At 41.7% G+C, this 69,664-nt stretch overlaps 1 protein-coding gene across 1 annotated transcript; it reads left to right on the plus strand.

Moving 5' to 3' along the window:
• Positions 1-5,642: 5,642 nt before the first annotated feature.
• On the plus strand, positions 5,643-55,778 carry LOC149288798 (piwi-like protein 4). Its single transcript, XM_089491154.1, has 20 exons — positions 5,643-5,717; positions 8,563-8,647; positions 12,407-12,532; positions 21,652-21,866; positions 22,766-22,887; positions 23,198-23,278; positions 25,905-26,102; positions 26,259-26,370; positions 27,919-28,045; positions 35,745-35,862; positions 37,563-37,674; positions 39,238-39,422; positions 42,913-42,985; positions 48,165-48,365; positions 49,055-49,158; positions 49,511-49,578; positions 51,077-51,230; positions 52,065-52,190; positions 52,867-53,014; positions 55,662-55,778. The coding sequence occupies exons 1-20, from the start codon at positions 5,643-5,645 to the stop codon at positions 55,776-55,778; spliced, it is 2,547 nt and encodes an 848-aa protein (XP_089347280.1).
• The last annotated feature ends 13,886 nt before the right edge of the window (positions 55,779-69,664 follow it).

Here is a 69,664-nt window from a genome sequence, read left to right on the forward strand (position 1 = left end):
ACTTCAAGCCGCCCCTCCACGACCGCCATCCTTAATATGGGATATGATGTCATGAGCACTCCATGACTTGAAAGCAATCTATGGAGGCTATGGTGGCTCTCTAGAAAAAATACATCACTGGCTAGTGCCCCATAATTCAGTTGCCCCAAACAGCTGCCGGAGATGTCTGATGCTAACACAAGCCCTGGACAAGGGGCAGATTGACTTTGGTCCATAAGACTGTCTCTCCTAAGCAAGAACATGTTTGAAGGTCCTCCTCATCCCATTGATATCAGTCAATATGAACACATGCCATCAGTTTGTGCCTCCAGGTTACCAGCCGTAAAGGGCCAAGGGATAAAACCAAACATATATTTTACAAATTATCAATTTTTTTTCTTAAGATTTCTGCAGTAGCTTTCAAATCACAAGAGAAGACATTTTCAGATTTAGTGGCACCTTCTAAACCAGAATGTGACTTTTCTAAGCAGTGTTTCAGTTTCAGTGTATCTGCACGTTCTTCTGAGAATTCACTAAGGTTATCACAGCAGATTGGAAATAAGAGACTCATAAAACGCGTGTGCTATGTATTTGCCTGAAAGCGCAATAATTGAGTACTTTCAGAAAGATTAAGATCTGTTTGCTATAGCGGATAGAAAATGTGTTTTTAAGCAATAATAAAAAATGAATCAATCTTTTCTCGGTATCAGCCACTACGTCTAGAGATGAAAATCCGAGTTAGACATTCTTTTTTAGATCAATATTTGAAGAATTTTAAATTTACCAAAACCTTCTGGGTTTTTTTTTTAATTATAACATTGAGAAGATTTTTTTTTCTTTCTCTCTCTCTCTCTGTCTCTCTCTCGTCAGTCTGTGATATAGCTGGATTCCGTCTCACACATCTGAGCACCCCCTTTGATCTCGAGTTTTATACCATGTCAGTATTGACTCGATTTGGCCTGAATCGGCTATTACCTCTGCATCCCGGACTCCTGGCAGTGGAGTAATTGAGTAATTTGCCCACAGGGACCTACACTGAATGGAACTCAGGAGAACCCAGCCAGGGTTCCAATGCGTACGTCCTGATAAGTAGTATATATTAAACCGATTACATTGGAGCTGAATTTAGTTCTGACCATCACTAATTGTTTAACCCCTTCTCCCTGAAGACCCTGAAGCTGACCACGTCTGGATCGTTGAGTCCTGGTGGTCCCGATATCACCAATTTCTTTCCTGAGTGGTCCACCAATAGTAACAAAAATGACAATTGAGCTGGAAGCACAAATTTTACACCATTTTATGCCATCTATATGAACCAGGGGGTTTCTGTCACAATGCGTGTAACCCTTTGTGCTTATACAAAGCATAATGTTTCTCCTAGTATCACGTTGTTTTCCTAAAGGGAAATGTAGGAGAGGTCAGCAATATTTTACTGCTAACATAAATGTTTCTTTAAGTAAACAGTTTGCGTCTGTCTGCATCTTTACTGTAGAGGGTTAATAGAGATGATATCATTGAGCTCTGCCGTTATACCCATCATGGTAGAAATGCCATGAATTTGAAGTACATTGTCCAGCATTAGCTTGTATTAGGTGCACTTAAATGTATTTAACATTGTTAATCAAAGTTTTTTTTAATGTGCCTATAAATAAGATATATTCAGCCAACACTTTCATTATTTGAAATTCGATCTCCCAGACTGGCTCCCCGTCTGTACGGCTGGTGGCGGCGGGGCCTTCTCTCCCGGATTATTATAATTATGTCAAGGTGACTAGATATCGCCGTTGTAAGGAGACAATAACCCGGTTGAGACCTCTGTCCTGGCTATTTTTGTTTTAGTTCCTGGAAGTCTCCCTTAAATTCCAATAAAGGCTAAAGGTGATTTATATGTGAAAATAGTCTTGGTTTGGGTATTTATATATTTATTTCCTTGTTTAATTATTTGTTGCATTAATGCCATGGAAGGAAATCAGGAAAGTCAATGGAACTCTAATGAAGCCAGGTTTGCTGAGAGTCTAGATCAGCGGTTCTCAGCCTGTGGGTCGCGACCCCTTTGGGGGTCCAACGACCCTTCCACAGGGGTCGCCTAAGACCATCGGAAAACACATATTTCACAATATATAATTACATAATTTTATGGTTGGGGGTCACCACAACATGAGGAACTGTATTAAAGGGTCGCGGCATTAGGAAGGGTGAGAACCACTGGTCTAGAGGGTTCCAGAGATTAAAACCACGGACTCCAGAAACCTTTTAGGTTTCCAGCTACTTTGCGGGACCCGGCCAGGACTACCCGCCGACGTCAGTGGGCATTCCCGTCGGCGTCAGTGGGCGTTCCTGCTGATGTCGTGGGACACCCTCCCATTTAAGAGGAAAATGGGCGTGTCAGTGGGCTCCCTGGTATGCTAATGACTTGCGTTGCCCCATTATGTTTCACACGCTCCTTTTATGCCCCTCAAGCAGGTTTTGCTTTTTTTGAAGGCTCTGTCACTCTGTGTTTTTGTCTATCGTGTTTGAGGTAGCGTCAATGTCAGTGTTTTTCATGTCCACCCCCACACAAGACACATGCCCCAGAATGTATATTTAAAATATTCTTTATTAACGTCAACTGTGGATAATTTTGGCCACAGTGCAGCTTTGCCTTTTGCATCGTGACAGGAATATCAATGTCGTTTTTATTGGCATATAAATGAGTAATAAATGTTTATACAACATCTGAAACGCACTTGTGACAATGCACGTGGGTGACATGTGCAAACTCGTGCGAGCTGTAAACACGTTATAACTGTAAACCAGAAACGGCAGGAAAGGCTACCTTAAGCCAACACCTTAAATTATTTGTAAACAAACACCATACTGTTTTCTAACCACTTCTTTAACTGTTCATTATGCCGAGCCGGCTGGCATAGTAGTAGATGTTGCAAACCCTGCCATGCCCACCATGCCAGCCCTTGTCACCTCCGGAATCAGCAAGGCACAAACCCAAGGAGTGTCCTGCATGTAGGCCAGGGGCCTGTGCACCACGGTTTGAAGCACACCTCTAGGTAGTCATCCCTTTGCTCCATGCCAGCCTGATAACCAACCACAATGGACAATAAAAAAGGGTAGGAGGGAGGGAAAAGTGTCCCCAACACACTTTGTAAATATGGCTCTGGGTGGGGAGTTGCAAAATGCAAGTTCTCTACCACCACCAGCAGGGGTGACTTTGGGCATCCCCACCAATGACCCAACCGACCCTGCTATCAGGGTCTTCCACCACCAAACACGGCAAATGCCGAGAAAGAAGAAAGGTGGGCCCTCGGTCATGGGGCCCTTCAGCTCCATCTTTTTACCCCGGGCCTGGCATGAGATGCAAGCTTCAGAATCATGGTTTGGATTATGACAATGCCAAGGACTCACATTTTTATGTTATTTGGGCAACTTTGTCCGTTTTTTTCCTACCTTGACTTGAAATATTTTATTGCCTTAAGAAAAAGCTAGTTATGATTTGTTGAATGCTCTTGGGATGTACTGGAGATTCACATTTCAAACATATACAATATATCTTTTGGACATTAATGTCATTCACACAGGGTGTCCACGAAGATCTGTGATCTTTTTTTCCAATATAGGTCCCCATAATTCATGGAGTCCATAATTCTCAACATTCTCAACACTTGAAATCACCACAGGGATTGACTGCAACTTGGTTGTAGTCCTGCTAGGAGAAAAGCTCCTAATACATGAGCAGCCTAATACATGGTTTGGTATCTATCACGCTCCTTTTTAAGGTCTCTCAATACTTAACTTAGTTTCTGGCGCATCCAACTCCGTATCACAGCGAAAGGTCCCATCGCTCCACATGTTTTAACAGGGACATTATAGATTTAGGGGTTGTGGCAAGGAACATGGCTTACAAAGGTTTTTTTTATTGTGATTTTCTGACATTTTGATCTGTGTATTTATACAAAAGAGATCTGGTGTTTATAAAGTCATCACTGTCATGGAGGCAACATCTCTACCTCCTAGCTGGCCTGCTGGGAATTTAAACACAGCCACTATCCGCCTGTAGGGGGAGCTCTCTGCAACTCATTGTATTGATCTCAGCAACAGGGTGAGGCCAGTGGAGAGATAGAGCTGGTGGACATCTCAGGGTCTGGCGGGCATCTCAGGAGCTGGTGAGCAGGGCTACAGGTTAAACTGATTTAAAGCCATTAATTTTTACTGTTGTATCTACAGTTTAGGAGGAAGAACCTTGTTTAATAGTATATTAAGGAATTATAACACATGGCAATGATGCTTAGACTCATTCCTTTATTCTGGAAGGCCCTGTTATGAACATGACATCACAGCCTCAAACTTATAGGAAATATCTTCTGTTCACTCAAGTCAGTCTTTACAATGTACTATATTGGGGTTTTTTTTAGGGTTTTTCAATTTAAAACATTCTAAGCATTGATATCATTGAAGTTGAAATGTGTTTTGATCTGGACTGATGAGTTATAAGAACAAATTGAGTAAGCAGCTTCAAATATATCTTGTTCCAGGTAGGAAGCCATTAAAATCACTCAGGTGATGAATTTAAGGACTGTAGGGAAAATAATTGTCTTATAGTGATCTGATGGTCAAGGTCAGCACAGGGTTAATCCCTTATATCAGATGTAAACAGATGGTATCCATACATAAGATGTCCAAACCCAAAAGTAGAACTCCTTACTTTAGTGTCCAACTCTTAATACCCCCAGCCAGATAAAGGTGTGGGTGGGGGGTGCTGGGGCAGGTACACCAGCTGTGCATTGTCATGCGGTAGCAGGAATCCCATTTATTCAGGCAAGAATGTTCCGTAGGAGAAGAAATAAATGTAACTTTGATTTATTATAGAAGTAAAATTGTCATTGCAATTTATCCTTCTAGTTAAGTACATCATGAAATGGTGGAGCTACAATCATTAAATCACCCGCTACTGCCAGAGACTTTAAAATTGTCACAGCTCGGAGGAAAGAAGGGATAGGAAACGGCTAGAAACGTACCCGCTGTAATTAAAATAAATAATAAAAAAAAAGAATATCGCAGGATTTTTGGTGTTTTTGGACCAATTATTTGAAGATAATGAATGAGGGCGTGATGCACTAATGTGAAGCTTATGTATTGAAATAACTGGATATGATTTAAAAAAGAAACACGAAAAAAACCAAAAAACTAATATTTATTAAATATAATTATACATTTATTTAAAAAATATATATTTTTAAATATTTTTATTTTTCTAGATTTACCAAAACAGGTTTTTGTCCACGTGCCTCTAAAATTAATAACTATTACTTAATTCATTCTCCTTCCACTACAAGCAGATGCTTTTTCCACCACAAAAAACAAGGTACCCACCTGGCCAGTATCTTATAGTATATATATATATATATATATCCAGTATATATATATCCAGTATCTTATAGTATATATATATATATAGCCAGGTGATATATGTTTTTCATATCAAATGTAACCTTCAATGTAAACTCTGCCAGTTAAAATAAAAACATAGCGAGCAATCAGTTGATGTTCCTCACCGTTTTGGGGGGTTAGGCTGCGGCCAAGGCCTTACATAGACCTTTTCGGTGATTTAATGACATTTTGATAGCTAAGGCTGTAGTCAAGTCATTTTATTTTTCAATGTTTTAGGAGAAATGGCTGGACGCCCCTACTCCAAAAAGCTGAAGTCAGACGATGGACACGGTTCACTCTGTGGACCTTCTGATTTGGTACGTCTGGTATGTAGAGGTGTGGAAGCCGAGGTTATTACCAAAGTGTTTCCATATTTTAATTTAAACCAGAAAAACCTTAGAAAAAAAAAGAATATATAGGGACAGGCAAAGTGCGGGTGAGCGCCATCCATATGAACAGGAAACTTTAGAGCTCAAAGCCTTTCATGGTGAACTCAGGGTGAAGGGAGTTCTGTATAATAACCCCAGGAGGGTATTAAAATATGGCCCACATCAACTCAACCCATCGCCACCTTCAATCCACCGTGTGACTCGGGATTGCTCACTTTAAAAATACTTGCAAAAAATTGTTATACGCACCTTCTAATAAGGTGTATTATTATATATATAAAATATATCTACTATATATATAATATATATATTACTATATTATATATAATATATATTATATATATATATTATATTATATATAATTATATATTATTTAGCTATATATTATAAATATATATATATACGATATATATTATTATATATATATTATTTATATACAGGTGTAATGTAAAGGTGACAAGTAAAAATACATATTTTTTTTATTTTTTATAGTTGTATTAAGGGGTTTAAGGACTTTGGGAGTTATTGATAGAAGTGATTCTGGTGTATAACAGATTTGAAGAAGCCCTGTAATATACGGTGGCGCTATATAAATCAAATGAACAGTATATATGTGTCTGAAGCCGATCTTATGTGTACAACCTGGGAGCAGCCATCTTAACTTCCTTTTATTAGGATGTGCGTGAATTATTCCTCCCCAGTAAGTTAGCTTTTGCCTAATAAGTTGGCATTTGGAGATCTATCTTATGTACGGAACACAGTCTGCACCTGGGATGAAAGAACAGCTGCTGAACATTGCATTGCCGGTGTAAAGGTATAAAATGCTTTACTTAACCCCTTCAGTACCCAAGGTTTTTTGGCCATTTTACCGTATGTGAGTTTAATTAGGATTCCCCTTTTTCTGTGTTTGATGCACCCACACAAGTTATAACAATAATTGTGAGTGCTGGTATGTAAAAAAAAACTAAAAAACTATAAAGCACATAAAAAACACTTTGTTTTTTAGAATTTTCTTAAAATTTCTTCTACGCAGTAGGGGCAGCTAATGAACAATTATAGAATTCATGTTTGGCAATATCCCCTGATCACAGATATGCCCCACATATATATTTTTATGTTCTCAAGGGCCACATCCATCCTTTACATAGTAAACTATAGGGGAGTATTTTTAATACGTGTGTCTTAAGGGGTTTAGGGTTAGTGTATGGGGGCTGGGGGGGTTATACTTTTTATTATAATTTTTTTTATTTTGCACGGTTCTCATGTATATGCCATATGGATGGAAATCCCTTTAGTAACTAAATATAGGGGACTCCGCAGAATCCCGCCATGCATTTGCAAGGGGGACACCATGGAAATTTAAAGGGACCGCGCACACACACAGCACTTTAACCTATCGGCGGGTCTGTATCGGACATTAAACTGTCGCTTTCATCATTTTAAGAATTCTATACTGTGTGGTAAACATTAGTCAGAGTAACATTGTAAAATATTTCTACCGAGATCTTCTATCGGGCTCCATCTTTCAGTTCTCTGTTTTCCGAGGCTGTCGGGGGAGAAGATACCAGCGGAGAGAATGAATCACAGATAAGAAGACAGGGAATTGAAGAACAGATATGGATAGAACGCCGTATCAATTGCAAGCAAACCTTTATTCCGGGCAACAACAAAAAAACCCATAGATAGCGTTTACAAGTCGCTCCAAGGAAGATTGCTCGCTGGTTATTTCTATACTTATTTGGAAGCTGTCTCCCCGCGCCCAATCTATATAATCTATTTTTCAGAAATATAGTTGAATAAAGTATTGCAATCATACTTGGAAACAGTTTTTCATTTCCTCAGGCAGACCCACGGTTACTTTCAGTGTTTAAATGAAACTTTAGTGAGAGGGTGGTAGATAAGTGGAACAGCCGCACAGTAGAAATACTAGGGAGAAACTTAACCACGCATGGCATAGGCATGTGGCTATCCTGAATCCCCGATCACCAATAAAGAATGTATATTAAAGTATATTAATATGCATTCTTTAAAAAGCACACTTTATAAACACTTTAATCTCTGTTAATTTATGAACGTGCAGATACACAAAAGCTGTGGCAAGATAACCTTTAGGATGTACGCTGCACAGGGGATCAGGCTGTCTGTTAAGAGCCTGGACTCGACCCTTTCATTGCAACCCCTGCTGATCATGTGTAACGGCGCTCTGTGTGAGCCCCTGTACACCAAAATAAAAGGAATGCCTGATCTCATGGTTGGGCATTCCCTTCCTGTACCTGTCGCCGCTGACACCTACCAGAATGTGACTGGAGGACAGGAGAGACCCTGCTGGGACCTCCAATTGCTCCCCCTGCTGGCTGATTGCGTGCATTGCGACCAGCAGTGCAAGACTATGGAGCCCTGCTTTTGATCGCAGTGTGATCCATATAGGAGAAATTGGACGGAAGAGAGTGAGAAAGTTTTTTTTCCTCTTCCTACAAAGTAAAAAATTGAGGGGAAAAAAGTATTTTTTTACATTTATTTTCCCCCTAAATTGGTTCATCTGGTTTTTTGCCTACTAGCACTCTTTTTTATTATTATTATTATTATTTTTTTTTTTGTGTGTGTTTGTATAGCCGTATTTTTTCTTTAATTTGTGTGGGTACAGCAAACATGGAAAAGGGTAATCTTTATGTAGGAAAAGACTCTGTCCTTGCTTCCAGTTCTGTCCTTGCCACGCTAGCAAGCGAAACGTCATTCAGCTCTCAGTAACACCTTTTTTTCAAATGTTTTTCAGAGCCCTCCTGGTGATGATTCCGTGGGCACCGCAGCCGCGCAGGGTACCAGTGGTGGCGGTGATAATGGAAAAAGCAGCTTCATTAGTAAGTATGCATTTTTTAACTATTTGGGTCCTATTCCTTGGGATGACATTATTTAAGGATTCCCTTAAATAAGCGGCGATATGCAGCTTTTTTTAGCAGGTGCCAGTTCAGAAAGTAAAGCTTGTCTCGCTGCTTTTACTGCTTGTTTAATACCCCGGCAGGCAAATCATTAACATTCACACTAGTGTCAGGGATTGAACCTTTGTTGGCCTGGTCTACTAAGCAGAGTAACAATCCACCGCAATGAAAGGCACACCTTCCAGCATGAAAGGGTCCCAAAGAGGGATTGTCACCTATAATGAAACACTCTGCATGGGATTTTGGGAAGAGGGGTTATCTGCACATGTCTGTATCATTATGTATATTATATATATATATATATATATGTATCATTATGTATATTATATATATATATATATATATATATATATATCTGTATCATGTCTGTATCATTATGTATATTATATATATATATATATGTATATCTGTATCATGTCTATCATTATGTATATTATATATATATATATGTATCATTATGTATATTATATATATATATATATATGTATATCTGTATCATGTCTATCATTATGTATATTATATATATATATCTGTATCATTATGTATCAATATGTATATTATATATATATATATATCTGTATCATGTCTGTATCATTATGTATATTATATATATATATATATATCTGTATTATTATGTATATTATATATATATATATCTGTATCATGTCTGTATCATTATATATATATACATTACATTATTATTAGTTATTAAGCGTTAATGTATTCTGCCGCCCTGCACAATTTAAAGATGAAGTGGTTAACAAATACACATTTATACTGTGAGCTTGCCATCTAGAGTTATGGGACTTTATATATTATATATATATTTATATACATGTATAGATATCATATATATAATGTTTCTACGGGATGTATTTATATATGATATATACATATATATATATATTGGGGAGGGCCCTTTTCACAGGTTAGTGAGGTTGAAAAGTTTGTCCTTCCCAGCTAATCCTCAACAGAAGTGGTAGAGGCGGATGTAGAGAGGGAATTTAAACACGCATGGGATAGGCTTATGGATCCTACATCTAAGATGAGACCGACGACTGATTAAGGTCTGAGTCTTTACATCAGGAAAAGTTCAGACTGGACGAGTAGAGCTGCTGTCGCGTTCCATGTTTTAGGTATGTTAAAAACATAAATGAGCAAACTTAGAAGTTAATTCTTTTATCTGAAGGTTTAATCACATTAAAAATATATTATAAAATTAAAAAAAATCTATTTCTGTGGCAACAGCCAATCAGAGCTTGCTTTTTTGTCACATGACTATGAAGTGTTGTGGGCAAAAAAAAAATCTGAATGAGGCAAAATTGTACGTAATGAAATAATTGTTTTTTTAATCTTGTAAATGCTGAAAATGTGTTGTAAGCGAGCAGGTGGGACAGCACCTTAAACTCAAATCGTTGCATGATGTAGAAGTGACTTGTTGCAGCACCGCGGAGCATCCTAATTACATTTATGGACTTACAGATATTTGCAAGAGCAAACTTTTGATTGCTTTGAAACTGCATGCGGTACTCGTAGATTGTATATATAAATCACGGAAAAGAAACAACTCATAGAAAGTCAGTGAATAAAAATGGAAGAGCGAAACGCGTGCGGAAAAGAAGAAAAGATCGCAGCCTGTGTTCAGAAATCTAAGAACTTTTGGTGTCTGGTCCGCTTGTCATTCTTCTCCCGTGGATGAGACAGCCGAGGAATCTCGCTGAGCCGTCCGCCTTTTAATATTTTAATATTCCAGTGCATTGCAAATGAGGTCTCAGTGACGAGACTTGTTCAAATGAACCACAGTGAGGTTTGCAGTTCAGTAGATGACCGAGACTTTGGCTTTGGAAACAGGTGGATGTTGTGTGTCTTGGTGACCATAAGTTTCATTGAACCATTTTTTTTTTAAGTATTGACCTAAAAACAACATTGTTATAAATAAATGACTGCAAAACTGAGAAGTTAGGTTTTCTTGTAAATCATTTTTTAAATAACACTTAGCAGAGTTCTGTTCTCTCATTTGTGTATGACGGTTTCCCTGCCTGTACTGAGAGGGTGGTAGATAAGTGGAAGGAACTCACAGCAGACGGGGTAAAGGCTAATATAGTGAGGGAATTAAAACTTGCCTGTGATGGGCATATGGCTATCCTGAATCTAAGACAAGACCATGTACTGATTAAAGTCTGAGTCTTTACATCAGGAAATTGATCCACTAGGGGGCGCTTGTGTGTGAGTGTGTTGTTACGGGTTGCAGCTGGGTATCCAGTGAAAAAAGAAAGGAAAGTATATACTCTTTATCCTTGAGACACCCTTTCACACTGGTTTTCACAATTTTCAGTTCCATCAGGAAAATTGGGCAGACTGGATGGGCAGAGTGGTTCCTATCTATGTTATTCTATGTTTCTATGTAAGTACATGCAAGGGAGGGCTGGCACCTTCTGGCCCAGGGGGCAGGTAAAGCCAAGGGGTTCTGGTTCACATATGAACCAGAAGACATCACACACGCTCTCACATTTGTACAAACTTACACACATATGCTAACACACATACACACTCATGCTTACACATACTCACTAACACGCATACACCCTCATGCTAACACAAACTCCCTCTTATACACACTTACACACTCATGCTAACACATACTCCCTCTTGCACTTACACATACATATTTATGATTACAAACTTACACACATATAGAGCGCTCTAACACACACATTCATGCTCACACACACACACTTATACAAACACTTATGCTCACACACAAACACTTATACACGCACATTCATGCTAACATACTCTTACACATTACACATCCATGCTCACACAAATACACACACATTCACGCTCACAAAGACACACTCACGCTCACACACAAATACTTATGCCTAAACGTTCACTCTTAACATACACACATTCATACATACATACTCCTTTCTTTACCCTCTCATTCACTAACTGAGTGATGTACTGTTTGCTTGTTATACAAGGTTGCAGAATATGATGGTGCTTTATAAATCAATAATAATATTAAACTGTTTCCTGAAACAGTAATCTATTATTGGTCACATTGTTGGTCATAAAAACTGCAATTTTGATATATGGATGTATGAGCATGGATGTGTAAATGTGTGTGTGAGAGCATGGCTGTGTATGTGTGTGTGAGCATGGGAGTGCAAATGTGTGAGCATGGGTATGTGTGTGTGAGCATGGGTGTATGTGTGTGTGATGACGCTATATAAACCAGTAGTTTGTTATTTGTCTCATATTGTTGGTCCCTATTGCTGGCACATCAGAAACCTGCGGTGTGTGTGCATTACCCAATCCAACCACTAGGGATAGTGTGGCTGGCAGTGAAGTAGTGCCATTCCGATAATAGGTGGCTCTTTTATTAGGTGCCTATTGTTGTTTATAGGAAGTTTTATATGTCTTATATTTTATTTAACACCAGTAGACTTAACCAGTCTCTAAGCAGTAAGCTATGTTTCTTGTGATTGTTCTTCAATGGGGGGATATGTTATATAAGAGTGAAAGATCAAATATCCCGAATGATATGATGAACAGTATCAGAGTAATGGAGGACAGTTTAACAGATGCTACAAAATCTTGCTGTAGAGCATAAACCTTCAATACTTTATACGATAAAACTATTTTCTCTAAGTCACCTTTGATTGTTCCTTTCAGGTACCATGTCTGCTGGAGATGGCAGATGTGTTATTGCAGAGAGAGGACGCCGGACTGCACGGAATTTACAAGATTTGGGGTTTAACACCAGACAGTCCATGTCCCACGTGAAGGATCGTAAAACAGGTACCATGCATCTGTGTGAAAGCATATCTGCGTTTGGTTAATGGTTATTAATAATACCCAATAATTAGTTTCCTGCATGAAAATTGTGTCCACGGTTTATTATTGGCTGGGGCTCAATGCAGTACTGCATGTCTTCCTGCAGCTTACTCGGACTTACTCTCTAGATGTGTAAATAATACAAAATATTTCAAAATAACACTTAAAAATGCATTTGCCCATTTCCCTGCCCCCCAGCAAGGAAAAAGGGAAAACACTGGGAAAGTTAGTGAACCCTTTGGAATTACCTGGTTTTCTGCATTAATTGTTCATAAACAGTAATCTGATCTACATCTAGATCACAGTGCACAGTAGACAAACCCTTGGATTTAATAACTGGTTGGGGTTGGCAGCAATAACCTTCCGGTAGCTGCAGATCAGATCCGCACAACGTTCGGGAGGAATTTTAGACCATTCTTCCTTACAGAACTGCTTCCGCTCAGCCTATTCCTACAATGTGTGGTGTGAACGTCTCTCTCGAGGCCTTCCACAGCATCTCTGATGGGTTAAGTTCTGGGCTCCGACTGGGCTGCTCCAAAAGGCGGGTTTTCTTTTTTTAAGCCATTCTGTAGTAGATTTACTATGATGTTTAGGGTCATTGTCCTGCTGCATCACCCAACGTCTACTGGGTTTTAGCTGGTGGACATCCATCCTGACATTATCCTGTATGATACCTCGATAGACTTGGGAATTCATTGTCCCCTTAATGATGACAAGGCAGCAAAGCAGCCCTGAATCACGAGGCTCCCTCCACTATAGGACTAACTTTTTCTTGCCACTATATATAGGGCTCCACAAACCCCAGGTGACCATGGCAACAAGAAATCTCATCCTGGTGCCCAGGGTTGTTGTACTTTGCATAATGGAGGAGGCCTCCTGTCCAATACCACCTACACCCCCCAGCATACCACACATACTGCTGACCCACGCTCCCCCCAGTGGGAACACACTGACAAAGGGGCAAATACATATATATATGCAATAAAGTGCTTCTGATGACTAGAGTGTCTTAAACTGAGTACTCCAGCCCATTCTATATCGGAATAAATAACCTCTTTGCTGGTCTGATTGATTAAAATTACGTTTAGTTTATAAGACGTTCCCTCTGCTCTTTCCCCGGTCACAGTGACACTGCTACTGGGAGAGAGAGCAAAGTGTTCGTGAATAGGGTTTTTTTACAGGGGATCCAGGAACCTGGGATAAAGGCAGTAAAATTATTCCTCTGCTGGCTTTCTATGGCAACAAAAGAAATTATCATGAAATTACCCATTTCTCATTCTGGGTTTTTTTAACATGTGTTATAATGCAGCTTTCAGTCTATTCTTTTTATTGCCTATGAAATTACTACGCCTTTTAAACCTTAATAAATTAGAGTTCAGTGTATTAATCACCGAGACAAAAAAGCAGAACCACTAATTTTCTTTGCTGAATTATAAAAAAATTATAAAAAAAAGATGATTGTTTTAAAAATGCCTGTTGTCTTCTCCAAAAGATATTGTGGATTTTATATCTCCTCTAAAAGCTTCGTTTTTTTAATGTGGAAGCCTGCAGGCTGAGAATGCGATTTATTTTTTTCAATCGCTCAATCTGTTTTCAAAAGTATGAACGAATGAGACATTTTCCTCTTCTCCTTGTGGTAGTGGAGGAGGGGGGAGAGCGGTTGGGAACACATAATTTGCAAAATGTGCATCTTTTATTTTATATACGCTTTATCAGCAAAAGTATGTTGATACATGACCATCACACCTATATGAGCGCGTTGGACATCCCATTCCAAAACCATTGGCGATTATATAGAGTTGCCCCCCTCCGCTCTTCTGGGAAGTCTTTCAACCAGTGTTTGGGGAGTTTCTCGGGGAATTATTGCCCATTGATCGAGTAGAGCATTTGTGAGGTCAGGTGTTCGATGGGGTTGAGGCCAGGGCTCCATGCAGACCACTGGAGTTCCTCCACACCAAACCGTGTTTTTATGGACTTGACTTTCTTCATAGGCCCACAGTCGGGACCCACTGTGGGTCTGGCGTTGTGAGTGTCCTGGGACAGGAACCTAGCAGGAGATGGTACCTGGTTCACACTAAAGAGAGGTCACAGTAATAGACATCCGGTGCAAAAACAAGTGTGAGCCATAAATGTAGGATCTGTGTTCTGGCCTGGTCCGATGGTACAGTTCCCGAGGCAGATCTAGAATGGCATGGCAAAACTAAGTAAAGGACAGGTATACAAAGATAAAAAAGAAACATTCTGCCGAGCTCTAGAACCCACTACCAATGCAAGCTTTTAATATCTGATATAGAATAAATCATAATAATAATTAATATATTTTTGGGTTTTTTTTATAAATGAATAATGACAAAACAATACATTTTCTATTTTAAAAAAAGGGGGGAACAATGGCCACTATTAATTGTTTTAATCATCAGTGATACGTTAGCTGGTCTATGTTGAGCCTGAGTCCAATAACACATCAACCCTGCAAGGAATTCACATCCAGAGGAATAATTTTTCTGCATTTATCCCAGGTTCCTGGATACTCTCAAGGAATTCCAATCCTGATTCTTGTGAAAGAGAGATTGGCGTCCTTTAACCCCTTGATGACAATTGCCGGTCCGGGCACGTCACAGAAATTCAAGTCGATAACGACAAATGACGTGCCAGGACCTATTTTCGCTTTCTGCACCGAAACGGCGTTGCTGTAATGCCTCGACCTCGAGGCATTCAGCAACGCCATTATCGGCACAAAGGGGCCATCTCTGGCCCCTCCCCGGGGCGTCAACATCCGCCATACTTTGTATGGCGGCGGACGCCCGTTTTAAAAGCGTTTAGGAGGCGATCAACCACTTAAATGGTGTCGCTGGAATGCCTCGATCAGGAGGCATCCAGCGACACCAAACACTTACCTGGGGATGGACTGTGACCGCTCCGGAGAGCGGTCACAGCCGCAGCTGCCGGTGATCTTCGCCATCAGCAAGATGGCGGCGGCCTGGGAAAAAAAATAATAAAGATGAAAAGGTTCGCTAGACGGTCTCCTGACCCTCTAGAGAACTCTGGCTCCACTTGCAGGTTGAATATAGGTACTGCATTCAACCATGCAAGTCAATGGAGCTCAGCTTTCTAATCACAGTGTGATTAGAAAAAATAAATTAAAAATAAAATTAATAATAATTAGAAAAAAAATAGTAAAAAACCAGTAAAATGTAAAAATAATTTCCCACTGATGTCACTATCAGGGGAACCTTCAAGTTGAAATTTTTTTTAAAAAAAATGTAAAAAAAGGCAAAAAAAAATTATATATATATAAAAAATATATTTTTGTAAGCAAGTCCTAAAATTAGCATATTAGCTTAAAACAATTCTCGCATGGAAAGAGTTAAAATACTGGCATATTAAATGCCCATGGGGTGTCTACTTTAAAAAAATGTATGATTTGATGGGGTAAAATGAATTGGCCGGGTTCAACAAGGTCCCAATTAACACGGGGGGAAGGATGGCCACACATCTAATTTCCAATTAGAAAAATGCACACGTACCAAATGTGGCCTTTTAGTTCCCCCCAAAAATGACAAACCCATGCATGTGGGGTATCACTGTACTCAGGAGATGTTGCTGAACACATATTGGGGTGTCGTGTGACAGCGGCATATACCAGGAGCTGTAAATTCATACATAAAGTAGGTGTGTGTGGGAAAAATACACACACAAAAATACTACTGCAAACTTTGAAAAAATGCTGGTGGTAAAATGTGTGCATGCAAAGAGTTAAAATACCAGCATTTAAAATACCCTGGGGTGTCTAGTTTTCAAAAATATATGGTTTTGTTGGGCACACTGAAATGGCCCGGCTCAAAGATGTACCAAATAGGGCACGGGCAGTGGATCCCCAAATGCCAAAGTTCAACATTGAAAAATGCGCATGCCCCAAATGTGGCCCTTTTGCCCCCAAACAGCCAGGCAAAATCATTCATGTGAGGTATCGCTGTACTCAGGAGATGTTGCTGAACACATATTGGGGTGTTTTGTGATAGTGACATATACGAGAACTTTTTAATTCATACCTGAAGTAAAATGTGTGTGACAAAACAAATGCAAAAAAATGACTACCACAAAGTTTGACAAAGACTGGTGGTAGATATGGTGCATGGAAAGAGTTAAAATACCAGCATTTGAAATACCCTGGGGTGTCGTGTTTTCAAAAATATATAGCTTTATTGGGCACACTGAAATGGCCCGGCTCAAAGATGTGCCAAATAGGGCATGGGCAGTGGATCCCCAAATGCCAAAGTTCAACATTGAAAAATGTGCATGCCCCAAATGTGGCCCTTTTGCCCCCAAACAGCCATGCAAAATCATTCATGTGAGGTATCGCTGTACTCAGCAGATGTTGCTAAACACATATTGGGGTGTTTTATGATAGTGACATATACCAGAACCTGTTTATTCATACCTAAAGTAAAATGTGTGTGAAAAAACAAATGCAAAAAAATTACTACCATAAAGTTTGACAAAGGCTGATGGTAGAATAAGTGCTTGGAAAGGGTTAAAATACCAGCATTTGGAATACCCTGGGCTGTCTAGTTTTCAAAAATATATGACTTGATGGGGTAAATTGCATTGGCCTGCTTCAAAGATACCCGAAATGGCACATGGGGGGAAGAATTACCAGAAAAAAGCAAAAAAACATAAAAACATTGGGTATTTCTAAACTCAGGACAAATAGTAGAATCTATTTAGCAGGTTTTTTTATTACCTTTTACAGCTAAAAGTTAGAAACAGTCATTTTTTTCTAAATTTTTCACCATATTTTATACTTTTTTTAATAGTAAATAATACGATACAATCAAAACAATGTCATCTAAAGAAAGACCTTCTTGTCCTGAAAAAAACAATATCTAATGTGTGTGGGTTCAGTAAACGGGAAAGAAGAAAATTACAGCTAAACACAAGCAGCGCAGAAATGTTAAAACGGCCATTGTCACGAAGGGTACAAAAAGTAAAATCAGCCTTTGTCACGAAGGGGTTAAAAAATGTAGAATTCCAGGATATTTATTATAAACCTAAAAGAGAGATCAACAGCCTACCGTGAAATGTACCTTTATCCATACATTGAAAATCCTGATCAATTTACAAAAGGCAATGTCTCCTGGAATATGGACGGGTTCTGATGATGTAAAATGGAATCCATCTGTAACATTTTCATAACTTACCAGCTTGGATGAGATCGGCATAAATATTCTATGGCAATTTATAAGAAGTCCAAACACTGTTTCAAAAATATACAATTTTACATTTGGAAACACATTGGGGACCACTGAATATTCATGAACTAAATCGAGGGATACGTAAATATCCTCCGAGCTGCCCCGATGGCTTTGATTAAAATGAAAGATTTGCTTTCGAGGCAAGGATATTGGTTCTCAAGGGGGACCTTGAATGCAGTAAAAAAGATGATTTTATTTAAACATCACAGGCAATCTTTCGTATAATTATATGGCGTACAATTGTATTTTCTAAAGTAGTCAATTTTTAATGTTTCTGAAGCCCACCTTCCAGTTTGCGACTGCATAGGTAAGGGAAAAGGAGCTGCCCCTTGGAATATGTTAATGAGTTGCAGTTAGTTAAAGGGACACTCCATCCATTATTTGCACTTCAATGCATACGATAGCAGTGTGGCCCCTTTAAATTTCCATGGCATCCTCCTTCCAAAGTTTGTAGGCATATAGTTAGGTGTACAATTAACAATTATGCCAAATAGGTGCTAATGATCATTTATTTAATGTGTCAATTGAAACACAATCATTAACTGAAAGAGAAGCTGTTGTGCAGGAGGAATTAAACTGGGTGCGGGACAGATAAACCCACCAACAAGGTGAGGTTGCCGAAGTTTAATGTCAAAAGTCATACACCATGGCAAGACTGAGCACAGCAACAAGCCACAAGGTGGGTATACTGCATCAGCAACGTCTCTCCCAGGCAGGAATTTCAAGGCAGACAGGGGATTCCAGATGCTCTGCCAAAGCCCTTTTGAAGAAGCTTCAATGTTGAAGACCATAGATGCAGATGTCGGCCAAGGAAACTTGCAGCAGATAAAAGACACATCATGCTTCCTTCCCTTCGCAACCGGAAGATGTCCAGCAGTGCCCTCAGCTCAGCATTGGCAGAAAACAGTGGGATCGTGGTACATCCATCTACTGTCCGGAGAAGTCTGATGCGGCCAAAAAGCCATACCTCCAACATGGAAACAAAGCCAATCGACAGTTGTCGAGTAACAATGTGAAATACTTGGCTGTAGCAGAAGGTAGATTGTTTGCCGAAGGGCTGGTACAATAATGAGTGTTTGCAGGCAACAGTAAAGCATGGTGGAGGCTCTTTGCAAGCTTGGGTTTGCTTTTCTGCAAATGGAGTTGGGGATTTGGTCAGAATGAAGGACCAAATTCCTTTAGTGTGAGAAGTGCAGGCAGATACTTATCCATCCCGCAGGACTATCAGGGAGGCATCTAATTGACCCCAAAATGTATTCTGCAACATGACAACGACCCCAAACACACAAAGTCATTAAAAACTATATTCAGCATGAAGAAGATTATGGAGTCTTGGAAATGATTGTACGGCCCCCACGGGCCCCTGATCCTAACATCATCGAGTCTGTCTGGAATTACATGAAAGAGCAGCAACTGAGGCGCCTAAATCCACAGATTTAGTGATTAGTTCTCCAACATGTTTGGACCTAGATACAGAAGGCAGAGGGCAGTCGCACCAGATTTTGGTTTAGATTGGTCTTCTCTTTGCTCACTTTGCATTTTGTTAAATAATAAAAATAAACAATTAACATGTCTGGTTTTGAAAGAGTTCGTACTTTACAACATTTTTTCACATCTGCCTAAAACCTTTGCACAGTACTATATATATATATATTTAGAAGTAACAGGTGTATTTATCGCTTTCCAGTTTACAGAATGATAAATAAGATAAAATACATGCATGGAGCCATTATGATAAGGAGCTTTATGGGTTAATAGCAGACAGACTGGGTAGACATCACGGAGTCAAAGGGCAAAGCGTCTTAACACTGACATTAATAATGAAAGTCTTCCAAGGCGCTTGTAGTTTATTATGTTTTAATGCAAGAGACAAATCACGTCTGCGTTAGAAAAGAAAAAGATTTGACCCTGCGCAAAACTTAAAGGAATGGATTTAAATGTACGGCCGCTTCCCAGTCCATTGATTTATATATATTATATATATATTTCTGGGGTACGGCCTAAGAGATAGTATACAAATGCTATACTTACTGCCACCTAGATCACTGAGAGGGGATGTTCCAGGGGCTCTCATGTGACGTTGACGAGCATGCGCAGAAAGCGCTCCCATTGATTTCAGTGTAGCCATGAAGTCAGGACTTGGTTGCCGGAGATTTCTCAGTAGGCCGCTTCCCCTGGGGCTGGTCTTGAGGCTGGCCAGTTAATTACTTTTGCCCCGGGGTGCAGGGGCAAAAGAGATCTGTGCGGGTCAATGCACAGATCTACGACTCAAACTCCCACAGTGGGTCTGCCAGTCAGTGCTGCATCAGAGATTACATCATTTCCGTCACGACACTGACATCATATCCGGCATGAGGCTGACATCATATCTGACATGACGCTGACTGGCTGACGTCCTTTTTTTTTTTTTTTGTTAATACAAAAAATATATTAAAGGGCTCAAGAAAACAATAATTATGACTCAGCTTACATTACTCAATATTTTTTGTTTAGTTATAGTGTGTAAATATTTTATGTATTTTGTTTTATGATACGGTTTATTTAAATGCATGCTGCCATGTTGGCATATCTAAGGACATTAGTTGCCCCCCTTCACCAAATGGCAGTGTGGTAATTAAATCTCACCCTGTGTCTGCGGGGGGCAGACGGTAAGCAATGAAGATGGTTTCTGACCCATTGAGCTCACTGCGGGCGGCAGCGAACTGGCTTTTGCTGGGATATAATGAGGAAGGCCTTCACCTTTTAGAAGTATTTTTCGTTTCCCCGGTAACAGCCTGTCGGTGCCCGCTTCTGTGTCACGTGACAAATATATTTTTCTGACAAAAATTATGAAAGGGGCGAAGTGTAATAGGATTTCTGGGAAGGGTTTGGGTATCCAATAATACTAGGAATAATATTTGTTATCAGGGCTTGGGATGACTAGGCCAGAGGCCGCCAATGGATGTACATTTTGCCGCCGGCTGGCTACACATGGCTGTACGTTACTTTGACTGGTGGTATGTCATGTAGCCTGGGCCTGACTGGGAATGATGAGGCCGCCCTGGCACTTTAAGGCCGGTGGCCGGAAAAGCCAACTGCCGATGGATGCATGGAGAGGTGTCGGTAAGCGGCCCCCCAGGCCTTTGCCGGTAGTGCCAGGTGGCCAGTCCTGTCTTGCAAGAATCTGCACGGAAAATGGCTTCCATTTGCTTGAGGATGACTACATTGTATCATCTCTCTTGCTTCTTTAATGGCGTTGGGGCAGGTCCAGAGAAATACCCCAATGCTTTATTAATAAATGAAGAACGCTAATACCCGTTATTGGCAGGAGATGGAAACCTCACATGCCTTTGGCTGTTTATTTATTTATTGTTTTCTCTGCCGTTTATATTGTATAAAAGCACGCTGCCGGTTATCGGGCTGGGTTGGTGAGCAGTAAGTGGAGACAAATCATCGAATGTCAGCAGTTAGCGGTATTTTTGCTTAACCTGCATGCTTTATGCTATAAGGAGCTACGGACCCTTCAAAATATTTTTGCCATGATGTAGTAAAAGCATCATCGTTTCTTTAATGGAGACTTAATATCAGCAAAACTTACACAACCCCAATATACATTTGCACACTTCTGGTAAAGAAGCTTATTTGGGATATATTATTATTATTAATGATATTAATATTATTGTTATGAAATATGTTGAAAGATAAAAAATATGTATATTTTGGAATAAAGGCCTTGGACTTCTTTTGATGGGTTCCTCATTAACTGTTCTAGAACCTTAATGCACTCTCTGTTTAGAAGACCAGTTCATGGTCTTCATGGAGAAACAATCAATTATTTTTTCTTCTCAGGTACCAGTGGGACTCCTGTAAAACTTTTGACAAACTTGTTTGGACTGGGCCTGCCCAACCAGTGGCGTCTCTACCAATACCACGTGGACTTTAACCCGGACTTCGCGTCGAGGAAGCTGAAGACTGCTTTGCTGTACATGCATGAAGAGACTCTTGGGAAGGCTAAGGCATTTGATGGAGCCATTCTTTTCCTGTCCCGTAAACTGAATGATAAAGTAAGGTTATACTGCATGTTATGTATCAGTTGCTTGTGTTGCCAAAGGATTCCATATCCATTTTAATGAGTATTAGGTAGTTCTCCCATTTCATGTGGACTAGTCACGTGGGGTCCATCATTAACACCACTTAATAGTCTGGTCCTGAGGCTCATCTTACCCTCTGACTAATTACACATCGGTTATGTTTTGCATTTATAATTTATTGATTTATATATAGCTGGTATTCTCCTAATCTGTAATGAGTAAACAGGACATAACAAAGTAGAGCATTTGGATTTACAGAAACAAAATTTAAGGAGGGCCCTGCTCAAACAAGCTTACAATCTAGGAAACAATATTTATGTTCATGGGTCTAAGTATTGGGAAGTATTGTCCCAGTTGAGATTTAAATCTTATACACTCAAGCTCTCGTTCACTCTTTTATGCTGTCTCACTCTCTCTCATGCTCTCTTAATGTATTCTCCGCCGGCTGCTTTCATCTCCTTGTCTCCTTTTCCTCGTCTCAGCTTCTTCTCTTGCCTCTTCTTGTCCTTCTGTCTTTTTTCTTCCTCTGCTTCTCCCGAGTATCCACTCCGTTATACAGGCGGCCAGGAGCGCTTCTGGAAAAGGGTGGAGCCTCCGCACACACCCTCTCCCCCAATTGGAGGAATGAGGAGAGAGGCTGTCCCTGTGGCGCACTCCATGGCTCCGCCCTTTTGCGGAAGTGCTCCAAGAGGCCAGAATAATGCAGAATGATGAATAATTCCTCGTTATGATGTGTTTTTTATGGATCCTTTTGATGCTTGTGTAATTGTATTTTGAAGTACCGTGTGAAAATAATATCGAGAGTAATAAATAGCTCAACTTTACCATATTATAGTGTATTTATCCCACATATAAATGTCATTTACACTCAGGTGACAGAACTGTCTAGTCAAACAAGGAATGGGGAACTCGTGAAGATAACGGTCACGTTGAGTAACCAGCTGCCAGCCGGATCACCTGTGTGCATTCAGTTTCTTAACATAATATTCAAGAGGTAAGCGTGTGCGCTGTAAATGCGTAATTCCTCCCCACTTCCAACACCTAAATCTATGCCGATTATATATATATATAAACACAATGGGTTGTATTCACTAAACAGGGGGTGAGCTTCAAGAGATTACTAATAACAACTTGCTACAAATCTTCAGGATTAGGCATTGCCCAATGGAGTTGCCCCAATGTCATGCTTTTGCAGGTCGTGGAAGTCATGTCCTGGTTGAGGAGATCTTCTGATCATCATCCTTCCTCCTGATTTTGAAGTGACTTTTGATCTTAATTGCCCCTGTTCATTTGGTTTATTCTAGGATTCTTAAAGCTCTTTCAATGTACCAGGTTGGACGCAACTACTACAGTCCTTCTGACCCAGTGCAGATCCCGCAGCACAGGTATTATCTATTTTTTTCTGGTAATTTTATTATTTTAATAGTGGGTATATACGCTAGTGTATATCTGTATATGTATGTGATCAGTGTATTCAGGTCTGTGGCCTTATCTATCTGGCCGCTGCTCACCTCCTGGCAGAAGCACCTGCTGGTGGTGTGCTTGCGCATGCATAGGCTGCTGGGGTTGTGAATGAACTGGGGTCCTAGACAAGCCAACATGTCATCAGCCTGAATGAGAAAGTACTAAGGGGCTCTGCAAACATATCTGCAGAGCGATATGGTTGTGAATACAATGTTACGATAGCAAAAGCTTTAAAAGCAAAGAGAACAGTATGTGCAGTTATGCCCTGCAGCCGGTCTATAGATGGTCCTAGTACCGATAGTACACGGAGACGCCATGTTTCAATACTTTTCAAATATAATACACTATTCCCGTACTTTCCAGCCGCTTATCTAAATCCATAATATACTGGCTAACCCCAACCTCGTACATAAGGTGCGTATCGAAGTTCTACTAAAACACAATTGTATTGAAAGTCAAAATTCTCAGTGTTCATTGTTCGTTTTTCTAAATTACAATACATATAAAGGGAAGCATTAGTGACCATTATATAAACATATCAGCAGGTATTATTTGCCTGAATTAGAAATTTTGAATCTGTGAGATCCTTACCATGTTTAAAAGCGGTCAGAAGCCACATTGTGTCGTTCTCCTTGAAGCGTGATGAATGTTACAACACATAGCTGCCAACTGGCATGATTAATTAAGTACAACCCCATCAATCCAAGACAGACTACGAGCAGCTATGACAGTGCAAGAAGATCTTCGTCGATCTTACAGAGATGTGCCCCTAAGGCCAACAAAGTGATGGAGAATACTGCATATATTTATTTTTTTTGGCACATATATATAAGACAAAACATTTTTACAGGAGGCATTCATTAAAAAAGTTGAAAGAGTAAGGCCAAACCATTGAACGTGAGACCCTTGTGAGATTAGTAAGGTCTTGTTCCAAGCAAGTGGCTAAAACAAGTCATTGGGCCAGAAGGGCTACTGTGTAGTAACATAGTAATTTAGGTTGAAAAAAGACATATTAAGGTAAGCCCCTTGCTGTTGATCAGAAAAGAAGATCTAAAATCCTCACATTGAAGTGATTTCCAATTGTGCCTTAAAAGTTCCTTCTTGACTCCGAAATAGATCGCTGGATCAGCAACGAATCCTGTCCTTATCAACAATTACAGCCCCGGTTATTCTTCTTTGCTAAATCCGGCCCGTATTTAAAGGCATTTATCATTATTTTATAAAATGTAATTTATAGAGTGCTAGCAGGTTCCATAGAGGGGAGAATATCAGGGCCGGCCCGACAATGGAGCCGAGTGGGGCAACCGCTTCAGGCCCCTTTTTTTTTTTTTTTTTTTTTTTTTTTTTTTTTTTCCTGTTCGGTCTCGGTGCCGGCTTGTAATGCTGAGTGCCAGAAGATTTCCGGTGCTCAGCATTACAAGCCGGCACCGAGACCGAACAGGGAGACTCGCCGCAGGACTGCTGAAAGGTAAGTACAAGTGGGGGGGGGCGGCAGGGACGGAGGGAGAGGAAGGGTAGATAATGGGAGGGGCGGCAGGGACGGAGGGAGAGGAAGGGTAGATAAGGGGGGGGCGCCATTTTAAAATTCGCCCCAGGCGGCATTTTGCCTTGGGCTGGCCCTGGAGAATATATATATATTTTTTTTTAAAAAGCATAAATTTATAAAATCAATATACAAAACTAACAATAACATAAAAAAAGATAAGTCTTAGCGGTACGGACGGAGCCTTGCTTCCGAGAGCAAAAAAAAGCTATTAAATTACTACGCAAAGGAGATACGCCTCACGTTTGGGAAATTTTTTATTAAATTTATGTAAAATTAGTAGCACAGCAAAAGACCAATGACTTAGTAAAGCTCAACAGGACCGTTTAAAAGGGCAAGCAGTATATATATCCCGGAAGGCGCGGAGATACATGTAGAGTAGCAACGTTTAGCAGGGGGATTTCTTTGTCGTCATCATCAACCTACTCGTCTTACAACTTATTACATCACATTTATTTATATAGCGCCAGCAGATCCTGTAGCGCTGTTACAAGCAGTGAAAAAAGTTAACATCACACACAATAACAATAACTGGTACAGAAGGAGAAGAGGGCCCTGGTCTTGTGAGCTTACAATCTAGCCGGTGGTTGATGGGGAAGTGTAACAGTAGGAGAGGACAGCTTGGATAGGGATGAGCTGATCGGGTCCGGGTGTTCTGTTGAAGTTGCTGATCGTTCAGATGGCTTCAATAGGATGATGGCTGAGAGTGTTAGGAAGAAATGTCGTACGGGGCTTTCAGGGAGGTTTTGAAAGTCCCGTACGAGGGAGAAAGTCTGACGGAACGGGGAAGGGAATTCCACAGGAGGCAAAATCCTGAATACAAAGAGATAATAACAGTAGAAGAGAGACGCAGGTCATGAAAGGAGAGGACGGTTAGGGGGGGTGCAGGGTTTTTAAGAGCTCTGTAGGCCAGGGTGAGAAGTTGAACTTGATTTTGGAGGGTAAGGAGTGATTGGCACAGTGGAGCAACAGAAGAAGAACTTCCATTTTTGCTTTTTTTCCAGGTTGATGCTGTGGCCAGGGTTTGCTTTATCTATAATGCAGCTGGAAACCCAACTAACAATGAGCGCAGATGTCAGCCACAAGGTCCTTCGGAACGAAACCGTTCTTGATTTAATGAATGACTTGTTCTCAAGGGTCCCTACGGAGCGATTCACTGATGCCTGCGAGAAGGAGCTGCTGGGACAGGTCGTGTTAACCAGGTACCTTTAACGTCACAATGTATGGAAGGGACGAGCTGTTATCAGCCTGGCCTCCGGAATTCTGGGTGGAAGGCATTCATCAGTCTCAAGTATTTCTTGCCCACTCAAGTTGGGTTCTAAGAATTTGCAGGCTTTAAAAATGGTGTTTCTTTCTAGGTATAATAATAAAACCTACAGAGTTGATGACGTTGACTGGTCCATAAAGCCAACAGACACCTTTCAGAAGAAGGATGGTTCAGAGATTTCATATGTCGATTATTATAAAGAGGTATTGATTATTGCTTAATAAGGGTATTTTAATAGAGAAACACAATTAGGTTTCATTAGACACAGGAGGATGAAGTGATTGCGCATGTGTGTATCAAGAGACATAAAATCATTAGCATGGGGACATGCACATCATCAACAATGCCATCTCCATCTCCACCAGTTAATCGGTGTGGGCATCAATGAAAGGGACAACCAATGTCTTTATAAGGTGTTCGTACTAGAAAAGGACATTATAATTGAGGGAAAATTATTTTAAAAATTCTGCTTGTTTTTTATGTTAATATTGGCTGTGGCTGCTCAATCAAAGAGGCGATAATTTGTAAACCTTTTCTCATACCCCTTCTTCTTGTATCATGTAGACCAGTAGGTCTTGTTGTCATTGCTGCCTCTTGCTGAAATAACAGAGAAATCATAGAGATTCACTTCATGGTGAAGAGGTATAATTCTGCTCTGTTAACGGCTGTAAGGAAACCAGGGGGTCTAGCGGGACGTCCCTGGCCGCCGCTACCGCCTCCCACCTAACAAAAGCCAGCTACAAATGGGTAGCCGCTCTGGTTCTAGGAGGAAAGATGCTCCTCTGGGGAAAAAATGGTCTCCCAAAGAACTTACGTGGAAGAAGAGACCTGTGATGAGCCCAGTAACCCATTATACGTCCATAATACTTCACCTAGACACCCTACACACCGGGAGTGGTAGCAGAGCAGGCGTCTCTTATTTCAGTTTATTTATTTTGCAGTTTAGACCATAAAAATGTACGCTGTGCGCGAAATCTAGGATTTACGAATTATGACACGTGACATTAAAATAAACTGGCTCTGCCTTCGCTAAAGTGTGATCAGAGAATTGATTTTTATTACAAAAACGCTAAAACTGAACAGTAAAAAAAAATAGTAGTTCGTCAGTCTGAACCATTTTCACTAATGAAGCGTAGTAAGTGATGTTAGGAATGCGAAAAATAAAACCAAAACAAATGTTTTTGTCGTAAAAAAAAAATAATGATTACATTTTTCAGGTTCTTGGTACTGGGGGACTCTTTCGGGGGGCCACCGGACAGCTTATCTCCTTGTATTTTCTCTCTTAGTTTGATCTGGTAATCTTTCAACCATGCGCTACCCACTTCATCTGTGATCATACCAGTCCGGGGTGAGGTATCGGTGTCTGGGGAGCTCGTAGATTCTACCGCCTGCGGCATGTTTATGGTGCAATAAATATGAGAAATTGGATGTTGGAAGAAAAAAAAAAAAGCTGCTTACTTCTTAACCCCTTAAGGACTAGGGCTACTTTACGCTATAAGCCCAAAGCATTTGCTATGCCTTTCATCAGCAGTTATTTCTTTTCTCATTTAGTGAACCCATACATTTTGCTGATGTTTCTTTTGATGATCTGTTTACCTCCGTAAATTTCTTGGTGCTTTTGCCCAATATAGTTAAATTCTAAAAAAATAAACAACCACGAAGAGGCCTTAAATTAAACCGAGCCACCATGTCGCACTTCTTAATTTAGCTTGTCCCTAAACTCCTTTTAAGAATGCTTTTTTCTGCTACAGCAATACAACCTGACCCTGACGGATTTACATCAGCCCATGCTGGTGAGCTCCCTGAAGGTGAAGAAGGCCGAGTCCTCCAGCACCCCTCGAGCTGTCCACTTGCTTCCAGAAGTCTGCTATCTAACAGGTAGTCTCTCCTTTTTAACAGTCTCCCGATCTGCGCTATAAAATCTACACCTAATGGGGTTTCACAGAAAGAAACATATACCAGAATTTATTGTATTTACCACTGTCAATGCTCTGTGAACAATTTGTATACTTCCTGGCCAACGACCTAATGTAGAGTTATGTAGAATGATCTCTATTAATACTTCTTCTGAAAACCCATGCGCGCCCTTGAAACCCTTCCCTATGTTTTTAATCTCTTCTTGGCCTCTCCTTCCTAATGCACGTAAATTAATGAATTACATTTTTTTTAAAACCCTCAATCCCTCTTTAGCTCCTTTCATTCCTCACTTCATCCAGTGTGCTTTTTAGTCAGTCGATGTTCTTATTTACAGTCGTTCTGTATAAAATGACATAACTATCTATCTGAAGTAACCAACTTTAATTGTGATGGATCCCTGGGTTAACCTCTGTATATAGTTCCAGACTGGGCATTAGCATATGGAAATTACCAGAAAGGCGATCCATTCATACACTCTCTCTCATTCTCTGTTAAAGAGTGGTATCCTGCGCAGTTGCAGTCTGGCATGCCATCCACTGTGTATTTATTCCCAGACCTGTTCAGTGAGTTTTGGGGGCGCTTCTTCTGTTCGTGTACCAGTCTTAACCGGCGTGCCCTGTTGGATTAAGTTTCCAAGAAATGGCGGCCGCAGAGTACCCAGGGGTTCAACCCTGCATGTTTGTTTCATATGGTTAGTGTAGAGAATTTCCACTTTGACAAAGAGAGCCTATGGAATTTGTTAATATTTTTATGTTTTTGATAAGATATGTGAAGCGCACGAAAACGGTTAGCAGAGAAGGTAGGCAAACATTGAGAGAGTGCATGAGTGAGAGAGCATGAATGAGAGTGTGAGAGAGAGCATGAGTGCAGTAAACGAAAACAAACCTTGTTTCCGAATGGAACAAGCCCTCAAAAATGGGATGAAAAATTTGGCCGAATCGTTTGTAGTCTAATTATATATATTTATTTGTATATATATATATATACGGTATTTATTTGTATATATATACACAGTATGTCTATGGGTTTTTTTTAAATGGGATACAGGTTTAAGAAGAGGATAAATATAATTGTTCCTTTTTAGTTTTCTTTACCCATCCATTCCTGTATTGTTGTACTAAAATAATGTATCCTCCATTTCTTGATAAGCACTCTCTTTCCCGGACGCAGCTCAGTAAAAATTAGTCATATACTATTTATATACCTGGATAAAGAGCACGGGCCACAAGAGCTTGCAGTTTAGAAGGAATGTGCTGGCACCAGCCTTTATTGTAGCCTCCATTATAAACACTGAAACTGCGCATTCTTTATTTAAAGTCTTCATACTTGATAACAATGCGGCTGTCGGCACGAAGAAGCTGCCGCTTGGCTTCCGTAATGATATGTTGGGGAGTAATGCTATTATAGCCTTTGCTGAGTACGGCTTTTACGGAGCAGCCTCAAATTAACAATTTTCCCTCTACGGGGGGCGCTAATGACGGTGGGAAAGAGAACGCGCATCCTTCCGAAACTATATACTGAATGAAAGCAGCCTAATTTCAGTTGAAGGGGCTGTTCCACCTAGGTGTTTTTTCCCCAGCTTTCCTAAATAATTATCATGTGCTACTTTTATATACATGTTAAATAAACATATTCCTGTTCTGAAATAATGTACCATTGTTCTGTAATTTGGGGGTCTCTTAATTTCTTCCCTCTGCGCTGCTCTGCTCTGACTGCCTGCCAATTTCTGCCATCACAAAAGGGGCACCTGCTTGAAGGCCTTCTAGTTTAAAGGGGACTAGGAGTTGTTGTTCTTGATCCTGTAAAATATATCAGCTTCTACAAAAGACTCAAATCCATCACTCTACCCCCAGCTCTTGCAGGGATAGATGCCCACTAGCTGTGGATAATGAGAGTTATAGTCTTGCTCCAGCCCTGACGTGCACCTTGCTTGGTATTTTATACAAATTGCTTTTTTAGTATTTCATGTGACCCTTGTATGCGTCAAGTCCCCTTCCTGTAACCCCCCAAAACCTTGTGTGTTGCCCAGGTCAGTGTGCACGCACATTGCTGACGCAACGCTCCCCGAGCCAGAGTTTCTCCATCGAGACTCAGAGAAGTCACCCGGAGTCTCCAGACCAAACCCAGACAGTTCCCAAATAACCCTTTCACGATGTGGAATTATCGTCCCAGCTACCTTTAACGTTTTATATCTTTTCCGTCAGATTTTTCTATCTTTGTTACACTGATCTTACAATATGGATTAATGGGATCCGCCATCCGCTCAGGAATGAAAGCTCCCTGTGTTATTTTAGTTAAAGACAGAGCAAATCTTTGGCTTATTAACAACTCCTCAACTAGACTAGTGGTTTAGTTTCACGTCAGCGGCCATGATCTCTGTTCTAGCTTCCTTCTGGTGGCTAAAATTGGAGGAAAAATGAAAAAGAGAAGCAGAACTCAACCTGGATTTTTGGTCCTGTGCTGGGTTTCTCTTTGACTTTCATTACCTGCTTTTCCTAAAATGCAAACCAACTCACCGCGTAATCGTCCCTACTTCTTGTAGCGTCATTTTATACCAAATCCATGTATATTATTGGGTTTCTGCCCCTTTAATCCTTGGAGCGCCAGCCATATATGAGAAGCTGCTCATCGGTCACTTGGCTCCAAATGGACCTCCAAACCAAATTTTTTGCATCACGGCTTCAACGATGGATGATGTTCTTCAAGGACGAGAGAGGATCTACGCAAAGATAAAAAAACACCATAACTCTAGATTTGTTTTTAACTGATGATGTAATCGGTCTTATTTCTTAAGCCACCGTACATCACCAGGAGGGGTGAACCTGGATATTTGAACTTAAAGCCAAGAAATCAGTTTTACGCGATAGTCTGGTTGACCATGTCCATCAAATCCCGATGCCCAAGAGAAATACGTCATTAATGTAATGTAAAATGTTTCTTTTTTTGGGATCTGGAATAATAAGGTCTAAATAAATTAGCCCTACAAGATAGCATTATATAGGATTTTCCAGACAATTAAATAGAGCTGTCTATTAGAGGGGACTCGCCAGCCACCATATACCTTTTAATATTTAAATGGCAGCTGATTGGCCCCTTTACATTTTTGTGGTTTCCCCCTTTCAAACGTACGGAGGGATTCTGGACCCCCCCCCATATTCGGACCTCCATGCAAGTTATATTCTTACCTCCAGGTGCTGGCTGGCATGAGAAGCACTTCAATGAATTTCAAAGGGAGAGTGATTTGCTTGCCACTGATTGGCTGCTTCAAGCAGCCAATCAATGGCAAGAATCACCAGACCACAGAGGAGCAGGGTAGCCGCAGGGCTGCAGCTTCTACTTCAGGTAAGTGCTTGTATTCTCTAGCGGGGCTTTAATGAGTATTTACCGTCCCTTTAACTTCTTTTAATGAACACGATTTAAATAATCATAGAAATGTGGTTACATTACAGAATTTGCTTAGATTTTTTTAGTTGTTTAGTTAATTTTTTTGAAAGCAGGTGACCTCTTGTGCATTCTCTAAACATATGGCTGCCGTTCCATGCTGCATCTGTTGACTGGAGAAAGACTTATTAGCCAAGCAACCCTTTAGCCCTTTTCCGGCTTAAACCTTCTGAAATTGAAAAAATAGTATAATTAAATCGCATTAATTATCTTTGAAATGATACATCTCCCTGTTTATTTCTCAAATCATCCTTAAGACAACCCGGTTTAATTAAAGGGACAGTCACACCTCCTACACAGTATATATATATATATATATATATGTATATATATATATATTCCGCTATCAACACATAAATGTAAAACAGATAGAAAACCGAGTATGATGAGAGGGCATGCGAGTTAATACATGTATGTGCAGCAGGAAAATAGGTTATGTCCTTTTTTTACTAAATACATATCAACAAAATTTTAAAAAATTCTCTAAAAGTTGATCAAAATGTGATATTGATTGTAGTTTTGTCAGACCCTTTGAATGTATGGACTGTAAGAAGTGCTGTGTAAATTGTTGGCTCTGTATAAATAAAAGATAATAATATTAATATAAAAAAAAAATTATTAAAAAAAATACTAATAATAATGAGGAGTTAAATATAAAATATCCATGGCACCTAAAGGATGTTTCCAGCATTTCCACTAAATGCACTAATTAGAATGACATATATCTATAGTTTGCCAAATAGTGTAATTGGTTTTCTGAAATCGGCAACTTAACTATAAGAGATAGAAGAGTTAATGGGGAGGAATGATTCCGTGGTATTTACATTAGGTGGCTTTTATATATATATTTATTTATATATTTATTTGTATAGGCTTTTTTAATCTGTAAACCCGGGTTTATTCGGTATCTAGAAGTTAAACGCGGGATTTGGGAGCTCTTAGACGTCTTTCCGATGACACGCGGCAAACACCTTGAACAAGCGGGAAATAGAGATAAGACAAAGGTTAGAAGAACAAGACAAACAATTACCAGGACATTGCCGTCCGTTTATAAGCAGACATATCACCCGAATTACCTCTGCCGTGCTTTAAACACCGGAGTGAAGCTGCTCGTTTTCCTGATTTTATTATTATTTCCTTTTATTTTTTTAAATGCCAATAAATTACTCAGCGCTGTACAGTTTAAATGGAGCAGTTAACACGCATAACAAATATACATTAATACATACAGACACATCGGGAGATGAGAGCCCGGCCCGCGAGCCGCCATCTAGCCTTACAGTAACCAAAAGTTCCTGGCAGGAATGGGGGGCTTATGAGGGCCTGGCGCATGAGCTTACAATCTAAAGGAGTAGTAGGGGTAACAAAAAGAGGGAGTAGTAGCTCTTGTAGCTGTAATTGGGGGTAAGTGGCTTCAGGATGCAGAAGTGGCTGTAGAAATAAAACGCGCTTGGCTAGTGCTTGGCTTCAGATGGTGGCCGGCAAAGGGCTTGCGATGCTTCTCGCTCTTTACTCATACCTCGGGTTTTACTCGAGGGCCGCTCTTGTGTCTCTTAATCCTAATTTCATTTCTGGATCCGTCCTCTCCTCTCTTTGGCGAGCGACTGATTTTGATCTGAGCCCTAAACTCACTGATCCTTTTAATGTTCGCCCAACTTGGTAGTTTTATGAGCGTGAAACTTGCCTGGGTTGGCCATTTATACAATGAAGTCAGTGAGCTGAAATGTTTAATCTCACCTGCGCATGCGCCTGGGTAAACCCGCGTCTAAAAGACACACCAGCAGAGCAAATACAGAGCCCTGGCACAGGCCTTTTACCTTTAAAGCACAGAATTTCCCCCAAAAAAGTGGTAGAAACATACATTTTCACAGCAGATAAGAACCATTCTGCCTGTTTTTTTCTCCTATAAAAACCTAAAACCTTCTCTCTTTGGTCCTTGGTCTTTTCTTATATTCAGAATAGCCATATTCCCTCACTGAATCAACCTCTACCATTTCTGCTGGGAGGCCGTTCCACTTATCTACCCGACTTCCCAGGACAAAATCATTCTGCTTCCGTCCTCCAAATACTAAATCATTTTTGGACCGGCACCCAGACCTCGGGAAGAGCTGCGCAGGATGACTGCAGCTGAACAGCCTCCCTTTAAAGCGCATCTTATGAAAGGAATATCGTTCGATTGCTTTAAAGAGCAGACGATGTTTGACGCGCCGCACCGCCCAAAGAAGCGGCTATCATTAAATATTTATCCGGAGCTCATAAATAGATACGGCATACATTATGCCAGCCGTTCGCCCACTCGGCATGTATTCTAACGTAACCGTCTATAGCAGGGATTATTAACCCTGTGGGCGCAATGCAGTTTTGAAGGCATATCATTTATATACTCCGCCATTCAAAAGTTTGGGGTCGCTTAGAAATGTTTTTGAAAGAAATGGATCAGAAATCCGGCGCAAAGGTGGTCGAGGGGAGTGAGACAATAGGAGAGGACGGCTTGGATGGGGATGAGTTGATCTGGGTCCGATGATGTGTTGAAGCTGTTGATTGTTCAGATGGCTTGATTACGATGATGGCTGGGAGTAATGGGAAGGAATGTTGTACGCTTCCCTGGACAGGTGGGTTTTCAGAGAGGTTTTGAAAGTTGCGTAAGAGGCAGAAAGTCTGATGGAACGCTTTCTGCGGTGGTACTTGGTATGTTGTTTCCCTCCTGTTTAACTCTTAGCTGCCCACTTATGAGGAGTCCACTTGGGAAGAGGCCACAGCAGCTACATTTCCAAGCGCATGAGTTCAAACATCATTTAGACCGGGAGACTAACATAAGAAACTTAACCTGCTTGAAGCAGCCAATCAGTGGCAGGGAAGTGATCACATTGAAACCAATGGGAATGCTTTCCACGCATGCACACTAGGATTCGAACAGACATACTCCGAGCCGGAGATGTGTTCGGCCGAATGCACCTCCGGCAGGAGCGGGGAAAGAGGCAAGTGCATGGAGGAAAACACAAGAATTTAAAGCGACCATGCAGTCATCATATGTATTAAAGCGCATTTAGTGGCCGGAGTGGCCCTTTAAGAAGGAAGAGAAGCGAGGGGACAGGAAAGGATTAGAGAAGTGAGTGCAGACTGATAAGAAAGGGAGGCGCGCTTGCGGTTATTCATTAAACCGCAGGCAACCTTCTCGTTTTCTTCCGAATGACACTTGCCGTCAGCCTTAGCGCAATATCTGCTGAGATTTATTACAGCGCGGTATAATTATGTGTGCCGGGCCTGTAGCTTTACTTACAAGCCAGAGATAAATTATCACGCTAAATCTTCAGATATTTTACTGCCTCTCTGAAGCTCTCCAAAGTAAAGACACGGAATTGATTGGAGTTTTGGAAACATAACATTCTGATAAAAAGAGAAAGGAAAAAAGATATTTTTAAGGTCCCCCCTTAATTCATAATGTACCTTACTTATAGAAATGCCCCTCTGCCCCCATAGATATGCTTTATGCCCCCTAGAAATGCCACTCTGCCCCCTGATATACCACTCTGCTCCCTAGAACTGTCCCCCCCCCCCCGACTTACCAATGCACCCCTAGTCTCCCCGGGGCTTCTATGGTGGAGCACCGGAAGGTTATGTCACGCCGGTGCTCTGTTATAGAAGCCTCGGCGGAAGTGCCGGAGAGGGGGATCCAGGTCCCCTGCAGCGCTGCGGGGGATCTGGATCATAACCCTGCTGCTTACCCGCAGCAGGGATAAATTAGGTATATATATATATATTTATTTACGGTATATATATATATATATTTACAATATAGATATATATTTATTTACGGTATAGATATATTTATTTACGGTAGAGATATTTTTTTACGGTATAGATATATATATATATTTACGGTATATACTGTATATGGGCGAAAGGTTAGCCCGGACCTTGTTGATATATTCAGACCTTAGAGACCTGTAGGAGCTGAGAGTGATGAGAGTTAAGAGTGGGGATAGGCTGTTAAGCTTCTAGGTTTGTAATGAAAGTCTCGCAGATATTTCACGTTTCTAGACGTTGTGAATATGTCGGCGTTTTTTATGCTTCATCTTGTTGCATATGTTGTGTAGTCTCCCCTAATTAGGATGCTGACACGTGTCGTCCTTTAGGAAGAAGACATCACGTCTTCGTGTTCTTCGTACGGCTCGGGAATGTGTCTTCTAATCTCATTACTTTTCTTCCTCGATATTAGGGCTGACAAGTCGCGCGCTTTCAGACTTCCGCGTGATGAAGGATCTGTCTATGGAAACTCAATTAGATCCGCAGCGCAGGCAGGAGAGGTTGCTGAAGCTGACAAAGAACATTGAGAGGTAATTCATTTAATGGGCTGGAAGCCTCTTCCCATCGCAGAAATCATCATCCACCAAGTCCCCTCTCAGATAAAGCGCTGGCAGCGTGGCCTGCCGAGGCACCGGCACGGATGTCTCCTCCTCGACTATCGAAGGAAGAACGCCGTGGACGTGTGAATTGAACGTGTTTAAGTCCTCTGTTCACATACTTTGATTTTGTCTCAAGGAGATAAATACATTGTGTGCCGGTAATTGGTGAAAGACGTCGTACAGAGTTAACAGGAGGACTGGCCGTAGGGCACATCTGCCGAACGGCAGATAAGAACCATTCAGCCCGTCTTTTTCCTGATGTAGAGACTCAGACCTTAATCAGTCGTCGGTCTCGTCTTAGATTCACTATCCCATGCGTGTTTAAAATCCCTCACTGTATCAGCCTCTACCACCTCTGCTGGGAGGCTGTTCTATTAATCTACCACCCTCTCAGTAAAGTAAAACTTCATTACATTACATCTGAGCCTCTAGTTTTAGATTATAACATCTCCTCCTGCACTTTATTAGATGTTTAAATGTTTCCATCACATCCTCCCTCTCTCTTCTATCCTCCTTGATTTGTCTTAATTTTATGATGTTATAAATCTTTTAAGCAAAAGAGCTGGAAATAATAGATTAACCCTTTGCGTGGCCATGGATTGTGCGGCTCTTGAAGGGTTACCAAGCACTGCCTTGTTCTTCTAGTGTAGATTTGCGAATGACCTGGTTTGGGAGCGAATGAATGTACAATGACAGGCATTATTAGCATTAATTGTAAATGATACGAGAGGAAGAAAGCTATTGCTGTCATAAAATCGCTGGATATTCTGCTTCATTTCTCTGCCCTGATACGCGGCTTCGCTTTGATCTGGAAATTAAAGGGGATGATGCTAAGTTTTAGTAAAAGGAATATATTTCTCCAGCCTGAAACTTTTTGGATTGTTGGCGATGAGGAAGACCCGCTGGGAAGCTGGATCCTGAGGTCAGGTCCGGTTTTAGAGTCTCAATGAGGTCAGGGCAGGCAGAGTAGCCGTGTACTGCGCTTCGCTGTTAATCTAGCCAGAGTGAATTGGCTTCCACAGGAAGGCCATCCCTAAAGAGTCTAAATATAATAAGTATTCGATTCTGTACACGGGTCGCTTTCGTTATGCCCTCTAGATCTTTCTGGTTTGATATACATTGTGTATTCCGCTGTCATATTGTATTCTTTGAAGGCCTGTGAACCAGCCGCAGGATATTGACATCATAGAAGGGCATCTGAACCATTGTTCTAGAGTCCTGGGATGTCTACGGTCCTCTAGAATGAGAATAGAAGACTCCTGTTTTGAGTGAAGTGTTAATGAGTCCTGCACCCTTAAAAGGAACAGTCATGACATTTTTTGTTGTCCCATGAAGCCTCTGGAGTTTTTCTGTCCCCAGTATCCTTGTGTACCTTTAGGAATGTTAACCCCTTTGATGACGCTGGCACCTCAGCCTGTGTAATAGGTGGGCATAGGTGAATGAACGCGCCCTAATCTTCTGGGCGATAAGATAGCCTCTAGATAATTGACCATCATTTGACACCAGGTTCTGAGATTCCTATAAAAATGGCACGACTGTTCCTTTAATAGTGTTTAAAGATTGTAACTTTGATACACTCTGATATTTGTTTCAATCTCTAACGCTTGCACCTGAATTGATGCTTCCCGCAGTAATCAGACAGCTTATTCCGAGTTGGAGAAATGGGGATTGTGTCTCGATAAGCAGATCTCGCTCACCGGCCGTATGCTGCCGCCGGAGAGGATCATTATGAGGGATAATATAGTAAGTGTTATCGCTGGTCATTATTTAATGAATGAAGTGAAAAGAACTGAATCGCAACACCCAGAATCCTCAGCCGCCCAGGAATGGTCATTTCTTACAGACGCTAATTTAATAAAGCCCGTGATGCGCCCTCCGCTGTCTGATATAACGGGATATAATTCACTGGCGGGTCCCGTTATTCCCGTCAGTACAACTCACCCAGACCCATTTAGCCTCTGATTTCTTCACAAGGGGGTCCATTCACTAAAAGCTGTGTTTCAGGCTGGCCCTGTATAATGTATAGTTAAATCAGTGGCAGCTCTTCAAAGTCTCGTCACACATTGAGTTATGCATTATACATCATTGTGAATAGTGAAGAGCGTTACAACCGCCACCCTCTGGCTAGTTCTGGTCGTGTGATTGATGCCCATAAGAGAAGAAGGCACAGCTATCTGTGTTAATAGAAATTAACTATTAAACTTCTGCGGCATTCTCTACCCCACTGGAAACACTGCTTTGTGGTTTAATCATCTCCAGTGTTTGCAGTAAAGTTAGTTAAATAGTTACTGAGCTTTAGAAATATGTTTAAACTGATCCGTATGACGGCAGAAAACTGTAAATAAAGTGATTTTAACCCAGAAGGCGGAAAAATCCTCCATGATTCAGAATAATCCCTGGATCAAGGGTTAAATTGGATGGACCTAGAGAGACCACATCAGCCATGTTTTCCAGGACACATATAATTTTTACATATTGCTGACCAGCACAGATAAACTGGCGCCCTGCAGTATGGAGGATGTATAGACTCATGGAAGGGAACCAATTAGACAGTTATACATTCCCCATACTGCAGGGCAACATTTTATCTGGACTGGTCAGCAACATGTAAAAATTATATGTGCCCTGGAAACCATGGCCGATGTGGTCACCCTCCTAATGTCATTAGATGGACCTCATTTGCCATTTGTCTCCTTTATCCGGTTTATTTTCAGCACCTGCTGCCACCATTGGTAGTGAATTCCAGAGCTTTACCGCCCTTACCGTAAACAATGTCCTAAACTCTTTAAGCCGGAGCCATGGCTTCTCTGTCTGTGGAAAGAAAATTCCCCCCCGCGAGGACCTCCCACGGACCTTACATTTACTTGTAAATCGTGATGATGTCATACTCGTCAGCACCTTATAAATGAATCCAATGAATCATAGCCTTTATTACCTTCACAGCTCTTCTTTACGTTGCCGTTCATTCTTATGAATTGATGCCCAAATTAAGCCTGTCCCGGATTAGTTATAACGAATGCTTTAGAGGTATAATCAGATTCGCGATCTGGCATCAATACCCTTTTTAATGCATGCTGGTAATTTGGAGCTAACCCTCAAATCCCCTAATGTGAGCCCTTAATGCATATAGTGCCTAACAGCACAAGCCAACTTCCCCCACTGTATTAGCATCTACCACTTCTCCAGGGAGGCTGTTCCGCTTATCTACCCCCCCAAGCATTAAAGTAAAAACACTACCGTTGGTGATCAGAGCTGCTGGAAATGGCTATTTTATTTCCTTTATGTACCAAATATTATTATTCTCAGTTTCAGCCTGCGTCTCCTTCGGATTGGTCCCGAGATCTGCGTGACTCGAAGATGATTAGCGTTCACGCCTTGCAGAACTGGCTAGTGCTCTGCAGCCATCGCAACTCCGAGGTGGCCGAGAAGTTACTCTTCAGCCTAAAGAAAGTGGGCTCTGGGATGGGATTTGACATTGATTACCCCAGAATGTAAGGGCAAGAGATTTTTATCTTTTTTTTTTACTAATTTACTAATTATTATTTTACTAATAATGTTTTGTTGATTTCCTTTTTTTGGGGTGAAAACATTTATTTTTGTATTTCCGCGTTATTGGTTATAAGTTATGGTATGATCCAATCGACTTCTCAAAGCTCAAACCAATGGAGACGATGCCTGGCCGTGGGGTCTAACGTGACCCCCACGTGCATCCGGGAAAAGCGGCCCCGTTGATTTTAATGGGAGCTCTTTGCTGCCACTGGCTGCTTCAGCCTATCATTGGTGAGAATTGTTGGATCGTGGAGGAGGAGGGGAGCTGCAGCTCTGTTGCTGCATCTTCCCCCAATGGTAAGTGCTTTATTATTAATATTTCTCATTTAGAAATGTAATTTTTTTTTTTTAATAAAGAAAAAAAGCAATTAACAGCATCTTTACCAACATGAAGAGTGACCTTCCTAGACTCGAGGACCCTCTTAAGTTCAAGATAGAGGGCTTCACTAAATAATTCAAGGGCTTCAGCCCAATTACTCCCAAGCAGTCCTGCAGAGAAGATGTAGATAGGCTCAGAAGCTTGCAATCTAGTATGCTTCAGTTGGTGTCATCTTTACAGGATTGGCTTTTTTCTTTACAGCGCTATTTTTTTTTATAGCTGTTACATCATCATTTCCACATGACCTGTCGAAGTGGAGTTTATATTATAATTTATACGAAATACTTAATTTTTAAGCGGACCTTTAGTCATTAAGTGTGCTTTTGGGTTGAAAGTCATTACCGTATTTGCTCGATTATAAGACAAGGTTTTTTTCAGAGCAAATGCTCTGAAAAATACCCCTCGTCTTATAATCGGGGTCGTCTTATAATCAGACCTCAAATAGGTCTGACTATGAGACTAAGATCCAGATCCCCCGCACCGCTGCCGGTAACTCTGATCTCTGACAGTCAGGGAAGGTCTGCGCGATGGACGCAGACAACCCCCGCTGCTAGCCACACCTCCTTCCTGCTGCAGCGTTAGTGCGTGGGATCTACACGCTGCCCCGGCTACATGACAGGGGAGTCAGAACCACCGTTAGGTTGTGGGGGGGGGGAGGGAGGGGGAGTGTTAAATGGGGGCATAAGGCATTTCTGGAGGCAGAGTGCTCTATGAAATGCCTTTTAACCCCCTTAATGCCACTCTGCCTCCAGAAATGCCTTTTTAACCCTCTATACCCCACTCAGCCTCCTGAAATGCCTTAAACCTCCCTATATGCCACTCTTCCCCATAATATGCCTTTTAACCCTCTAAATGCCAGAGTGGCATATAGGGGTATAAGGCATTTCTAGAGGCAGAGTGGCACATAGGTGGTCAAAAGGCATATCATGGGGCACAGTGGCATATAGGGTTAAAAGGCATATCATGGGGCACAGTGGCATATAGGGTTAAAAGGCATATCATGGGGCACAGTGGCATTTAGAGGGTTAAAAGGCATATCATGGGGCACAGTGGCATATAGGGGGTATAAGGCATTTCTGGGGCAGATGTGCATAACTGGGGGGCAGGTTGGAAAATAGAAGGAAATAAAACCAAAATATTTTTCTCAATCATAGCTTTTATTAAAAAAAAATAGTTTACATGAATTAACATTTACTGGTAAAACTTTTTTCCTATAGGGTCGTCTTATATTCAGGCTTTTTCTTTTTTTCCTAAATTAATATTCAGATTTGGGGGGTCGTCTTATAATCAGGGTCATCTTATAATCGAGCAAATACGGTACTTTTGCTTTAAGAGCTGCTCTTTTTTTGGGTGGAAAGAGTGGACAACCTTACCCATATTTTTCGGGGTAATAAACTTTGGGTGACTTGCCCTGTCCACTGGAAATCCCCGACAGTGCTTTTCGGTGTTAACCCATGCATGGCCGTTTACCCAGTAGGGAGCATGTGGTGCCCGGTGAGAGTGGGGAGCGCTGCGGTTAATTCTAAAATAGAATGAAGTCATAGCAGGTTGACTGTCCCTTTAATTATTAATTTATTTATATAGCACCATCATATTCTGCAGCGCTGTACAATGAGTAAACAAGCAAAGGGTAAGGCGGCCGTGCACACAAGAGCTTACATTCTAGACTTCACTGCTGTTCTGAGATTTCCGGATCTTGAAATTCCCTTTCTCTTCGGCGTCACGTTGAGTATTTTTTTGCGTTGTTTCTTTTATTGTATTTTTTGAGTCGTTTCTTTGATTATCGGGACGTACCCATCCATATATTTTGAATGTTTAGCATGCGCCGGCCCCCGTAGCGATGGAAACAATCTAACAGCTTCTCCCGCATTGTTACTTTCACAAAGAAAGCCTTTGATTCACAGAAAGCAGACGCCCCGTAACTCGGAAAATGTGAAGCGCAGTCTCCTTGCTGCCGGCGCGGCATTCGTGTTATGAAACTTCTCGTGTAAACGGATGAAATGACACAAAACAGGCCTTTTCTTTTTAAAGCGGCACGAAGTCGCTGTACGTCGGGTGTCGCTAATGTTGGGGGTTAAGCCTGAACTAGAGTTACTTTTAGTGGCTTGAGAAGTTACTCCTGGTGCACATTTTGGCATTGGAAGAGTTAATATATTGAGGGGGTTATCAATGCATAGAACCAAATGTAGAAAACCCTTTTTGGCTACCTATATTTACCTCCTATAATCCATTTAGTATTATTACTATTATTAGTATTATTATTACTAGTATTACTATTATTAGTATTATTACTATTAGTATTTGTATTAGTATTATTACTATTATTAGGATTATTACTATTAGTATTATTAGGATTATTACTATTATTAGTATTAATAATAATAATAATTATTAGTATTAATACTATTATTAGGATTATTATTATTATCATCATTATTATAAACCTGGATTTGCTAGTTATATTTTCCCATAGCATAATGTCTTCTCTAATCCATTTAATAAATATTATTAATGCTCATTATTATTATTAATATAAAAAAAGAGCCTGTGTTGGGATAGAGTTTTTACAGTATTTGTAACAAAATATTTGAACATACCTGCAGAGTAGCTTTGGGCAGTTTGGGCACACAGATTCCCTCTAATTTTCTGCACCTGAGCCCCTGGCGAAGAACGGGAAGCCATTAACCTACTTTCCCTGGATAAACGTGAAAACAAGAGAAATTACAATGTATCCATCCTAGGAAAATACTTTGTATATAAGTAAATACATTTAATACCACTTTTGCTGGGAGGCTATTCCACTTATCTACCACTCCCAGTAAAGTAAAGCAATGATGTCCCAGCCCGGACAGTTCTTTACACGTAGAATCCCCCAAAACTTCAGCGAGAACCATCTATAAGGTTTCAGAGCAGTCGTGTTTGAAGTCGGGAGGTCAGAGGGATCCATAACATGTTTCTCACCCCCCCAAAGCTGATAGTTATAGTAATGAGTATTAATATTAGGTGTTACTGTATGTGGAAGAATTTCGCTTCACTCGCACCCTTTCTTGTAGAATTCAAGTGGACGACAACCCCGTCTCGTTCCTTCGAGCCCTGCAGCAACATGTATCGCCAGAGCTTCAGCTGGTATGTCAAATGTTCTAGATCAATCCGCATCTACATGCCTCTGCGTACGCCACGTGCCCCCACGTGCCGTCTCCATTAGGGCTACTAAACTGACACTTTATTTTATTACTGGTAAGAAAACGATTACACAAACTTTACTTATATTTGTCACAAATAAATTGTCACCGTGTCCGATAACAGTGTGGCCTTTTATCTCCACCCCACTGTGTCTTTATTCTAAGTCACACACACCGTTCCATGGGTTTATTGGATGTATATCGTACACCAGGGCCGTCCAGCTGCTGTAGGACGACATCTCCCATCCTCCTCAGCCAGCCCCTTAGCTGAAAGAGCATTATGGGAGATGTAGTCCTGCAGCAGCTGGAGGGCCGCAGGTTGGATGCCCCTGTACTCAGTTCTGTAACATGTGAAGGGTTCCAGGGTTACACATCAATGTTGGGCGTCCTGCTCCGCTGATTCATTCTTTTGGCAAAGCGTCCCACGGGTGGGGGCAGAATCTGAGCCAACGCAGAAAGCCAATGCCAGCATCACCGCTTCCGCTACCCCTCTACCCGCATTCTTCACGCTTAGAGGAAATCTTTCCGTCCGGACTTTTCCAGCACAAGCTTTATGAGTATTGTGCATTTACTGCGTCATGCGGATGGCGTTTCACAATTCACATTAGCAGAAATGAGATCGGGCGTGCAGAATTTAACTGCAGATCAGACCCATTCGGACCGTTTTGTCTGCCTGTTTTCCCTGCCGTAAAGACTCAAACCTTAATCAGTCCTTAGAGTCAGGAGCCAATTAAATTCCCTTACTGTATTGACCTCTACCACTTCTGCTAGGAGGCTGTTCCACTTGTCAACCACCCTCTCAGTAAAGTAATACTTCCCTACATTACATCTAAGCCTCTGACCCTCTACCACGGCCATTACTCTCTCACTGAATGCGCTGTGGATTTAATAAATGCTATGTATCAAGTGAGTCTCTTACTATTTCAGTATGCGTTGTGTCCTCTATCAACACAATGACGCAGGTGTCCCCTTATCCCTTACGCCCATCAGTTTCTAATATATGCACTAGCACACACTAACACAGTTACACATACACACTCACTCAAAACACACTCACCGTACGTCATCGCCGAATGAGACTTACACATACACACTCACTGTAACTCACAATCCCACACAAACACACTCACCGTCTGTCATCACCGAATGAGACTTACACATACACACTCACTGTAACTCACAATCCCACACAAACACACTCACCGTCTGTCATCACCGAATGAGACTTACACATACACACTCACTGTAACTCACTCACAACCCCACACAAACACACTCACCGTCTGTCATCACCGAATGAGACTTACACATACACACTCACTGTAACTCACTCACAACCCCACACAAACACGCTCACCGTCTGTCATCACCGAATGAGACTTACACATACACACTCACTGTAACTCACTCACAACCCCACACAAACACACTCACCGTACGTCATCACCGAATGAGACTTACACATACACACTCACTGTAACTCACTCACAACCCCACACAAACACACTCACCGTACGTCATCACCGAATGAGACTTACACATACACACTCACTGTAACTCACTCACAATCCCACACAAACACACTCACCGTCTGTCATCACCGAATGAGACTTACACATACACACTCACTGTAACTCACTCACAATCCCACACAAACACACTCACCGTCTGTCATCACCGAATGAGACTTACACATACACACTCACTGTAACTCACTCACAACCCCACACAAACACACTCACCGTACGTCATCGCCGAATGAGACTTACACATACACACTCACTGTAACTCACTCACAACCCCACGCTAACACACACACCGTACGTCATCACCGAATGAGACTTACACATACACACTCACTGTAACTCACAATCCCACACAAACACACTCACCGTCTGTCATCACCGAATGAGACTTACACATACACACTCACTGTAACTCACTCACAATCCCACACAAACACACTCACCGTCTGTCATCACCGAATGAGACTTACACATACACACTCACTGTAACTCACTCACAACCCCACACAAACACACTCACCGTACGTCATCACCGAATGAGACTTACACATACACACTCACTGTAACTCACTCACAACCCCACGCTAACACACACACCGTACGTCATCACCGAATGAGACTTACACATACACACTCACTGTAACTCACAATCCCACACAAACACACTCACCGTCTGTCATCACCGAATGAGACTTACACATACACACTCACTGTAACTCACTCACAATCCCACACAAACACACTCACCGTCTGTCATCACCGAATGAGACTTACACATACACACTCACTGTAACTCACTCACAACCCCACACAAACACACTCACCGTACGTCATCGCCGAATGAGACTTACACATACACACTCACTCACACCCTCACACTGTCATTAAAACACCCTCTGTCATCCCAACTCACTCCCTCACACCTCCGCAACCTTGACTTTTCCTAGCCGTGTTATTACAGTGGGGTCATGTAATATCTCTTTGTGTGACCCCACTGTGCTCCCGCCTTGCGAATGGGTCGGTACAGCATAGACGAGCCCTGTTTGAAGAAGTGTGGACCGGCCTGGCACCCTTTTTGGTGACAAGCCATTGGACGGGGAAAGGTAAAAATGTGAGGATGACAATTCCCCTTTAAGCCATCGAACCCCCGTGTATAACTCAGTGAGAAAACCATCCTGTATTCGGTCTTCATCTAAGAGCGCATAAAATATTCCAGTCTGAAGCAGCTTCAAGCGTCAGCTTCCACACTGTTTGTCCCGGAGGATCTAGCAGGGTTCCTGTGATATTCAGTGCTGGAAAGTACAGAGCTGTGAAAAAAGGTATTTGCCCCCTTCCCGGTTTCTTCTATTTTTGCACACGTGTCACACGTAAATGTTTCAGATCATCCAACTCATTTTAATATTAGACAAGGATAACCCGAGTAAGCAAAATGATGCTTTCATGTATAGAAGGCAAAAGGCTATGCAACGCTACCTGGCCCTATATGAAAAAGTAATTGCCCCCTTAGCTACTAAATCAACCAGCTTACCATAATAATAATAATTGGGATCAGATTCACTAGAAACACCCAAGCCTGATTAGTGGGAAACCTGGCTTGCAAAGTGAAGTCGGAGAAAAGGTCTCAGATAGTAGCGCATGATGCCGAGATCTAAAGAAATTCAAGAACAGATGAGAAGTAAAGTCATTGGCATCTATCGGTCAGGATAGGGTTACAAAGCCATTTCTAAGGACTGTGAGAGGCATTATCTACAAATGGAGAAAATATGGAACATCGATGAACCTTCCCAGGAGTGTCCGACCCACCAAAGTTCTTCCAAGAACACATTGACGACTCATCCAGGAGGTCACAAGAGAACCCAGACTAACACGTAAAGAACTGCCGGCCTCACTTGCCTCAGTTAAGGTCCGTGTTCACGGTTTCGCAATAAGAAAGATACTGCGCAAAAATGGCATCCATGGGAGAGTTACAAGGCGAAAACCACTGCTGACCAGACAGAACACAAAGACTCGTCTCGCATTTGTAAAAATCATCTTAATGACCCCCAAGACTTTTGGGGTAATATTCGGTGGAGTGATGAGTCAAAAGTGGAATGTGTTGGAAGGCATGGATCCCATAACATATTATTCCACAATAAGAACATCACACCAACAGCCAAACATGGTGGTCGTGTGATGTTCTGGGGCTGCTTTGCTGCTTCAGGATCTGGGCGACTTTCCATAATTGATGGACTTCTGCTCTGTACCAGAAACTCCTGAAGGAGAATATCCGGCCATCAGTTTGGGATCTAAAGCTCAACCACAGTTGGGTTATGCAGCAGGACAACGATCTGAAGCCCACAAGCACGTCCACCTCTGAATAACTCAAACAAAATAAAGGTTTTGGAGGCCGAGTCTTGACTTGAATCCAATTGAGATGCTGTGGGATGACCTTTGAAAGGCAATTCATGCTCCAAAAACCCTCCAATGTGGCTAAATTAAAACAATTCTGCCAAGAAGAGCGGCCAAAATTCCTCCCCAGCGATGTAAAAGACTCATTGGCAGTTATAACAAACATGTGATTGGAGTTGTTGCCGCCAAGGGTGCCTCAACCAGTTATGAGGTTTAGGGGGCAATTATTTTTGGGTTATATAAGGTTTGATTAACTCTTCGCTTTCAATAAATGAAATGATCTTAAAAGCTGCATTTTGTGTTTATTCGGGTTGTCCTTGTCTTATAGTAAAATAAGTTGGATTATCTGAAACATATAAATGTGACAAATAAGTAGAAGTAGAAGAAATCGGGAAGGGGGCAAATACAATAATTTAATTGTCTGTTTTTAAGTAGTAGTAGGCAGTATGTAGACAAACGCAATCTAGAACAGCTCCAGATAGATATGCGATTCCAACCCCGGGCCTCCTCTTCGGCTGCGTGAAGAACTGCGGAAACAGAATCGCTGATGGTGGCCTAGATTTCAATATTAAGGAAGTATTTGCCGCCCTTGGGCCAGCCACTTCTTTTTTTTGCTGTCTCAGCTGTTCTGTACTTCTTGGCCAAATAATGAGTTATTCGTAACAAGTTAATATATAATAGGAAGCCTGAAATTCGGGTTTAGGTTGTATATCATTTATAATGGTTGCATTTGTATGAACGTTATTGGAGTCTTCAGCCCAACATGATACCCTTTATTGGGCCATCATCACCAGAAAGTGATCCAGAGCTACGCAAGCCTTCAGAACATCAGAGGTCTCTTCTTCAGATGGAATGAATCTTGTTGCCACCATTACATTTCATCTGAAGAATGAGACCCAACAAAGATCAAGAAAACATGCGCTCTATACCTTACTTCATTTATTTTAGAAGCGTCCATGAATGTGCCTTCTCCCCAACACCCAACCCAACATTGATAAAGGGCTTTAGTGACACGAGTGTTCCTTGAACGACGGTACGGACTGCGTGTTTTCTTGGTGTTTATTATATGTCGGTGGACTGAGGAACATCAGCTCAGTTATCAGTTAATAGTTTTTTATCCTGTAGATCCGAAGACAGGAAGAACTGATGTTGTCCCTGGCCAAAAAAAACTCTTATCAGCGTTTTATTCCGAATGTTTTTTCTGCGTAGGTGCTTTGCATCCTGCCCTCCAATCAGAAAGATAACTACGACTCCATCAAGAAGTTCCTGAGTCTGGAGAAGCCGATTCCCAGCCAGTGTGTGCAGATGCGCACGCTCAACAGACAGCAGATGCTCATGAGCGTGGCCACCAAGATCGCCATGCAGATTATCAGTAAGACCGGAGGGGAGCTGTGGGCGGTGGAGATTCCCGTGAGTTCCCAAGTTTTTCCAAAGACACTTCAATTCTAAAACTGGTCTGATCTCTGATTGGTCGGTTATGCGGGGCACGCGAGACAACGTCATCGTCTCATCTTTTGGAATGATGGTTGGGGGGGTTGTTTTCAGCCACTCTTTTCCCTGTGGATGTACCTATCAGCCAACAACATTATGTACATTACAGCAAAAGAATCATATGCAGTCTGCGGGGATACATGAGCCATGAACCTCTCACTTTCTTAATTGAAGTCCAAGATATGTTTACATACAAACAGGCACGTCATGCGTGTACATGCCGTGTATGAAGATATTTTCAAATCACATGCCCTTACCAAGATAGCCTGAAAAATAGTCTGTAAAGTATGGCCACCCCCAAAAAAATGAAGAAGAACATTTTAATGGATTTTTGCCACTTTACTTATACTTGTGCTGTTCCTTCAGGGAGGGGTAACCTAATGGGGAGGAATAATCATGCAGATCCTAAGCTAAGATGGCTACTCTCATAGTATACACGTGGTCTGCTTCTAATGCATACACGTCGCTTATTTAAATTATTGGGCGTCATTACGTGGCTTAACTCAGTGTACTTAGATGTGAAATGTACCATTTGGGAGATTTGATAGAATTGCGTTAATCTGGATGCAAAAAAAGAGCAGTTTTGATGCAATTTATGTCGTTTACAGCTTAACTCTCTCATGGTGGTCGGCATAGACGTCAACAGGGATGCGTTGAATAAATCTCATTCCGCCGTGGGCTTCGTGGCCAGCACAAACTCAAGACTCACCAGGTGGTACCGGGACCTGAGGTTTGGGGGGCTTTATGGCAGACTAGAGGGTCCGGATCTGCCATGACGGTCTATGTTTCTATGTTCCGCAGCTGGGTTTGAAGCCTTTGATACTTTGTTTATTCGTGTAGGACCCCCCCACCCCCTGTGCTCCTGCTTTAAATAGGTTTTTATGATCTTCATTTTTTTCCTGCGCATCTTGAAGCGAGATAGAATAACTGCAGAATGTCCCCCCCCCCTCGGGTTTTATGGACATTTTTGTTTTTTATTATTATTGCTATTTAACGGCGCAGAACATTACACGGCGAGAGAACGCGGCGTCTGAAATCATCGCCCCTCTGCTCGTTTCTTTCAGGTGGTTTTCGAGGTGCATCATTCAGAAGACATCAGATTTCGCCGATTGCCTAAAAGTGTGCATGAAAGGTAATTATTTCCAGCGCGGCCCCTGGGGCTCCGAGACGGGGGCCAAAGCGCTGGCGAGTTTATTCATCATCCTTTAGAACGCCAGACTCCGAGAGGCAGCGAGAAATAATGCCTAAAAATGAATCTGCGTGATGTTCTCTTTCTCCGGTGACCGGCGCCGCTTCAGAGGAACCATTAATAGAAAACGGAGCTATTAGCTGAACGTTCGAATGCCACGAGGCTTTAGGAAGTGATGGGTTCCCAGTGATGGTCCACGTTGTCATCAAAGCCTAGTCCTTCTGATGTAAAGGGGCACTTCGGCTGTTATATGCGCTTTAACCCACAGATCTCTGTGTGGTCCCCCCTTCCAAATGCATGGAGGGCTTCTACAACCCCCCCATATGCATTTGCCTCTTTCCCCACACCCTAGGACAGGGGCGTCCAACCTGCGGCCCTCCAGCTGCTGCAGGACTACATCTCCCATAATGCTCTTTCAGCTAAGGGGCTGGCTGAGGAGGATGGGAGATGCCCTAGGAGATGTGTTCAGCCAGATTCCGGCTGCCGGCAAGTACCCTCTGCCTGCCACTCAGATATGGCCGAGTCGACAGTGTGAGGGTGCTTTTGGTGGTCAAGTCGTGAAGATAATCTAGCGATCTGTCTATTCTGATTGTCTCACCGCTACGGCTACTTAGATAATTATAATTAAAGGTTACGTTTTACGAGCACACACTTCTTATTACAATTTACTTGTTTCGCTGGGTTAACCCCTAGCGTGCCTCGGTAGAGAACGTTTTTTTTTTCTGTGAAGCCACAGTTTGAGTTCTCCCTCGCGGATGATGTCTCCTGTTCTTGTGTCTTGCGCGTTGTCTCCATCATATACAGCGGCCACCTCCTCGTATTTTTAGAACATGTCTTGGGAACGCTGTTTGCAACATTATTTTAATAGTCCGGTGACAGAAAAGGATGCATGCAGAGCGGAGGAAAGAAGGCGAGAAGGCAGACTGTCATTAAAAACAATCAGGGGCTCTGTCATTTATTCCGGTTAAAGGTGCAGTTCCATCTACTCTGCTGAATCTAATGCTCTTGTAACTGAAGTCATCATTCCTGTTTTGCCTCGTTTTGATTCAGATTTTTTTGCCATTAACACTTAATGGTCATCACTGCAAGCCGGCATATTCACTATAGTGCATGGAATAGCTGTTCCCCTTTTAAATGAACATCTTACCCCTCTTTTAAAGGCCTGTATGGCAACTCCTGCTTGCCAGCATGCATGCGCAATATACTCAATATACACTGGCCTGTCCGATTAATAGGTGCGCTTTCCTTCAGCTGATTACCTGCTTCAAGCAGCCAAAAGTGGAGTGAAAACGGGACCACTTAGCCGGCGGTATGCTGCAGCTCTGGAGCTGCAGCTTCTAAATAAGTCTCCTTGCCGGCACGCATCAGATTGTGACAAGCGAGGCAGAAATCTGATAGCACAGGGGCTACTAAAGTAACCATGTCTTCCTTTCTTGTTCAGGAGCCCTCCAAAGGTGGCAGAAATACAATAAGGACTTACCAACCCGTATAATCGTATACCGGGACGGCGTGGCAGATGGCCAGCTCAGCGTTGTGCTGGATTATGAAATCCCCCAACTACTCAGTAGCTTCAAAGAAACCGGCACAGCCTACAGGTACCCCAGAGAGATTTAAACAATAAAAATAACTCTCCCCGTCCTTACAGCGGACCAGAGACCGATGCCTCGCGTAGCACACTGTCCATCGTGATCCCGAGACATAGTCTTATACTGCAGTGATCTCTACATACACTATATGGACAAAAGTATTGGGACACCTGACCATTACACCAACAGAGACTTTTATGACATCACATTCTAAATACATAGACATCAATATGAAGTCGGTCCCCCCTTTGCAGCTAAAACAGCTTCCACCCTTCTGGGAAGGTTTCCACAAGATTTTGGGGAGTTTCTGTGGGATTTTTTTGCCCATTCATCCAGTAGAGCATTTGTGAGGTCAGACGCCCGGCTCACAATCTCCATTCCGGTTCATCCCAAAGGTCTTTGATGGGGTTGAGGTCAGGACTCTCTGAGGACCACTGGAGTTCCTCCAAACTCACCCAACCGTGTCTTTATGGAGCTTGCTTTGTGCTCTGGGTATGTCCCTTTCTGCACCAAAACATTTTGGACAATGTTCTGCTTCCAACTTTGTGGGTACACTTTGGGGAAGACCCTCTTCTATTCCCCGGCACATAAAATCCATGTCTATGTATTAAGAATGCAATATTATGAAGTCCCTGTTGGTGTAACAGTCAGGTGTCCCAATACTTTTGTCCATATAGTGTACCTGCCAACTACCACAATTTGGTTATGGCAGTCCCAACAGTAGAATGGATGTCCAGACCAGTCCAGAAAGGTTTTCTATTTTGAGTATCCATTTCTCGTGTGCCCCTTGTGCTGCTTGGTCTCGTGTCCTAAATAAATATGCAACTTATGTGTTTAATCCAGACCTAAAATGTCGCTGATTGTGGTGCGGAAGAGATGCAGCACGAGGTTCTTCAGGCAGACCGACAGGGGAATCCAGAACCCGCTGCTCGGTACGGTGGTTGATTCAGAGGCAACGAGACCCGAATGGCACGTATATGCTTTCTGCAGATTTGGTGTTTCTTGTATAAATAACACTTAGTTTTTGTGAACCGCTCAGACACTCACTCTCACTAAAGCCAAGGAGGCTACGGAAGAAGCATAAGTGCAGGTTCACCTCCTGATCCGGTAGGGAAAACATGTGTGTGTCCTGTCCTGTAGCTGAGCTGGCCCTGCACAATGCATAAATCATTGTGTAAGGAGACTAAAGAAACCTCACTGGCTTGACTGTACATTATACAGGGCCAGCCAAGCTCTTCTTGGAGCAGAAGCTCACTGGTGGTGGGCCTTCATAACGTATGGTGAAGTCGAGGAGCTGAGACACAAGTCTCCCGCAAACCTAGCTTGTGATGAATAAAGAGAGAATTATGTATGCATTATAAAGAGCCAATATCGCTCACCTGCTCCTGCAAGAAGAGCGGAGCTGGCCCTGCAGAATGCATAGTTAAATCAGTGAGATTATTTCACATTGAATTCACCGTTTAGCGAATAAATCCCACAGCATATGTTGTCTTTCATTTTTGAAGCAAAGGTTTGAAGTTTCTTGTCAGACTAAAACAAAAAAACACATTTAGAATTCCATCTGTTTCATTTAGAGAGACGGGTATACTCTATTAACCCTTTGTGATGGACGCAGCTGTTTGACGGTAATTCCTTTCCCTGCTAGGTATGACTTCTATCTCATCAGCCAGAACGCCCGGCAGGGGACGGTGAATCCCACGTATTACAACGTTCTGTATGATGACAACTGCTTGAAACCCGATCACATGCAGCGCTTGACGTACAAAATGACGCACCTTTACTACAACTGGCCGGTGAGTACTGTGTGACCGCTAAGGGGTTTTATTAGATTGTCATGTGATCTGCCCGATATAATAGTGCCCTGCACTATGGAGGATGTATAGACTTATGGAAGGCAATCAATTAGTAAGTTATACATCCCCCATGCTGCAGGGCAGCACTTTATCTGGGCCGGTCAGCAATATGTAAAAATGAGATGTGCCGTGGAAAATATGGCTGGTCACCTTACAGGCCAGAGGGGGAGGGGTTATGGCTTTAGCGGCCAGAGGGGAGGGGTTATTGCTGGAGCGGCCAAAGGGGGGAGGAGTTATTGCTGGAGTGGCCAGAAGGGGAGGGGTTATTGCTTTAGCGGCAAGGGGGTTATTGCTGTTGCGGCCATAGGGGGAGGAGTTATGACTACAGCGGCACGAGGGGGAGGGGATCAGAGGGAAGAAATGTGCATTTGAAAAGCTAAACATTTGGTCAAAAGGAAACAATGTCCATAAAATACATATTTAGTACATACACAGAAAAACTAAAAATATATTAAATTAGAAACCTGCTTGCAGATCTGCCAAAGTAGTCTGAATCAGTTTGAATCCCTTATCTAGGGCAATTAACTTCGGCCGCTCTCTGCCAGTTAAATGGGGACTCGCAGAACTCCAGCCAATCAGGAAGGGGGAGGTCAGATGCATGCTGGGACACAGGAGATGGATTCCCTTGGGCGTGTTTTTGTTATATTACGGGCCTTCATGTAGCACCTGGACATTACTTTGGGGGCAGATTCTCGGCTCGCACCGTCTAGGACTGACAACTTTCTATTCTAGAGACTCCTTTCTTATATGTGATCGCATATAAGACATATAACAGATGCCTTCTCTGCCAGCATGTCATGGTTAAAATCCCTACTTGAATGCAGGTGACTCAACTAAGTGTATTTTTAAATAAGTCAATACCTGTGAACAGGTATCACAGCCATTTGGAGAGTCACAGTGGGCTATTAAAGGGTTAATATGTCGAGAATCTATTGTTCCGTGTGTTCCTGACTTCCTTAGCAGAGCTTTACCCTATTTAGGAAAAAAATATATAAAAACTGCTTTTCAGACGATTTGTGCCATAAATTAATTTTATTATTTGTCAGGTTGCCGTGTCTCATTCTTTACAAATACGGAACTTTAATTAACTTGTCTGTCTTGAGTGATAAAGAAAACACAGAGGATAATAATGATGGAAGAAGGAGTATTGGCTGAGCTGCCGATGGGTTCTCGGTCTTTACGAGCGGGGGGCCGGTTAGGAGGATTCTTCGGGGGGGGGTTATGTCCTCGTACATCTGTTTACTGCAGATTGATTTTTAATTCCTTATAAATAGACCCACATCAAGAAATATTCTACATTTTAACAACGGCTCGGAGGAAAGTCTTTGCGAAGAATGAATAATCAAACTGGATCGCCGGAGCGCAGCTTATATCCAGCTTTGTGTTGCAGCGACCCCTGCTGTTGAGCTGCAGAACTGCATCATATTGTAGATCCATCTTTGGATAAGAAATTAACCCCCTAAGGACAATGGGTTGTCCTTAAACCCATTAAAACCAATGCATTGTGAGCCCCTGCATGTACGGGCTTTGTCATGAAGGGGTTAAAATGAATGTTTTTAATCCATACAACCAGTTTTATGGGTACACATCTAGATCTCGTACGAAATAGTTTGAATTGCCAACGGTACAACCTTGACATAGTACTAAGATGCCGGCCTGTACCGCTTTGTTACATACTCAAGTGTAAATCTCTATTATATATAATAAATTAAATGTAAAAATGATTTATTATAATCTAAAATGGAGCGGAATACTATGTGGTGATTGGGTCTTTTTAGTTCAGATCTACTGGATTCTGAAGTGAGATTCAGAGAATCTGTCTTATATCAGAAGATCCTTAGCGCTTTGTTCTGCGTTGTGCTCAGACTTGTGAGAACATGCGCAGAGAGTCAGGATCACAATATTATTATCATATAGAATCAGTAAATATTCCAAAAAATGAAAGATTAGAAGCAGGCCCGCTGGGGCCGATATATCACGCGGGTGCTTAGGATTTAGGTGTTGTATCTATGGGGGATCGGGGGGGGTTCACCTATAAGGTGGGCAGTCACTTGTTCTAAGTTCACGCTGAAGTCAAACCCAACTGAGGTCATCCGAGAAACACCGTTTGGGCAGTTTAGTCATTTTTGACCCATTTCTAAAAATGCAGGCCTGGAAATAAAAAAAAATAATAGTTGTATGGACCACAGTGGTGCATAAAGACCCCAAAGCAATATCTAGTCAATAAAATTGTAAAAAGCAAGAAAATGTAAGAAAAAAAAATATTAGATGTATATAATCCTACTAAACCTATGGTTGAAGTTTGCACAAAAAAAAAAGGTCTATAATGTGAAGGGGTTAAAGATAATCTCATTTATTGCAGTTCCATTTTTCTCACTTTATAAAATAGAAATGGGGTGTATTTTTTTTACCTTTTTCTACATTTCTGACACCAGGTCCTCGTAAAATGGGTCGGGGTCGATGAGTAGGTCACCCGTCAGTCTCTTAGAGCGTTTCCCCCGGAGTCCGTCCTCTCTTAACATTCTCCGTATGTCTTTAAGTTTATACTTTCTTTTATCTAATTGTGCGCTGTTTGTGTGTTCCGCAGGGCGTGATCCGCGTGCCGGCTCCGTGCCAGTATGCCCACAAGCTGACTTTCCTGGTCAGCCAGAGTATCCACAAGGACCCGAGCATGGAGCTCTCCGACACTCTCTTTTACCTCTAAGCCACCATCGGAAATCCAGTTTTTTGTTACTTGAACCCGTTGGTAGTTAAAGTTCACCTCTGCTGTTCTGTAGACGTTTGCTAACGATTGATAGCCGTCCGTTAAGGAATATTCATGCATGTTCTTTAAACAATGCAGGTTTTAACCCTTCAAATGACACCAACAATGGCGCCAGAGAATATCTCGTTAGTTTCCCCTGCATACTATGTTGTTCGTGTAAAGAACAACTCGCAGGTTAATACTTTCCGGCGAATACATCTGAATCGTGCCGATTGTGCCGGAGTTTAACCCCTTGGATAGACGGTGGTCTCCCGTTCCTTTCCTGGGCAGGTGGAAAGATAGTGATGTTTTACTGAAGGAACGCCGATGTCATTTTAAAATATCACCTTCTATTCTGTTTAAATATTTAAACTTATTTAACTATATTTAACTTGTTTGCATTTTGGAATGTTGTTAAATAAACCTCGTTCTGAGTTAGCTTTTTCCTCGTGTTTTTGTAAAACCTCTTAAAAAGAAAAGTACCATTGAGGCAGATGCGTAGGCGTCTGCCGGCAGTAATCCCCTTGTATAAGAATTTAACCCTTAATACTCTCAGCCAAAAGTGTAACAAAAGCAGTCAGCTAACTCTATTGCCAGCAGCAATATGTAAGGAGAAACCATAGTCACAAACTGGTCATCCCTGAATGGTTCTCTTCTATCCCTTCTTCACTTCTAAGACTACGTTACTTAAAGACGCCTTTACTGTTTAGTGTAAGCCACTGTCTGGGGGAGAACAGAAGAGAAGCTGGTCCGAGTCCATGGAGCAGTCATGGAGCAGTCAGCTAATATGGCGGCCTGCTATTAGGGTAACAGTAATGCAAAAAACATCTAAAAGGGCCAGCATGCTGCCAGCTGATCTGTTATGAGATCACCTGTTTGACATACTGGAGAAAAAAACAACCCCTGCTGGCATCCAGGGATCAGGGGCCATGACATCACAAGTGCCCCCCCACATACACGCACATCACACGCCCCACCCTTGGTAAAAAGAATGTAAAATAAAACAAGGAGAGACATTTTATACAAACGTACCCAGAAGACCAACTGAAGGGGAATGGCGGCTGTAGATACCCTACTCGTGAGTAGTAGTCATTACGTTAGGGTCCGTTTGGAGACCAATCATCACCGTTTTTTTCTACTGACTCTTAACGGCCTTCAAAACTCATTGGTAGGGAATTTTGGTTCTGCTGGACCCTGTGCTGACAGTCAGAGCTGAGGTTGCATTTTCCTCTTTGATTTTAAATAAAAATATCACTGTGGTTCCATGAAAAGGAACAGTCATGGGATTTTTTGGCCGTTCCTTTGACAGAATTGTAATAGTGTCCTGAGGCTACTATGCCATGCAATTCAGTCCCGACTGCTCGGAGAAAATGCATTGGGAAGGTACCTCCGTTTTCTGCGCACGCTTAGGCTGTGCACAAGAGGTGGAAAAAAAACCATGAAAATAAGCAGCATATTTAAAGCTAATTCCCTTTTCATTTACGCTCCATAAACATTCCATTAAACGTAAAAGCAATATTCCACAAGGACTCGTTGCTACCTCGGAATGGCGTGAAGCAGAGGTAGGCAGTAGGCAGGTACTTCTCTTCTTCCAACATTACAGGCATGAAAACCAAGGATAGTGGGAGTTTTAGTGTAACAATCCCCAAAGAGCAAATGTTGTCTACTAGGGTATTATAGAAACAAACATCCAGAGCCACAAACAATGTCATAGAAATATACATCTCTACAGCAGATAAAGAACCATTCGGCCCGTCGTGTCACCTGAGATGATCTCCACCCAATATGCGCCTTCAGAGATGTCAATCAGCCGTAGATAGCTCCTTTTGCACCCGAGGCAAGAATGTAAAATTGTGGCCCCCAGCTATTTTTTTTTACAGAGGTTGTTTTATTTACACTGCCCTTACAATCTGCCTTTACACACACCTGTCCATAAACATACACATGCTGCCTTTACACACACACCTGCCTATTAACACGCATATACGCATACACTGCCCTTACACACACCTGCCCATAAACACACACATACATACATATACACTGCCCTCACATACGACTGCCTTTACACACATTTATAAAATGAAATAACGGTTAAAATCCATAGCGATTGCAATAACAGAAGCTCATTTGTAGAAGTCCGGACAGGTGTACAAACCCAAGAGTTGGGGAGGAATGCAGCGTTCTCTCCAAGAATGCAGTGCTGTTTGCGTGCTAAATACACAGTAGGATGCTCCCGAAACCCAAAGAAAACAGCCCGAATTTAACTCTTCTGTTTGCCCATGCTTGGTCACCTTAAGGGGTCTATTTAATAAAGGGAGAGTTTGCAAGAGAATAATTCACAATCGATTATAACAAGTTAATCCAAGATGTTTTGAGTTGACCCTGTATAATGCATAATTCAATGTGCAAAGACTTCACTGATTTGAGTATACATTATCCGGGGTCATCCAAGGTCTCCCTGCAGCAGAAGCTCATTGGGCTTCCCTCTTCATAAGGTATAGTGAAGCCAAGTAGCTGACAGCCAAGGGGAGAGACAGGGAGTTGGTTGGAGGGGGCTGAGGGTTAAATAATAGCCCAAAAATATATAAGGGGATGGGGAAAAGGGCAAATGCATATGGGGGGATCCCTTTACAGCGGACCGGGGCAGATCTATCAGGGCAGAAATTTCCCAAGCTGGCTTGTGGCACAGGTGGCATCCTATGACGGCGCCATGTTTAAAGTCACTGAGCTCCTCAGTACGACTCGTTCTATGGAGACGTCTGCCTATGGGCTTGATTTTATACCCCATTATACCCCCTAAACTCAATAATTAGGGGCATCCACATACTTGTTGTCCATATATTTCTAATAAGTGCAGCATGGATGTTTGGTGTAACGTCCTGCAGCTCCGTATAACACTCCGGCTGAGGGTTCTTTATCCTGTAAGAAAAAGATTTTTAAGGACTTTGGTGAATCAACGACAAATAAGACTGATCCCCATTTGCAGAAACAATGTCTTCTATATAGTGCCACCGCTGGAACACTGAGATATCCTGCTGGCATTACTCATGCCGTTACTATGTATGATGAAGTGGTGTGTTTTTTAATGTTGTTTATTTAATTGTTCTTGTTGGCTGGCACTACGTGAACGGTATATACTACTGCAATCTACTAAGGCAAATTAATCAATTCCCTTCCCTGAGGTTTGGCTGCTGAGCTGTAGATCCACCACAACGCAGCCAGACATGATATCAGTGGATAAAATCTCTTTAAAAAGAGCCGATCTTTCAAAGAGAGTTAGTGATCCAGCATGTAACTCTATGAGCCTAATGTGACGGCTCAGGTCAACAGCGAGCTGCAGTTATAGTTCTCCAGTGACCTCTTCCAGTCAATCTTTCTTCCGTTGGGGGGGGGGGGCAGTTTACAATTACCTTTTTTGGGGATCTAAATCCCTCTGTCCTCATTCTTTCCCTGACGTCTCTGGGACATTAGTAGATCCACAGTGATCCACACAATCCATTCTTCTTCTGCCCTATTACATACATTTATATCAATAAGTCACGAGGTTTCATAGGATGTCACAGGAGTCCCGGCACGGGAGATTGTCTAAGCGCATCGTGCAGACGGTCACCGGCAGCGGAGGTTGTTTACGCTTGCATCGCCGCACCCGGTAAACGTCTGCGCGATGTACGCTAACAATCTTCCTTCCCAGCACTTCCAACGGCAGAAGTGCCAGCACCAGAAGTTGAATACGCGTACTGCGTAACTGTCCCCCGCCGGCCCTGGAAGACCCCGGGGAGTCTGCACCGGTAAGTTTAGGGGGGGGGGCCTCTTGGGGGCAGAGTGGCAGCATATCTCAGGGGGGAATAGAGTGGCAGCATATCTCGGGGGGGGGCACATCTCGGGGGCAGAGTGCATATCTAAGGGGGGGATAGAGTGGCAGCATATCTCGGGGGGCACATCTCGGGGGCAGAGTGCATATCTCAGGGGGGGGATAGAGTGGCAGCATATCTGGGGAGGGCAGAGTGGCAGCATGTCCTGGGAGGGCAGAGTGGCAGCATATCTCGCAGGGGCAGAGTGGCAGCATATCTATTCCACTAAGTGTTGTTTTTTTTTACTAGGAATTTTTTTTCTTTAAAAAAGCACCTAACTTTTAGGGTGCGGCCTATATTCGGGTGCGGCCTATATCCGAGCCAATACGGGATACTGTATTTATGTTGACACAGAACAATAGTTTGGCACAAGACAAGTGGGGCCCTTAGTGTATCAGGGCCTTGTATGTACATCTAAAGGGGCTCAGCAGCCACATACACCTGGTATGAAAGCATGCTGCGGATTTCTGACCCTGAGGACCCTTTTTCCAATGAGGAACTTAACGATATCCTGAAATATTAAAGGGAAGTATTAGAGGTCAGCATTAAATATCGGTATTTGCTATCTATAAAATGCCAAGTAAAAACAGATAAAGGAGTTAATGCACTAAAACATCAGACTTTGCACAACAGTATCAAGTATAGTTAAATCAGTGACGTCTACTCACCTATTGAAATATGCATTATACAGGGCCAGCTCAGCCTTTCCTGCTGGAGGAACCTGCCATTGTTGGCCTTTCATAATGTATAGTTAAGTGAGAGCTCCACCATGGTGTATATACCCCTAGGGTTTTTCCTGCTCTGTGAACAGCATTCCTAGCAGTATACTGGATATCCCTCTAAAAACAAGCAAAGTGGCAGCAAGCGAGACTTTTTGGCAGCGACGGAGCTGATAGCATGTTTGAGCACGACGGGGACTCTTTTCAAAATCATAGCAATCAGCTTATTCCAGATCTTACATATTTAGCGCATGCAAGCCCAGGCAATGGGTGCATATTTTCCAGAGAGTCATCAGCAATGCCTTCATCCAGCCCAGCGGCCGGTTATTCGGCTCTGATCTGCGAGACTCACTGACCTCATTCTGTAATCAGCAGATTTTCAGGACAAGCCATTGAAAAGGTAAATTAAAAATAATAAAAATAATAATAATATCTGTGCAGTCAGCGGGGGAAATGGTTACTGTGCTACAGACGGCTTTTGTTGCGGCTTAATGAGTTCTTCTTTCTGATATAGAACTGGGTCTGATACATCAAGGTTTTTCGATACATCTTAATTCCATATGAGCTGCTACAATTTTGCTTTTGGCACTCAAAGAGTTAAGGAGTTCACTCCTTACAATCTTAAGCCGGGGTAGCCAGCAGGTTGCGCACCAGTTGAGGTTGAACTACAAATCCTATGATCCTCAGTCTAAACTCAAGGGAATTGGATGCCACTGACGGCTGCATCTCCAAGTGTGAAGCGATTGGATTCCAGACACTACTCCGTGACTACTCACTTTACTGAGAGGGCAGTAGATACCTGGAACAGCCTCCCATTAGAAGTGGTAGAGGCTAAAACAGTGAAAGAACTTAAACACGCATGGGATAAGCATATGGCTTCTGAATCTAGTCCGTTGGCAACGCTGGGTTAATGTCATAGCTTTATTTTAAATCGTTTTTAAACCATTTTACATAATAGTGTGCGGTCAATAGCAATAGATTGTAAGCTCACGGCACAGGGCCCTCTACTCGTTCTGTAATGTACGTTATCTCCTATTGTAACAGCGCTACACAGTCTGCCGGCGCTATATAAATAAATGTATGTAATGCCCGTTAGATTATTTGAGGAGTATTTTGATGGATTTGAGTTGAATGTAAATGGTGGATGGCAGTCATAGGAGTAGTGTCTGTCTACCAGGTATGATAAACCGGAACACATATCACCTTTTGTCATGCTTTGGAATGCAGGCTGTGCTTGGAATATTTAAATTCTATGTTTTAATTATCGTGATTAAAATGATTATTGGAAATAGACTTTTTAAATGTATTTCGGTTTAACCTTTTGTATGCCAGAGCAGTGAGCAATGTTTTACGCTTTAAACAAAGCTTGCGAAAGATGCTGCGTCAGGCAGGGATTGCACATTAACTGTACTTGTTTTTATCGTTTTATTGTTGTTTTGTGAGTAATATAGAGATTTGCTGAAGAATCACTCTGGACTGCTGTACTGGGAGATTCTTCCGTGCATCTACTACAGCTTTTTGTAAAAAATTGTACTTCTTGATGTTAATAATTTAAACTATATCAAATACCATAACCCTCGAGGGCTAATATGTCTTAAATTGTTGTGTTGGTTTAATTTTAAAGAGCCATGAATAATGCATAGAATAAAACGCATTTTAACATTTTAAAGATTCGTCGGCTGGTTTTTGAGCCATGGCATGTTTTATGCAAAAGCAACTATACAATTTTGTTGTTCTGTGATGGGAAATTACATGCACAAAATCAATTGCCCATGCGCATCCAGCCGCCGGCCGCTCTTACGACACCCGGCAGCCGCTAAAGTTAAAGTTCAAAGTTTAAGTGGTCTTATTTTTAGTGGTCTTATTACCATAGCAATAGCTCAGTGAACAGAAACATTCCATTGGTTTTTATGGTGATAAGATCAGTTACAGATTTTTTTGGGTTGCATTGGAATTTTTCTCCATCGAGAAGTTCTGGCTTTCCAGCTTGGATGTCTGGAGTAGAGACCACCGACGTTCCACTAACAGTCAGAGGAAGGGCATCAGTGGCCGGGCCCTGGTGGTCCATTGGCTCTGTACCCCTCATACCCCAATGTCCACATTGGCAAAGATCTTACGATTCTTCCTGAACCGGGCTGCAAGAGGGGGTCCGGTTAATGGCCTCGGGGGGCATGGCGCACGTAGTATACCAAGTCCGAGTGGGTGCATATGCAGGAACCATTAATGCTGGTTTTGGCACTGGCATCCCATAAAATGGGGAGTGAGACCGCTTAGCAGCTCTGAATATAACCCACAGGTTAGACATGTAGCCTTTTTATTATTATTATTATTATTATTATATTAATTGATTTTTCCTGGAGTTAATAAAATCATGTCAATGTTGTTGTGCTCCTGGAATGGTATCTGAGGAACCCAGGAGCTAAAATCTGGGCTTGACTTGCACACGGATCTTATAGTTGCTACAAGTAATCAAGAATTATCTTCTTCTTAGACTTGTTTTCCATTAATTCCCATGCCCCAAACTCCACATGGGTTTTCATGTAAGGAGAGCGTCCATGAGTAGAGCGGTACATGCCACCACCCTTAAAACTTGGACTGGGACACAATGCAAGCCACGGATTTATGAATGTCTACAAGAAGGGGCACTACCCTTCCCAGAGAATTCCATGAAAACGCCTCGTAATTCTGCCTACACCCCACACCTTCGATAAAACTAACTTTTGCCCCACTTTCCACCAGAAAAGTCCAAGTCCGTGTATTGTAGGCAAACCCGCTTATGGTGCAAATCATCTTTCCGTGTCCTGGAGCCAGTTTAGGGAAGTATGCGGCTTGAGTTTTGGAGCCCAAAGGGCCAAATCAAGTGGCCCAGGAACATGTCAATTCCAAAAACATACTCCTAGTTCATCCAAAACTGGCCAATCACATCAGATTAATAACTCAAGACACTTGGTTGGTATATAATACTATCCATTTAAGTGTTTAAAGGGGCCGTCTACTGCCCAAAACTGTCTTAATACTTTAATATGCATTCTGTACCTGTAAGAAAATAAAAATTCTGATTAGAAGGGTTCTGATCCCGGTTGGGTTTTGGTGGCATTAAGGTGCGTGTGATGGCGGGAGTGTGCCTTTAACATACGCTTTGTTACAGCACGCGGCAGGCGATTCTCTCTCAATCAAAACGCACTTATCAGACGCAACGATTTAGAAAATGAAACCCTCTTTTAGCAATTTATTCCCTAAAAACACTGCTCTCGGCTGTAGTTATTGAAATATTCCCGGTGAGTGCATTAGGCAAGCGCTTTGAAGTCTCGCTCGCGACTCACAGGCACCTTTTTTGTTTTTTTTTGTTCTGCTTCTTCTTCTAAAAACACCTTCAAGTGCATTAACCCCAAAAAATCTGCAACGTGTCCTGACCTGCCTGCAGATGTGCGGTTATAAGAAAAGGGAATTCACGCCTTTAATTTTAGTGTTTATTTCATGGTTCCGGGGGGGGGGGGGGGGGGGCAGCGCTGTGTGTTATATCACATTCATTACTGAAAAATCAGACTGTGTCGGGGGAACAGAGACATCTAGTATTCTTCCCTTACTTACTTTATGCGTTGAATCCCAACGGTTTGTACGGTGCTTTAGTTAAAAGTCAATTAAACGTTAACACTAAATGCGGTTGAGTTTTTGTCTCTAGATAATTGGCCCATTATCTTATTCTTCTATTCTACAATCGCTCGCTACTACGGTATGTTTCTGGTTCCTCTTCCTACATGCTGTTATCTGCAGACATAACAAAGAACCCAATGGTGGCATCCATGCCAGCAGCCTATCTTTTAGGGTCACCACTGAGGTCACATGTATTTTCAAGACTTAAGAGGACCTTTCTTCAGATGGACTCTGAGGTCTTCAAAGCCTACGTGGTTCCATATATGGGCCAATGCATGTGTACGGTCTTAAAGTGGAATCTGGTCTTATTCTCAAACTACTAAGCTTTTGAAGTATTGAACAGCCATGGGTTGATGACCCAACTATATTAAAAGTCACTGATACGCAGAGAGGTGGAGTGTGCCTTCAAATGCAATATGACGAGGGTGTCTTGGGACTGATTCTGTTGGTTCCTGTAGGTTCCTGTTGCAGCCATGGACACTCCTTGACCAAGTAGCACCCAGACAAGCGGCCTCTTTGTTGCCACACACACACTCACGCCACGTATTATTGACATTCACAATGCCAAGGAAGAAACAGACTTTTTTGGGCACATCCAATGCATTGTGGAGGCTCCTGTTGTGACCGTGGCAGACCTACTTGCAAACAATGGGGACATTTTCCGCAGCTCCAGGAGCCCCGGACAGCTGCCTGAGTTGCCTTCCACCAAAACTGGCCCTGAAGACAGCTTTTCTAAAACTTTTTCCTCGCTTAAGCATCATTCCTGCTTTGTTTTTAGTATTCTGCTCCAAAATATCATTTTACGACTCCTGCGAAAACTTTACTTGCAGAATTAGCTGACCAGTGTCATCTTCTATGTCTCTTCTTCTAAGATGAAGATGGATCCCAGAATGTCTCTGACCCTCGGCTTCATTTTAAATCATTTTAACCTGATTACCTCTGATTACCACTTCGATGTAAACTTTACGGGCATACTAAAATGTTAACATTATATATACAGTAGATACTTTTTTCAGTCAAATATTGATTACGTTTAGAAAACATAATACCGAGTGGTACTAATTATTCAATCATATAAACTGTTTCATAATTTTTGCCAGGGACACTAAAATGTCACATGACACGTAAACAGGCACTGATAGGTTAACTAGAAATAAACTGAATGAGCTTGATTAAAGAATTAAACGACAATGTTATCAGTTACGAGCTAAAAGGTAAATTGGATATAACTTCAAAAACAGAATTTTAACTAAATTGGGGGTTTCTAGGTGTGTTGCCAAGCTCTGCCTTATGCCTTCTCAGCTTCCATTAAAGGGTTACTTAACGGTATAATCAAAGTCTAGTAAATATAGATGACTCTAGTCGCGTAACTGCAGGAGGTTGACAGGATAACTTTAAGATATTCCATTCTTGTTCATATTTATTATTTTCTTTATTATAATTTCTGTATGTTTTAAGAAAGAGTCAGAGCTTTGCTTTCTTGCGATAAAAATATTTCATTGTTGTGAAAAGTTTGTGACCTCATGCTTTGAAAATGTGTTCTCAGACTACTCATTTCCCGAGTAATTAGTCACACATCATTAGTTAGAACGATATAAGCCGGAGGAAGCAAGGTGCTAAGGCTCAAAGAAGAGATCCATAGATATAAATAAGTGGGGGATTATTATTATTTATTGTTTTATATATCGCCATCATATTCCGCAGCGTAGTAGAGTGGGATGACATTTTTATACATTAAAAAAGGATTACCTGCTCTTGTTTTCTATACACAGCCTTAATGAAGTTTCTCAGTTCTTTCTTTCCTTTTTTCTTTCTTTCTTTCCTTTTTTCTTTCTTTCCATTTTTCTTTCTTTCTTTTTCTTTCTTTCTTTCTTTCTTTCCTTTTTTCTTTCTTTTTCTTTCTTTCTTTCTTTCTTCAGTTCTTTAGTGGAATGTAACAGTAGGGGCCACAAACTACTATACCTTTAATCTCACAACTAATGAAACATTTTTACTTTTATTGCCTAATTCAGGATTGCACATCTCCAGTCCTCAGGGGCCTTCAAACTTGCCAGATACCCTGTGTTGTGATTCAAAAACATTTTTAATTGAGAGCTCTGCACTTAACCTCGGGTATATGCTGGGAGGCTGTTCCTCTCCTCTTCCACCCTCCAGTAAATAAATTACTTTAGAAGGAATATTCCACATTAGAATGGATGGATGCTTTGGACCTTATGTGTGAAGAGCAATTCTGGTGAACTGAGTAAAATTCTATTGGTTGCTATAGTAATTGCATTATTTTACATCTTACTGTATCTTATACTTTCTCCAAACTGCATTTTAGTTTGTACTACCCGCATCTTAATTCTATAGAAACATCATTACGTAGAGTAATAAACCATTAATAAAGTCCGACTTCTTCTTTATTCCAATCAACAAATGCATATTGACCAAGCAGTGTTAGAATGTGATGTATCATGATTTCTGCCGCTGGGATGCCGACCATAGTGACAGCTAGCCTAATGTGTTTCATTTCTGCAGGAGCTGCATCCCTGAGGAACTCGTGTAGGACCATGGACGAGCGATGGATATCGGACAATAAGAGCAGAATGACCGTCCAAGGAAACCTACATTACTCAGGAGCAAGACAAGGTATGGCAGTTGTGACCTTCTCACAATATATACACATCATCATCACACTACAAGTGTGACCTACTCCTGGGTCCCCTCATTTCATGCTGTAACCCTCGGATTTGGTGCTTGAAACCATCCAACACCTCCAAGATCTCAAGGCAACTGCCCTCTGCCTGTGACTCTCAGTCACTCTCATTCTGTCTCATTCTCCTTCTGTCTCATTCTCCTTTTGTCTCATTCTCCTTCTCTCTCATTCTCCTTCAACCTCCTAATGGAGTGTAACCTCGTATGAGCAGGGGTTTTCTTCTCATTCTGTACTATTGTCTCTTAGTGTGTGTTATTGTTAAAGTTATTTTTAAATTTGTGTTCTCTGTTGTAATAGCGCTGTAAAAGCTAACTAAATAATATAATAGAACCCACATTTGTATACTATGACTATTCCTCCCCATTAAGTTGTCTCTCCCCTTTTGTTAAATTGCTGATTATTGTTGTTTGGTAAAAAAAAAATAGTTTGAACGACAATCTCAAATGGCGGAACAATCCAGAAACAATCCATTTTCTACACTACCAATTCCTTCCTTATTCAGATGAACAGAATCACTTTTTGAAGTTTGCTATAAATTTACTTCATTGCACTGAAGGTTTCAATTCCTCCTCTCAATCTAATTCCCTTTCATGTATTTCTTGTTAAAAAAAAATACTCAAATAGATATGGTTTTTTTGAGGACAGTATCCCGCTCTGTTTTGATAATTGAGGACAGTAACAGGAAGTACAGTTAATTCACTGGGTAATAGAGGAGTTGTTGCTTAGTAACAAGCAGAAAAGGTACAGATTCAATAACCAATAGTACATGGACACCTCATCATCACAACTATTTGAGCTTGTTGGCATCCTATTCCAAAACCATGGACATTAATATGGAGTTGCCCCTTTTTTGTGGCCAGAACAGCTTCCACTCTTCTGGGAAGGTTTCCACAAGATTTTGGGGAGTTTCTGTGGGAATTTTTGCCCAATCATCCCGTAGAGCATGTGTGAGGTCAGCCACTGATGTTGGACGAGAAGGCCCGGCTCGCAATCTCAGTTCCAGTTCATTCCAAAGGCGTTCGATGAGGTTGAGGTCAGGGCTCTGTGCCGCAGGTTCTTCCACACCAAACTCATCCAACCATGGAACTTGCTTTGTGCGCGGGGGCTCAGTCATGGTGGAATGGAAAAGGACCAAACTGTTCCCGCAAAGTTGGAAGCAGAGCATTGTCCAACGTGTCTTGCTATGCTGAAGCATTAACATTACTAAGGGGTCCAAACCCCTGAAAAACAGTCCCAGACCATTATTCATCCTCCACCAAACCTTACAGTAGGCACTATGCATAGCAGGGTTCTTGACTTGGATAGTGAAGCGGGATTCATCGCTTCACAGAACATGTTTCTACTGCTCCAGAGTCCAGTGTCGGTGGGCTTTACACCACTTGATCCGACGCTTGGTATTGCCAGTGTTTCCTATGTGCTTGCTTTATACACCTGTTAGCAATGGGTATGGCTGGGAACAACTAAACTCAATAATTAGAAGAGGGGAGTATTTTGGGGACTAGTAACGTATCTCCTAGATTTTCTAAGTAACGGATACCAGAGGGGACGGTTTACTATCCCTGGCAGACACACCAAAGAAGAATGCATAATAAAGTACTTTGTGAGTAAAGGAATGGGAGGGAAAAATACATGCCTTAGAGAGAAGCTGCAGCTCTCACCATCAATTGGCTGCCAATTGGCCAATCAGTGCAACGCAAGGGTCTCATTAAACCTCATTGCAGCCTTTGGATAGCCGGAGCTGAAGCTGGCTGGTGGTGTTAATTTAAGCGCAAATACTTGTTTTTGCTTTGTTCTGTTTTTTTTTTAGTATTTTCTATATCTTTGTTCAACAGTAAGTTTCCTTTTTCCCATGTGGATAATCACCTGAACTATATATTGTGTTTTACATGACAAATTGAGCTTACAGCGTAACAATGGAGAAGAAAGGGGGGGGGGGGCACATTTCATGTAAAATAATGCAAATCCAGTAAATGTAAACAATAAAATTGTGCAGTTTTTGTTGCACCCTTTCAAATTTTTATATAGGATGTCTTCTTGATCCGTAAAACTGCTAAAAATAAATACAATTCATGCACGGCAGCATCACCCAAATACAGCAATATAACAGATGGACAAGTTTTTACGTTTTTTTAACTAGGATAAATTGAAATAGGGATACATCGTGACCTATTAATAATCATTTATGAAATAGACTTATTATTTTAGATTGTAAATTAAATTGTTGTAATTCACACAACTTAGTTTCCAGCAGACATTTTGAGATTCGGGAAAAGTTGGACATCAGGGGAGGAAAAAGGGATTTTGGCTCCTAAAGAGAGGATGGCCCAGAAGGTAAAAAAATATAGTCAGTAGTTAAAGGGATATTAATGCAAGTACCGCAGAATTGTTGCAAATGTGTTAGAGCATCCAACTTCCACGCAGTCATATGTACTGAAAGACCTCGGATACGTCTGTATAATAACACGGCAGGCACCGGATAGATATACACCTCATTCCGTCTTCTTTTTAGCGTTATAATACGGATACTTTATTACTAAAATCTGCATTCATTTAAAATATTTGATACTTTTATTATAAGGCTTTTATTGTGCGTAAAAATTCTAAGTTAAAAGCCTAAGTATCAAAAAAGAAACATTAAAATATCTAAAAAGAAACATTAAAATATCTATCAAAGTAAAGGTTGGTTTTTCCTCTTTGTTATAGATAATGAAACATCAATTGCAATGTCAATGGAATTTTGGGAGGATCATCATGGTGAGTCAGTTATTTCCCTAAGCTTCTGACTTTTGCTCATAGATACGTAAATATCAGGGCGAGCGGTGGCATCAGGAGAGGGCTGGCAAAGTGGGCAGGGGAGCAAATGCCCCCTGGGGAGCTATGATTAAAAAAAATAGGAAACTACCCGAAATTTGTGTGTTTTAC

Source organism: Sceloporus occidentalis, unplaced genomic scaffold (assembly GCF_023333645.1).
Source record: "Sceloporus occidentalis isolate IW3139 unplaced genomic scaffold, rSceOcc1.0.p SCAF_49, whole genome shotgun sequence".
NCBI lineage: Eukaryota > Metazoa > Chordata > Lepidosauria > Squamata > Phrynosomatidae > Sceloporus > Sceloporus occidentalis.

What these genes read in the sequence shown, in the direction of transcription:
- LOC149288798 (XM_089491154.1), top strand. Translation starts at nt 5,643, where the DNA reads ATGGCTGGACGCCCCTACTCCAAAAAGCTGAAGTCAGACGATGGACAC. An exon ending in CGTGAAGGATCGTAAAACAG is followed by an intron (nt 12,533 to 21,651) that starts GTACCATGCATC and finishes TTTTCTTCTCAG; the next exon opens with GTACCAGTGGGACTCCTGTA. An exon ending in GTGCAGATCCCGCAGCACAG is followed by an intron (nt 23,279 to 25,904) that starts GTATTATCTATT and finishes CTTTTTTTCCAG; the next exon opens with GTTGATGCTGTGGCCAGGGT.